General features: G+C 38.9%; 8 protein-coding genes across 12 annotated transcripts in view; 3 read left to right on the top strand and 5 right to left on the bottom strand.

The window, feature by feature from the left end:
- Positions 1–499: 499 nt before the first annotated feature.
- LOC115672307 (organelle RRM domain-containing protein 2, mitochondrial) lies at positions 500–3,239 on the top strand. Of its 2 annotated transcripts, none has more exons than XM_056316493.1 (3): positions 500–686; positions 2,660–2,728; positions 2,847–3,239. In XM_056316493.1, the coding sequence occupies exons 1-3, from the start codon at positions 560–562 to the stop codon at positions 3,065–3,067; spliced, it is 417 nt and encodes a 138-aa protein (XP_056172468.1). In that variant the 5' UTR covers positions 500–559; the 3' UTR covers positions 3,068–3,239. The 2 variants fall into 2 exon arrangements, with proteins under 2 accessions (XP_056172468.1, XP_030449950.1); XM_030594090.2 differs by having other exon boundaries at positions 501–686; positions 2,832–3,239.
- An 818-nt stretch (positions 3,240–4,057) lies between these two features.
- Positions 4,058–7,053, bottom strand: LOC115672306 (uncharacterized). Of its 4 annotated transcripts, none has more exons than XM_030594087.2 (3): positions 6,992–7,053; positions 5,368–5,731; positions 4,058–4,750 (listed from the first exon to the last, which is right to left on the bottom strand). In XM_030594087.2, exons 2-3 carry the CDS (start codon positions 5,719–5,721, stop codon positions 4,397–4,399), a joined length of 708 nt encoding a protein of 235 aa, XP_030449947.1. In that variant the 5' UTR covers positions 5,722–5,731; positions 6,992–7,053; the 3' UTR covers positions 4,058–4,396. The 4 variants fall into 4 exon arrangements, with proteins under 4 accessions (XP_030449947.1, XP_056172467.1, XP_056172466.1 ...); XM_056316492.1 differs by having other exon boundaries at positions 6,871–7,005; XM_056316491.1 differs by lacking the exon at positions 6,992–7,053 and adding an exon at positions 6,433–6,859.
- A 13,498-nt stretch (positions 7,054–20,551) lies between these two features.
- LOC115672296 (histone H2A) lies at positions 20,552–22,270 on the top strand. The gene is made up of 2 exons (XM_030594071.2): positions 20,552–20,840; positions 21,797–22,270. Exons 1-2 carry the CDS (start codon positions 20,631–20,633, stop codon positions 22,034–22,036), a joined length of 450 nt encoding a protein of 149 aa, XP_030449931.1. The 5' UTR covers positions 20,552–20,630; the 3' UTR covers positions 22,037–22,270.
- A 3,673-nt stretch (positions 22,271–25,943) lies between these two features.
- Positions 25,944–29,489, bottom strand: LOC115672233 (probable LRR receptor-like serine/threonine-protein kinase At3g47570). The gene is made up of 2 exons (XM_056316677.1): positions 26,782–29,489; positions 25,944–26,522 (listed from the first exon to the last, which is right to left on the bottom strand). The coding sequence occupies exons 1-2, from the start codon at positions 29,438–29,440 to the stop codon at positions 26,101–26,103; spliced, it is 3,081 nt and encodes a 1,026-aa protein (XP_056172652.1). The 5' UTR covers positions 29,441–29,489; the 3' UTR covers positions 25,944–26,100.
- Positions 29,490–33,786: 4,297 nt separating this feature from the next.
- LOC130139427 (histone H2A-like) lies at positions 33,787–35,253 on the top strand. The gene is made up of 2 exons (XM_056316379.1): positions 33,787–33,876; positions 34,921–35,253. Exons 1-2 carry the CDS (start codon positions 33,787–33,789, stop codon positions 35,158–35,160), a joined length of 330 nt encoding a protein of 109 aa, XP_056172354.1. The 3' UTR covers positions 35,161–35,253.
- Positions 35,254–52,041: 16,788 nt separating this feature from the next.
- Positions 52,042–53,181, bottom strand: LOC115672234 (probable LRR receptor-like serine/threonine-protein kinase At3g47570). Its single transcript, XM_030594008.1, has 2 exons — positions 52,680–53,181; positions 52,042–52,421 (listed from the first exon to the last, which is right to left on the bottom strand). The coding sequence occupies exons 1-2, from the start codon at positions 53,164–53,166 to the stop codon at positions 52,042–52,044; spliced, it is 867 nt and encodes a 288-aa protein (XP_030449868.1). The 5' UTR covers positions 53,167–53,181.
- A 92-nt stretch (positions 53,182–53,273) lies between these two features.
- Positions 53,274–55,326, bottom strand: LOC115672235 (LRR receptor-like serine/threonine-protein kinase EFR). The gene is made up of 2 exons (XM_030594009.1): positions 53,424–55,326; positions 53,274–53,311 (listed from the first exon to the last, which is right to left on the bottom strand). Exons 1-2 carry the CDS (start codon positions 55,324–55,326, stop codon positions 53,274–53,276), a joined length of 1,941 nt encoding a protein of 646 aa, XP_030449869.1.
- A 6,250-nt stretch (positions 55,327–61,576) lies between these two features.
- LOC115672305 (soluble inorganic pyrophosphatase 4) overlaps positions 61,577–65,837 on the bottom strand; it is a 4,379-nt gene continuing 118 nt past the window's right edge. Inside the window, exons 1-9 of the mRNA XM_030594084.2 lie at positions 65,809–65,837; positions 64,420–64,557; positions 64,290–64,318; positions 63,590–63,655; positions 63,405–63,512; positions 62,665–62,730; positions 62,467–62,587; positions 62,261–62,342; positions 61,577–61,795 (exon numbers count right to left, since the gene is read on the bottom strand). The exon at positions 65,809–65,837 is cut by the window's right edge and continues 118 nt beyond it. Coding sequence (XP_030449944.1) covers positions 61,753–61,795; positions 62,261–62,342; positions 62,467–62,587; positions 62,665–62,730; positions 63,405–63,512; positions 63,590–63,655; positions 64,290–64,318; positions 64,420–64,557; positions 65,809–65,827 — 672 coding nt within the window. The 5' untranslated portion in view covers positions 65,828–65,837 and the 3' untranslated portion in view covers positions 61,577–61,752. The remainder of the gene's footprint in view (positions 61,796–62,260; positions 62,343–62,466; positions 62,588–62,664; positions 62,731–63,404; positions 63,513–63,589; positions 63,656–64,289; positions 64,319–64,419; positions 64,558–65,808) is intronic.

Below are 65,837 nucleotides of genomic sequence, written 5' to 3' on the forward strand. Positions count from 1 at the left end.
ATTATAAAAATTGACACAAAGTGTCGTAATCTATTCACATTACAATTAAATTATGGTGTTTAGAATGATAATTTTCTCTTCGTTCAAAGAAGTGCTTGCCAGTCGGACCAGTGTCGTTCTGCATCCAAATCTTTGAGCTCGCTACAATCTACGATCCAATCGGGGATTATAGATGGGCAACTCACGATGCATCTTCTTTGGACGTCCATATGCTTTGTTCAATCTAAGAAACAATGCTCGTTGCCACATATTAGATAGACAATTTCCGATCAAGTATCTTCTAAAAATTGAATTCGCGGAATTGGATGAGTCAGGCATTTTCATTTTCATCCCCAGTCAAAATAGGCATCGCCGGAATCTCACAAGAACCAGGGTTTACGTGCCAATTTGGAATTTACTAGAAGACTCCGAGGAGTCAATCTGAAAAGTTAGAAACCATAAGGGACTAAAAACTAAATTCAAAAAATCTCTTTCCAACGCTTATATACCGCTATTCCTTCCCTAAACCCTAATTAAGCCCTCTTTCCAAATTCTCTCCAGCTTCTTCCAACCCCGTTCAATGGCGTTCTTCTCGAGCATTCGCAACGCGCTCGCGAGGTCCGCCGTGTCTCCATCAGCCCTCCAAGCTCAGCCCTCTTTGAGCAGCTTCTATTCAACGCTCACGGCGCCCAAATTATTCGTCAGCGGTGCGCGTTTCATCCCTTCTGCGTGATTCTTGCGTTTCGTGCTTCCCTCCCGTTTTCATCTGATTTCCTTTCGCCCGAGTTTGTCTGGAAGCTAAGATCAGAGTCTTTTTTAGTGCTGATTTTCTTTCGTGTTATGTTTTCATGGGCGGGATTTTTGTCGGACGAGTTGGTTCTGCCTCATGTCGGTTTGATGGCGTGGGAGTACGTCTAAGGCTCTAAAGCTTTATACGTCTTGGAATTGGCTAGAAGGCTGTGATATTGAAGATCTAAAGCTCTGTTAACTTAGCTGAATTGAAGTTTTAATGAGAGGTGCGGTCGATGTGTAGGTTCATGGTTAGAGTGCCAGGAAATGGAGGGTAGGTAGGGGAGAACTTTTAATTGCCTTGTAGGTTCTTTTACGTGGGTTCTTGGAAATCTTGGAAAAGGGATAACATGGCAATGGGATGTGCACTCTTATCGTTTTGGTTGAATGGCCAGTTCAATTTTTGCTTGCCGTCGAGATGATGCAAGTGGTTGGTTGCGGGCATTTTCGCCGTGTAATTTTCTGTGGTGGAATTCTTATTGATTAGGTATCATAGCTTTTTTTTTTTTTTTTGGGTTTCGTAGGAGGATGGTTGGTGTTGTCGGGATCCCCTTAGTACCAAGACTTCCACAACGGTGACAATGTCACTAGCTTAACTGAACTGCAATAAAAACAATGTGCTTATATGTTACTTAGAATTGGATCTACATTTCATCAGAGATGAGTGTTTATACCTTTGCGATACTCCAAAATCTTAAGGCTGCCTGGTTTTTGATTGTTTTCTCTGGATGGTATTCCTCTATTCTATTGTTATTATTTCGTTCTTTTTTTCTCCTATCCATGAATAGCTCTTGAGTTAGAGCTTTTGTTGTGTCATTTACCTGATCCTACTCTTTCCCTGGAGAAAAGGGCAAATATTAGAGAATGAGAGTCAGTACTTGACATCTAGGACTCTAGGAAAGGATTCAAGACAAGCGGGAGTGGCATGTCTGACTTTTATGATATTACCCCACAATGTGGACTGTGGAGCCTTGTGCACTGGAATGCCCTTATTGTATGAGCCTGAGCACCTGCTTTTTTAGTTCTGTGGCGTTGGTTAATCGACATGATTGACCTGTTTGAGCACTGTCATGATGTAAATCTATTGACAAGTATGGCCATGTTGAACTATTTACTATATCGGAATCTGTTAATTAGAGATGCTTTGGTTCATGGATGTAAGTATGAGAAAGGACAATGACATTACTCCTAGAAGAGGAGAAGGTGGTGGTTGGACTTTGGCCCAAATTTGAGAAAATATGGGAGTAACTTGGCCACTTTAGCATTTGATGTTGACAAGTTTTTTCATAGAGAAATGGCAGAGAAGTTATAGAGCTTTTTTAGTTCGGTTTTCCTGAGCATAGGAGAGGAAAGCAGCTATGTATCGGTTGGAGACAAGGTTAAAGTTGTTTCCTTCTGTTTTATGTGCTTGTCCTGCTGCTTCCTATTCTTGTTGCTGGGTGCTTCAACTCTAATAGTCTTGTAATTAGGGCCTGCTACAGTAAATTTAGATATGTGTTCTTTTCGAACATCACCCTTGTTTATCCAAAGAAAAGTTATTTAATAAGGACTACATCTTCCAAACATGGAAGGGGAAGAGTCAGCTGCCCGACCTTAGTCTGTCTACTATGTTATTTTGCTGTACTCATGTATGCACAAACAATGGTAACCAATCAGATGAACATCATTTGGGAGGGTGGCTGGTAGAATCTTTTCCGTTGTATATATCCATGATTTAATCTTGAAAGGTGGTCTAACTTTGGCCTTTTCATCAAAGTTATTTAAAATCATACAGTTTCATTCTTCTGCCTTTAACTTTCCCTTGTTTTATTTGTAAGAGCAGTAATGAGATTTGCTTATAGAAGTCGTACTGTATGGTTGAGTTGATGCCCTTTTGTGGTGTGCTTGACAGGCCTTTCTAGATTAACGTCAGATGATAAGCTTCAGGAGGCATTTGCACCTTTTGGAAATCTTGTTGAAGGTACGCCCTTGATTAATTGATATTTTGTTCTTTTGGGGCATCTATCTGATAAGATTGGATCGTAAATTTACTTGTTCTGGTATGTCATCTCGTGATCTTGCAGCAAAGGTTATTACAGATAGGATGTCTGGCAGATCGAAGGGGTTTGGCTTTGTCACATATGAAACAATCGAAGAAGCAGAGAAAGCCAGAGAAGGAATGAATGCTAAATTCCTAGACGGATGGGTTATTTTTGTTGACCCTGCGAAACCAAGGGAGCCGAGGCCTCCACCTCAACAGGAGCCGCAATTTTCGGAAACTGGTTTCAGGACCAATAAGACTGTTGGATGGTGTGGTTGATGCTTGTTGTGTCCATTGTTCCCATCCTTGATTGTGGTTCGACTCTCTAAAATTATTTGGCGCCTGATACTCTTGGATTAATTGAAAACTGGATCAAACCACTGGTTGGGATCAGTATTGTTAACTCTTCGTGTATTACCTTAATATATATAAATCATCTGCTTCTAATGTTCCTCTTTGCTTTGGTTGCCTTGTCTGAATTCCAGCTCCTCTCCTTGTATTCTCTCTCTACCTAGCCATCCACGCATTTGGATGCTTGTGTACTTGCCCATTTAGGAAAAGGTACATATTTGATCCTGCCCTCTTCTTTTCACTATGATTTCCGAATTCATGATTTGTTCCAAACACTTGAGCTTACGGAATTTTTTAATGTAGATCCCGTGTTCTTTGATTCTGACTTGAAATTGATATGAACCATGGGTGCCAACCAAAATAATGGGGAAAAATCGATGTCACCGTTGAAACTCAATTTCAACCAACCAGATCAATTAGCATACTTAACGACAGTGAATTAGCATCAATCGGTGCAGAGTTTCAATTAATTGGAATTTGTAACTTGATTGAAAATAAATTACACAAGTTAACGTAAATAACAAGTTCGGAGACCATATTGAAAGAAAAAACCGTGCAACTTTAGGTACCATACTTGTACCTTTTTGTTTCCAGGGCTATTGAAGCATCGTTGAATGAGAGTACAATGCATAGGCAGTTCCTCTCGATGTCAATCCAGAATGCTTGCCGCAATCCAGAACGCTGAATCTTTATATAGATTCAACTCAACGATAAAAGTTCACGTACAAACTTTATGACAAAACATTTTCGAAATTCGATACAAGAGTACGAGGGAAATGAAAGTGCCAAAAGCTCCCCTAAAGTTGTAGCTCATCCAAAGGGCATGACATAACATAATGACAACGTTTTTCACACTAGAACAAGATGCAATATCAACTCGAATTGCATGCTACTTATAATAGACTTGAGAACTGCAGCAACACCAAGAAGATCTTTCCTTCCTATTTTCATTAGCCGGCACCAAGAAAGCGCAGAGATGCAAAAATATGTACAAGGGCAGCTCCCCAGGACAGGAGGGGCTCCGCTAAATTTTGAAGAACTATAATATTTACTCAACTAGAGCCCGTCCAGTCAGGAAAATGTTTCCCAGCATATCAAACTAAAAGTTTATAAAATTATGCCCCAAAAAATTTAACCCTGCGATATATTTTCCTGTTCCTCAGCCTCCTAACTAACTGAAAAGATGGAGAAGAGTAACTAATTTTTCCTCCCTAGACAACCATACTCATCTCAGCTTTCAAGTAAATTTTGCCACCATCAGTAGGAATAGTTATCTGATCCATTGTCATCCACAAAACTATACGACCTACCAGATTTCCCGGTTCTATGATTCTGCTTCTTTCTCTTGTCCTTGCTGCTGCTGCCCCCTCGTAAAGAGTCTCTACCTCCACCAGCACCTCGTGTGGTTTCTTTGCCCCTCTGGCCTTCCTTTACGCCTACTTTCTCTTTCTTGGGAACCTTTTTCTGCTTTGTCCCTCGGGTAACTATATCTAATAGTTGTGTTGGACGTGGATCATAAACATCAGGAGCCCACGTAACTGTGAGCTTCCCCGGAGCTCCCCCTTGTTTCTCGCGACTACCTTTAAAGGCAGATACCAGCTCTAGAGGAGCCTGAGAGAAGTGATACACAGGGATAAAGATGAGAAACATCTGAGCACAGAAAATTAATGGTTTGTTGGTCATATCAGAGAAGATATAGGGGGGACCGGATGAATGTCTAGCTGTAATTTTATATATCCAACCCACTATAAGATTTACCCACTTACTGGTATAAAGCTTATTTAATTTTTCTGTTGTAGTATCCCTCTAAAAGATTGACATTGTACTGGAAAGGATTGACAAAAAGTGACACAATCTCATCATAATAAATACCAGGTGAAAGCAACAGTCATATGCCCATGTATTGCAGACAGCCAAGCATGTGCATCAAATGACATACTAAAAGAAGAACCAAATTCTAATATGCTGGCTGCAACAGTTTAGTTAAGGAACTAATTTTTTTGGCTCCAATCCATCTATTACGAATCATCCAAGTGGATCACAAACTGGTCTACAGAGTCGAAGCCAGGAGATTATCAGTCAGACAGACAGAAAAAGCACAAACCCAGAAGTCCAAGAAATACCTGCACAAGTTCCTATACACAAGCATCTTTTAATACGTTTTACAGCTAATGTGTACCCAACAAGAAAACAGAAAGCTCGAAGTAAACACAAACAGCGCCACTTACAGGCGAGGACACTGAGCATCCAACGGCATTATCCACAACTTCTTCAGAACAGAGTTCTTGCAATTCTAAGTTTGGTCGCTCTTCCTCATCCTCTTCATCAGAAGATATACGTGGAGACATAAGCTTGCTTGGAGAAGGCCGGATTACATTGTCCAAATTTTTTTGATCTGATCGTCTATACTCCTCGAGCTCATCAGCATCCTCATCATCACTCAGATCAACCCCATTGGAAGAGCTTTCACATTCATGAGCATTTTGAATGCGTAGGCAACCGTCAAAAGCAGTTCCCAGTTCATTCACCAAATTCTCACTAGTAACTGACTCTGAATCAACAGACAGACGCTGTGCCTCCATAGGCAGAGATCTGTTAGGCACAAGAACACACATCAGATGAACTCAATCATACAGCATGTAACTTAGAAATGCAGGCACAGGAAATTGAATCCTCGATTATGCCAAGAAATTGATCAAAGCATGTCTGACATGAAAAGCAAAGGCAGATTACAGACTTACAGGAAAGTTAACCAGAGAGGCAATAAATTAATGCATGGATCTAGTGAAGAGCAGTAAGGGTATTATTTTATTCTTTTTTGCACTCGACCGTGTCCATGCATTTAAACTACATCATCAGCACTCACGCATCATCTCATCGCTATTGAATTGGCAACTTGGCAACAATATCAGAAGAAAAAAGTGCCCTAATTCCTCTAAACAGCACGACGTACTGCCAGCTTCTTGAAAGCCCTAAGTCTGACAAGAGAACCCGAGCTGGCAGGGCAGACACTGGACTTCCCTAATGATTAGCATTGATGATTCATGTAAAACGAACATTTTAGCACCACCAATTCCCAAAATAGATTCCTAGAGCTCGCCAAATAGCTCAATCGCCCCACTGACATGAAAAAGCGTCAATAGCTATGTAGCTCAATCGTCCCTTTGACATAAAACAAGCTCAAGCTTGAGGTGGAGCGTCAGAATACAGTCCAATCCTCAACGTGTTTTGAGCCCAACATTGAACCTTTACTTTTGGAGTTAAATTCATGTTGGATTCAAGCGGCGAATCACGTCACTCCGGACTCTAATTTAGCTCTCACAGTGCCTCCACTTAAAAGATGTCCGAGATGGACTGCACAGTCCATTCAAGCCAGCACCAAACAGCAGGACAGATACAATATGTGAAATTTCTCCTACACAGCACAAACTCCTACCTCCGAAAGGCGGGATACATAAAGCAAGAACAACTTCATCCCCAATATGCGAACCCATTCAACGAAACCAAAGCCGAAGGAAAACCCGCAACTTTAAACAGCGCACACACGATCAAATTCCAGATACCCAGAATAACAAACCTCAACAGAGAACCAAATACCCAACAAAAAAAAAGTTGCCGAGGCCCAGAACCGACCAAGCACGTAACTCAGCAGATGCGATCACGCCCTTCCCGCCTCACGCAGCCAAACTACAACGTCGATAGAAATTCAATAAAAAAAAGAGAACACCCACGTTCCAAAATCCCGTAGGAAAAACCTCCAAGAGCTTCAGGGCCTGGAAACGTGAGCGAGAAAGAGAAGGAAGTGTGTAATTTTCCTTGACATGGAAGATCAAAGGGAGATACATTATATACACATCTGTATCTACAGAGCACGAGTGGGACCGGGCGTTGCTTGGGGGAGGAGGTAGGACTAGGATTTCAAGGGAGAGAAGAAAGGCTAGGGTTTTTGCTGATTCCCACGGAGTGTGAATCTGCGGAATGGGTCGATCATGCCTTCTTTTCTCCCTCCCTCCAGGTGCTGCGTGATGAGCAAGTTACGGGGGGGAAAGTGGGCTTTTTGGACATTTTATACCTTGGCCGAAAAAACCCGGCTTTAGGTTGATTGGATAAGGTTTTGTATTTTACTTTTTTGGGACTTTTTTTTTCTAACAATGAGGTATTTTCTATTCGCGACACATCACGTCACTCACACCATCTTCGCATGCCAAGTCATCACACGATGCATTGAAATATGAGAAAATATTAGGTGCATTTCACACACCACGTAGGATTTACAATAAATCATACACTAATCGACACGTGTCCATATCGGGCCCACCCGTCAGAAAATTGTCTCCCCCTCCCCTCTCTCTCACGCGCTCTGCTCTCCATCTCTGCAACCCCAAGCCCTCTGCAACCCCACGCCCAACCCCCTCTCTCTAAAACCTTCGCTCATGCCTGACTCTCTCTCTCTCTAAAACCTTCGCTCATGCCCGATTCACGATTAGCTCTGCTCTCTAGTCCAACGAACCACGCCACCGCCTCCGCCTCCGCCTCCGATCCATCTCCGGCGACAACTTTCGAGGTATTAAACCTTCGGGGACTCCGGAATCATGGAACTTGTCGTACACGACATAAAACCCGTCGTCCTCGCTGACGTCACGAGAGTACCAATCGTCGACGCCGAAAGCCGGGGTCGAGCTCGTCTTCGGCTTGAAGACCAACTGCAGCAGCTTCTGGACCGACCGTGAGATTTGGGAGTGATTCTTCGCCGTCTTTGAGGTCACCAGTTGTGGCTGCGGTTGCAGAGGAGAAGGGGGAAGGCGCGGCGGTCAGGGTGGTGAGCATGGATACGGTGCAGGCGGAGATGGCGGAGTCGAGCTTGAAGGACTTGAGCTTGAAGAAGTGTTGAGCGAAGGTTAGAGTGGGGGGTTGGGCGTGGGGTTGCAGAGATGGAGAGCAGAGCGCGTGAGAGAGAGGGGAGGGGGAGACAATTTTCTGACGGGTGGGCCCAATATGAACACGTGTCGATCAGTGTATGGTTTATTGTAAATCCTACATGGTGTGTGAAATGCACGTAATATTTTCTCATTGAAATATGAGTCATTGCGTACGATAATTCATCACATGACATGTAGTCACTTGATACATAAACAACACGTCATCTAGCATATATGCTAGGGATGGTCAATTTCAGGGTGGGTAGATTCCAAACTTGAAACTTGGAATAGACCATATTATAACTGGTTATCAGTTTTTGAAACCTTAAACCTAACTTGTTTGTCCTGGAACCTGTTTTGGAACCTATCATGTTTTTTCGGTCTAGTTTAAGGGTCTACCTGAAAACTTGCTTTCTTTTGTTCCTTTTTTTGGTTTCATTTTTTCCAACAAAATAATATGAGTAGCAATGGAACAATTCAAAATAAAATATGAATAATAAAAATCACTATCTGCCAAAAGTAACAATCCTTACGATGAGCAATAAAATTACTATCTACCAAAAACAACAATCCAAAATATAGGGGAAAAGTGCCAAAAAAGTCCTAAACCTTTTGCATGAGTGCCAATTTAGTCATAAACCTTTTTTTGGTGCCAATTCAGTCCTAAACCTTTTGCATTGGTGCCAATTTAGTCCTAAACCTTTTTTTGGTGCCAATTCAGTCCTAAACCTTTTAAATTGGTGCCAATTCAGTCCTAAACCTTTTGTTTTTGTGCCAATTTAGTCATTCCGGCCAATTTTGACCTGAATTTGCTGACGTGGACGCCTGCCGGCCGGTCACCGGCGCTGACGTGGCGCCGATGTGGACAACTTTAATATTATTTTGAATTTTTATTTTTTTTCCACCTTTTTTTTTGGTCTCTCCCTCCTCCTTCTGGCCGGCCACTGGCGAGGGCGGCCTTGCCCGGCGACCTCGCAAAATCCGGCGAGGTCGGGCCTCGCCGCGGCCTTCGGCGAGGGCTCGAGCCTCGCCATGGTCGGGCGAGGCCTGACCTCGCCGGATCTGGGGAGGTCGAGCCTCGCCCGACCAAGGCGAGGCTCACCCTCGCCGGGCGAGGCCGCCCTCGCCAGTGGCCGGCGAGCTCTGGCCTCTGGCCGATCGCCGGATCGGCGACCGGCCAGAGGGAGGAGGGGGAGATAAAAAAAAAAAGTGGAAAAAAAAAGAAAAAAAGAAAAATTCAAAAAAATATTAAAAAAATATTAAAGTTGTCCACGTCGGCGCCACGTCAGCACCGGTGACCGGCCGCCGGCCGGCAGGAGTCCACGTCGGCAAAATCAGGTTAAAATTGACCGGAAGGACTAAATTGGCACAAAAACAAAAGGTTTAGGACTGAATTGGCACCAATTTAAAAGGTTTAAGACTGAATTGGCACCAAAAAAAGGTTTAGGACTAAATTGGCACCAATGCAAAAGGTTTAGGACTGAATTGGCACCAAAAAAAGGTTTATGACTAAATTGGCACTAATGCAAAAGGTTTAGGACTTTTTTGGCACTTTTCCCCAAAATATAGTAATAGTATGATCTACGATTTTTTTTTTTAACACAATCTAAAAACGAGTTCCAAAACCGGTATGGGTGGGTCTTTACTTGGAATCGAGAACCAGACTAGCTCCAACCGGTTCCCAAAAAATGGAACCTATTCCCGGACCAGTTCAAACAAGAACCGGTTCCCGGACCTGTTTTTCGAGTGATCCGGTCTTATTTCTGGGTAAACCCAATTCGGTTGCACATCCTTAATACTTGCATTCATGGCATAGAGAGTCATTGCCGGGGCATAATAAACAAGCACAGGCACAGCGTCATGGCTGTGGCACGATATCATGCAAATCTTTCACCTGATTACGTCTCTAGAGTTTTAGGAAATCAAGTGATAAAAGAACCTATAGGACCTAATCGAAAATGTGGTTCTTAAATCATGTTGCGGCGTTTCTAACCCTTCTACACACGTAACTCAACTCTCGTCCCACTAATCTTTGATTTTGCAATAAACTTTTCACCTTCACACGCGCATCTTCATGAATACTCAAATTCTCTTCGTGTTACATTTACCCAAAATGAATTTTCATATCATAACAAGCTCAAAATTAGTAAAAGCATGCAACATTCACCCTCAAACTAATTTCGTATCTCAAAAAAGCCCAAACCGATATACTCATGTCACGTTTACCAAAATCTTAGCATAAAATTGGGGTAAATGTGGCATGTGTGTACCAATTTGGAGTTCTTTGTGATATTAAATTTAGTTTGGGGTGAATGTGGCATGGGTGTACTGGATTGATATTTTTGTCTCACGAAAATTAATTTGTATAAATGTGGTATGAAAGTACCAAATTGATATTTTTGGCAATATTAACCCTTTATTTAAAGGGTTAATACCACGAAAAACCCTAAACTGGTACACTTGTGACAGATTTACCCCAAACTATTTTTTTTACCATAAAAAATCCCAAACTGGTACATCTGTGACAATTTTACCCCGAACTATTTTTTTGACCACCAAAAACCCCAAACTGGTACACATGTGACAATTTTACCCCGAACTATTTTTTTGACCACCAAAAACCCCAAACTGGTACACCTATGACAATTTTACCCCGAACTAATTTTTTAATATTATTTTTTTTATTTTTCGAATTTTTTTAGTTTTTCTTTTCTTTTCTTTTTCCTTTCCTTTTCTCTTTTTTTTCCTTCATCTTCATTGGACCAACAATGGATTGTTATATTGTAATTGATACCACAATAACATGACACGTAACATAAATGCTACATTTTGACCCAAAAAAAAAACATAAACGCTAAATGAAAGACTTTCTTTTATATGCATGAATTTTCATGACAACCACTTTTTTCTACATTTAAATGTCTCACGTTTTATTTATTATATATTTCAAGTGATCATATTGATTTATGAATCGCCATGCACATATAATATCTCTCATCTTATATATAAAATATACTAATTTTGTAAATTAATCTGTTAAATTAAATTGGCAAGCAAGACGTATAGAAATTGTTGATTAGCTGTACTCCAAGCTTAGGTAACAAGCCTACGTTGGACCCCATCAGTTTGCCTATCCACTTGCACCCAAAAATAAGAAAGACACGACAACAATATAATGCCTTTTTCGCGAGACATTTAAATGTAGAAAAAAGTGGTTGGCATGAAAATTCATGCATATAAAAGAAAGTCTTTCATTTAGCGTTTATGTTTTTTTTTTGGGTCAAAATGTAGCATTTATGTTACGTGTCACGTTATTGTGGTATCAATTGCAATATAACAATCCATTGTTGGTCCAATGAAGATGAAGGAAAGAAAAAAAGAAAAGGAAAGGAAAAAGAAAAGAAAAACTAAAAAAATTCGAAAAATAAAAAAAATAATATTAAAAAATTAGTTCGGGGTAAAATTGTCACAGGTGTACCAGTTTGGGATTTTTGGTGGTCAAAAAAATAGTTCGGAGTAAAATTGTCACAGGTGTACCAGTTTGGGGCTTTTAGTGGTCAAAAAAATAGTTCGGGGTAAAATTGTCACATATGTACCAGTTTGGGGTTTTTTATGGTCAAAAAAATAGTTTGGGATAAATCTGTCACAAGTGTACTAGTTCAGGGTTTTTCGTGATATTAACCCTTATTTAAATTCTTCAAAACAAATCTGTGGCAACCTACGATCACGGAGCCAAAAATCTCAATGCCCGCAATGACTAGACTTTCATTATCGGTAACACCCACATAAATCAATTTAAATTTAAAAAAAAACGTAGAATTTCTAAAATATAGATGAGCATGTGGAAACTAATTCAATACTTTTGATAGGGGAAATTGTCCAAAACATCCTAAATCTATTGCACTTTTTTAATTGTGTCAATTTTTTTTGGTCGAAATAATTGTGTCAATTGAGTCTTAAACATTTTCATGTTTTACCAAATTAGTCCATCCAATCAATTTTGAATGGAAATCTCTAACATAGACACTAGCCGCTCTACGTGGCACGGCTGGCGTTGACATGGATAATTTTTAATAGCATTTTAATATTTTTTCGAATTTTTTTTATTAATTTTTAATTTTTCCTTTTTAATTTTTTTTAGTTTCTTCTCTTCTCCTTCTTTAATTTTTTTGCTTTCTTTCTTTTCCTTTTCTCTTATTTTATTTTTCCCCTTTTACCTTTGTCGGCCATCGTTGGGCCTCGTTCGCTGGACCTTGTTGATCCGCCGGCCTCAGGCGAGGGCTGCCCTCGCCCTCGTCTAGGCGACCCTCGCTAAGGGCTGGTAAGGACAACTCTCACCTAAGGCCAGCAACCTCTACCGACCATCGACGAGGCTCGGCGGAGGGAAAAAGAAAAAAAAGAAAAAAAAAAGAAAAGGAAAAAAGAAAAAAGTAAAGATGGAAAAGAGAATAAAAGAAACAAAGGAAAAATAAAGATATTAATAAAATTTTTGAAAAAAATATTAAAATATTATTAAAAATTGTTCACGTCAACACCGGCTATGTCACGTAGGATAATTGGCATTCATATCAGTGATTTTTTCAGCCAAAATTGAGGACTCAATTGGCAAAACGTGTAAAAATTAATGACTCAATTGATACAATTAAAATGTTTATGACTGAATTAACAAAAGTACAATAGGTTTAGGACTTTTTGGACAAATTTTTCCTTTTAAGATGTCAGGTTGATAATATCAAATCTCTCAAGAAAACATGGAGGCCAAAAATTCAAAAGGACAAACAAGAATTACTTATAGTCTCAAAATAATTAGCATCCTAATTGGAATACAAAATAAATACTAGCAAGAATGCACACTTGTGCAATAAATTGACATTTATATTATTCTTCAAAATCACCTGTTGCAAAATACTTGAATTATTCATTAATAGAGACAAAGATAACTAAACATAGTAAAAGTCGAAATTGATAAAATGCTCGCTACGTGGCACTTAACTTTGCTTATATGATTGCTACGGTGCAAGCCACATACATGGCTAATATTTGACCAGTTAGCATTGGTTTAGTGATTTGTCGTCCTCAAACTTCTATTACTTATCAAACTTAAATTTAAAAATGGATGAAAGAAAGTATCTTCAAATATATTCTTAAATGTATTTGACCAATAAAATTGATTTTATTAACAGCTGAATACATGAATTTTCAGCACTTATTATCGAAGTTATCAAATATGTCGATTCCCTCCAAATTTTCCTTCCGTCCCACATCCAAACATAGCATTAATGGTGTGGCGCTTAAGACAAGAACCAAGGGGCCGGGCTTCCGCTTATCCCTTTGAATTCAGGTAGAATTGATGGCCTAGCCTCCATGATGTAAATCTTCTCCAACATAGGACTTAAAGTAAATAGTTAGATGGAATAATAAAATAGATGGTTAATACCGTCAAAAATCCCAAACTGGTATACTTGTGATAAATTTATTTCAAACTAATTTTTTTATCACAAAAAACCTTAAATTGATATACATGCGACAAATTTACCCTATAATAGTTTTCATTAAATTTTACTATCAAATTGCTTTATTCGATGACACGTGGCAGTTGATGGATGTACAAGTTTTGGGTTTTAAACTCCGTTTGTCACAGGTACACCAATTTGTGATTTTTTGTGATATTAATTTAATTTAACGAAAACTAACGGAGGGTAAATTTGTCACAAATGTACAAGTTTGGAGTTTTTGGTGGTCAAAAAATTAGTTTTGGGTAAATTTATCACAGGTGTACCAGCTTGGAGTTTTTTATGGACAAAAAATTAGTTTTGGGTAAATTTGTCACATGTGAACCAATTTAGGGTATTTCGTGATATTAATCCTAATATAAATGGTCCCCGAACTTTGACTTAATGTGTAATATGGCCTCTAAACTTTAAATTTGTTGACTATGATCCCTGAACTTTAGCTCAAAATGTAATTTCGTCTATGAACTTTTATTTGTTCAGTGTGGTCCCTTGACTTTTGGTAGGTATTAAATTTAGTCCATGATTTGTATGAAACTGTTCAATGTCATCATTCCAATAATTCAAGTTCACGGGTAACATTGAAAATTTTCAAACTGTCCATGGACTAATTGAACAAGTACCAAAAGTCTAGAGATCACATTGAACAAATTAAAAGTTCAGGAATGACATTACACATTAGATCAAAGTTCAGAGACTTTTTGTGTCATTTACCGTACTTTGAATTGTTAAAGACACGACATAATGGTCACCGATTAGTTGTATTAATTATTTAGTGTTCCTTTTCTGTTCATGTATTATTAATGAACAGTTCTCTTAGTGTATTATTTATATCTTCAAGAACACACATTTTTGGGAAACATACCAAAAACGCACTCATATTTCATTGGGGTGATCGATTCTCGGTCCAGTCCAATGGAACCGGTCGCTTTTTTGTTTTTTTCTCACCACCACGAGAAAGAGTGACAAATCTCAAAATATTGACGGAAGCAATGATGAGTGAAGAGTCATTGTGGTGTGACGATAAGGGAAAAGTATTGTACGCGAATTTAGTTCACATTTTACTTTTTTTTGAAGAAATAAAAAAAAAATTTATGTAGTCAGTCCGGTCCGGTCTGGTTCCTCCTTGGAACTGAGAACTGGAACACCCAGACACCAGTTCCACTTTTAGGAATCGGGAACCGGACTAACACTGCCGGAAATTAGACCCAACCGGCCAGCTCGGTCCGTTTGGGTGGTTCCTGGTTCGGACAATTCGTTTTGCACACTCCTAATGTTTTAAACCATTACCGCTTTCATACCTTTACTTCAGAAAACAAAAACAACTTTATATATTGAGGTTCTGGCTCTACAGACTGCAAAAAGGAGTTACCACGGTCCATCTATTTACCAAATTGTTATTTTCGTTTCCAAAATACCCACGTCCAACTCTCAAATTGCCCACTTACTCACAACCCCTACTCATTCGAAACTTACTAAGACAACCTATTGTGCGGCGACCTCTGCCTAACTCATTGTCTGTCATTGACGACCTCAGTGGAGCTCATGCCAGGCGGCACGACCTCAATAGAGTTCACCGATGTCCTTGAGGCCACGGCAAAGGCATGGACGAGATCTATCTTTGGAGCTCAAATTGAGGTTATGAGCCGAGACAAAGCCATGGACAACCTTGATTGAGGTTGTTTATGGTGGCCTAAGACCTCAAGTCGAGGTCATAAGCCACGGCCCAAGTCACAAACGAGCTCAATCGAGGTCATTCATGGTGGCTTCCGACCGAGGCCGTGGACGACTTTGACTACGTCCTTATGGGACCATGGTGTCATCAACAGAGAGCAATCGACAGCAGCGGGGTGACGATCGGAGGTGGGTGGGGGTGGTGGATGAGGGTCTGTCGATGACATGGAGGTTAGGGTCCGAGAGTTTTTGGGTTGGAGATTTATAAAGGAGCAATTTGATGTTTTTAATGTGAAAACTTTTTTAGAATAATGAAAGTGTTATTTTGCAAAAAATAGAGATACGCAAGTAATATCTAGGTCTAATATTTTAAAGTTTGTTTCATATTTTTTATCTCACCTACTAATACAAAATCTCTACTGTATGGAAACAAAATACAAAAGAGAATTTCAACTCACATTTTTGTCGCATGAAATGCCATCAAAGCCCGTGCAAGTTATTAAAACTAATATTTTTGGTTCATCCGTAAATTATGGATAAAATTATACCTATAAAGTTAAAGGGTAAAATCAATAAAAAAAACCATAAACTATGCCCACTGTGGCATATCTATCATAAAATTTTCTTTTGTGACACAAAAAATCTCAAGCTTGTACTTCCGTCAGAATTCTGTTAATGAGAACCGTTAAAAGTTTGCCTATATGGACGATAAAAAGCAAAAAATGTTGACATGGCGATCGCGTAGCTTAAGTAAAATAGAAACGACATTGTTTTGGCTGAAAAGTCATTTTACAGAACCATAATAAAGGGTAAATGGATCACATAAGTATAAGTTTATGATTTTTATGTCACAAGAAAATGTTTAGGATAAATGTGTCACAGTGGCATAATTTGAGATTTTTGATGTCACCAAAAAAGTTTAGGGTATATATGTCATAATGGACATAGTTTGGGGAATTTTTTGTGGCTTTTTCCCTAAATTTAATTAGACAATAAAAGTGATTCCTCATATCTCTCACATTTGATTCCGAAGTAATCTTTCCACCTTCACAAAATCTAAATTCATATGGGTTAACCATAAAAAATGCTAAGTTGGTACATCCGTGCCATATTTTCTCATAAATTAACTTTTGTGTTACAAAAAATCTCGAACTAGTATGTCCGTGTGACAATAACCACAAACTAATGTTTGTATAACAAAAATTTTAAAATTGATACGCCCGTGACAAATCTATTAAAACCTTAGGACAAATTAGGGAAACTTTAGGGATTTTAGCAATTTTTTGAAACAAGCTCTTGTAGAAAAATTAACGAATTTTCTAATCTCAGCTCATTTTCTTTGGATCCGACTTCCACAAAAAGACATCTTTTAAGAGACTCATTCATGTGAAATTTCTGCATCAAATCCACGGATAAATTCCCAAAAAAAAACATAAATCTATTGCATTTGTGCCAATTTGGTCATAAACCTTTCAATTTAACCAATTTAGTCCTAAACCTTTTGATGATTTTTTAATTTAGTCTTTTCGGTCAATTCTGACCGGATATCGCTGATGAGGATAATTTTTAAAATTTTAATTTTTTTTAAAGTTTTCCGAATTTTTTTAAATTTTCTTTCTTTCTTTTCCTTTTTTTTTCTATTAAGTCCGGGGTGACTAGGGGAGGGCCACGACCGGCAAGGGTTGGCTGGCGACCCTCACCGAGCTTAGAGGAAAAAAAGGAAAAGAAAGAAAGAAAAAGAAAAAAGAGCAGAATTTTTTTTTAAAATTTTAAAATTTTTTTAAAAAATTATATAAATTATCCATGTCAACGCCGCCTGGCGCCACGTCTGCGATTCCTGTCAAAATTGGCCTAAAGGATGAAATTGATAAATCGTTAAAAGGTTTATCACTAAATTGACTAAATTGAAAAGTTAAGGATTGAATTGGCATAATTGCAACATGTATAAAATTTTTTTGGTAATTTTCCCTCAAATCCACGTCACACAGCGATCATTTGAGTTGTTTGCTCCCACGTTGGCAATTTAATGAGAATATTGGACGGAAGCTAATGCATGGTAGATTAGTCACAATTGGTACTAGTTTGAGATATTTTTTTTTTGTGATGCAAAAATTATTTTAAAGTGAATGGGGTATGGGCGTACCATTTTGGGATTTTGGGTGGCATTAACTGAATTCACATTCTAAATAGATCATATTTTCAAATCTCATCTCCTTTACTTATTAGAATTCTTTTCGCATTTTTTTGGTCACACACAAGGTCGGTGCTTTCTTTTAGTTAATATAAATCTTTCACATAAATGTGTGAATAACATATATTACTTGTGTAAGTTTTCTGCTTTTAGTAAATAAAAAAAAATTGCAAAACCTCTCAGACAAGCTAACTAAATCTACATAAGGACTCGAACATTGTAACCAAATGTCAAATTTCCTCAAAGATCATTTTGTCTGACTTTTACTCTTTTCAAAACTACCCCTACATTACGTAACAAGAAAAAGTCAACAAATAAGTTAGAGATCTCAACGGGTTTGCGCTGTAATTTTCATCCACTACCCACTTCGGGCGCGCATGAAATCATTTCTATTTCTCTATTTTTCTTTTTTTCTAGGGAAAATTCCAATTAAAGACCCCAAATAGGGTCTTTTTCTCCAAAAAGGACTCCAAGTGGACATAGTGTCAAATAAAGGCATGAAGTGCCCAATTAGTCTCAAATAGGGGTTCGAAGTGCCCAATTAGTCTCAAATAAGGACCTGGGTTCGTCGGCCGGTCAAATACTCACCGGCCGACGAGCACGGTTACTGTTCCAGCGACCGGAAAATGGCAGTTTCGTCTTTTTCTTTTTGTTTTTCCTTTTCTGTTTTTTTTTCTCTTCCCTCCGCCGACCGAAGCCGGGGCCAGCGGAGGTTACCCTTGCCGGCGTCGGGCGAGGGTAGCCCTTGCCTGGGCTGGGCAAGCGAGGGTCGCCCTCGCCCGACGCCGATGAGGATCGCCCTCGCCTGGGTTGGGCGGGCCAGGATCGCCCTCGCTTGGGCTGGGCAAGCGAGGGCGAGGGCGCTGGCAAGGGCGACCCTCGCCGGCGTCCGGCCAGGCCGACCCTCGCCCGCCCAGCCCAGGCGAGGGCAGCCCTCGTCCGACGCCTGCGAGGGCAGCCTCCGTTTGAGGCCAGCAACCTCCGCCGGCCTCGGCTATGGCCGGCGGAGGGAAGAGAAGAAAAAAAAAAGAAAAAGGAAAAAAGAAAAAAAAAGACGAAATTGCCCTTTTCCGGTCGTCGGAACAGTAACCATGCTCACCGGTCGGTGAGCATTTGACCAGCCGGCAAACTTAGGCCCTTACTTGAGACTAATTGGGCACTTTGGCCCGTATTTGAGATTGATTGGGCACTTCAGGCCCTTATTTGATACTATGTCCACTTGGGGTCCTTTTTTGAGACCACACTTGGGGTCCTTAATTGGAATTTTCCCATTTTTCTATTTTCAGGAATAAGTTTGGAACAGAAATCTGTTTGGTAACACAATTTCATTTTTCTATTTCTGGAACAAATTTCCATTCTAGAAATAGGTTTGAAACATAAATCAGAAATAAAAAAAATCTACTCTTCTATTTCTAAAACAGAAATGAGAAACAAAAACTTTTCTTATCGGTCGTTCTTGCTACTAGCCGGCCACCCCCTTGCCGCTAGCTACCTCCCGCCGCTAGCCGCCTCCCGCCGGCGTCCTTCGCCGACCGCCTCCTCCCACTGCCATCCTCCGCCGTTCGCCGCCGCCCATCGCCGGTCGCAACTCGTCCACCGCCCGCCGGTCGCCTCTCGCCTGTCGACAGTTGTCCACCGCCCGGCGGCCGCCTCCCGCCTGCCAACAGCCATCCACCGCCCGCTGCCTCTTGCCGCCGCCCGACGCCAGCCGCCACCTGCCACTGGCCACCATCCTCCACCGCCGGCCGCCGTGCTCCACCACCCGATGCCGGTCGCCACCCGGCGCCGGCCGCCCTCTATCAGCGGCCATCCACCATCGATCGCTGTCCTCCACCGCCGATCACGGTACTCTTCCGCCGGCCGCCTCACCCCGCCGTGCGCTGCCTCCTGCCGCCGCTTGACACCGGCCGCCTATCGCCACCGACCGCCGTCCTCCACTGCGGCCGGTTGGCCGCATCCCACCATCGGCCACCATCCTCCGTCACCCGTCGTCCTCTGCTGGCCACTCGGAAGGAAGAAATTTTGTGTCGTTATCAAATGAATTTTTATTTTGGAAATAGAAATTTTGTGTAGGTATCAAACACGCATTTTTGCTCAGAAACTCATCCGATAAACAGAAATAGAAAAATCTATTTCTGGCTAGAAATTAATTTCTGGAACAGAAATGTTACCATACGTGCCCTTTCTCCACTCATGAAACAACTTTCAATTTCCTTATTCTTTTTGAGTGATTCTTAATAATCTTATTTATTTTTTCACATATTTATTCAATTTTGCAGACGCGCCTAATTGAAACATGCTTAGCACTAGTGCTTGAATAGACTGAAAACAAGTTAACTTATGAATTAATACCACGAAAAACCCCAAATTGGTACACTCGTGACAAACTTATCAAAAACTAATTTTTTTATCACAAAAAATCCCAAACCGGTACACTTGTGATAATTTTACCCTCTACTAGGTTTCATTAAATTTTACGGTCAAATTTCTGAGTTGAATGACACATGACAGTTGACCGGTGTACCGGTTTATGGATTTTCGTAGTATTAATCCAATTTAATGGATGATAAATTTGTTATAAATGTACTGATTTGAGATTTTTTGTGATCAAAAAATTAATTTAATATACCAATTTAGAGTTTTTCGTGGTATTAATTTTAATTTATTTAATTTAAGCGCTTATAAATGAGAATAGATATTAATAAATTAAAATATTACCATACTTTCTCGCATTTTTAATTCTGGCAACGTGCAATTTACGGATCAAGATTCCTGACTCGGATTTCGTCACCAACGATAGATCATGTGGAACCAACGTAACTTCTCTCCTATAAGTAGACCGGCATTCATTGTACTTTCCCTCGATGCATTTCTCTCTCCCCACGCTATTGGTCCGCTTCAAAGCACACGGATCGCCCACCTCATCACCCCGTATCCGTCGATAGGCTCCCCAAATCCAACGGCCGATGCCCCCCTTCAATTCCAACCCATCCCCGAGGCCATTTTTCCTCGGCCCGCCCCCCATAAAAACCTCGCCATTTCATCGCCTCGATCGATCGATCGATCGCCTCCCGAGAAAACAAACGAGGAAATTTTCCCGTCCGATTTTTCCCGAGAAAGAGAAGCTCCGGAGATTTTCCTCTTCGCCTTCGCCCTTTCTCCTCCTCCCTGCTGCGAGAGATTCGGGCGAGAAGAGAATGGAGGCCGGAGGGAAGCTGAAGAAGGGCGCCGGCGGGAGGAAGGGCGGCGGCCCGAAGAAGAAGCCGGTCTCCCGGTCGGTCAAGGCCGGCCTGCAGTTCCCGGTCGGTCGGATCGGTCGGTACTTGAAGAAGGGCCGTTACTCCCAGCGCGTCGGCACCGGAGCTCCGGTCTACCTCGCCGCCGTCCTCGAGTACCTCGCTGCTGAGGTATTCTCCCCCATCTCTCTCTAGTTCTGTCTGAATGTTCGGTGGCGACATTGTCGAGTTAGGGTTTTGGTTCTGGCCGTTTGATTGGCCCGAGCTCGATTGAGATTTCTCCTCCCATTCGTGATGGTAGCAGCTGGGGGCTTTTCCCCCTGCGCAGTTTAGATGCTGATTTTCTCGGGGGTAACGATGGTTGTCTTGTTCAAATGCTTGCGAATGGAAGCTCGTGGAAATGTCATTGCATTGGTTCGCCATTCCTGTGCCTGTAGGTGCTGGTGGTCGAATGGTGATTTAGTTTTCTTGGATCTCAATGTGCTCTGTTTCTCTGTGAAGGGGTGTGAACTGATATTCTGGTGGGTGGGTTGTGAAATGGGTCGTGCTCTAATTGTCTATATGGGCTGTACTGTTATATTTGGAGACATCCAAGTTTGGAAGGAGCATAATGAATGTCGAGAATTCATTTATGGAAAATGTTTGAGCGAAGGACAGTGGAGCCCTCCCTTGAGGGTTTCAGCCTGGGTTGCTTTTGCTCTTAGGTTTTTTCAATTAGACTTTGGGGCTGGCTTTTCACTCTGAAGAGCCTATGGAAAATAAAATCTCATTTGCTGAAGCAAAAAATTGTTTTTTTTTTTCCTTAAATAAAACATTTGATTTGCTTTGACCCCGATGTGCAACTTATGGGCTTCTTGTGTGTTTGTTTCGTTGAAAACTTTACGACGGAGAGAAATATTTTCCGTGAAGATTTTCAAAGAAAATGGCTGATTTTTAGTTGTTGGGTGGTGTACTTGAAAGGAAATTTTTTTTCTTATATTTTTTGTTTTGACTGTAAATTTTTTTCTGTTAATTATTCACTTTCTGCGAATCAAACACATGAAAGTTTGAAAGTTCATTTTTTTCTATAAAAACAAACACCCCTGGATTGTGTTCTTATCATGCATGGGAATGTTAAAATGTTGTAGGTTCTGGAGTTGGCTGGTAATGCTGCAAGAGACAACAAGAAGAACAGGATCATCCCGAGACATGTTCTCTTAGCTGTGAGGAATGACGAGGAGCTTGGGAAATTGCTTGCTGGAGTGACCATTGCCCATGGAGGGGTGCTTCCCAACATCAACCCGGTCCTCCTGCCGAAGAAGACCGAGAAGGCGGCCAAGGAGCCAAAGTCTACTTCCAAGGCCACCAAGTCACCCAAGAAGGCTTAAGGGATTAGTCTTGTTTTGATTTGGTCTTGTGCCAAAGGTGACTTGTTTGTATTGCCCTCTTTTCGTGCCTCCGCCTCCTTCTGTATGTAATTTTAGCTTGATGTACTTAAAAGCCCCTTTTAGGTGATGTTGATGGTGTTAGGATTTTCAGGCCATTGTGCTATTTGGTTTTATGTTTCGGTAGAACATCTTTTGTTTCTCTGAATTGAATGACATCCTGAAAGCTTTTAGGAAGTTCATGATTTGCGCTCGGTTGAGAGCTTGGGATAATTTGTTATTACTAGAGCGGTCTCTGTTTTCAGTGAGCGTCTTTTTTTGCTTTGCAAACATGAACAAGTTGCTCGGGAATCAACCTGTAAAGTAAGCACTAATTTAGTTGGTCTAGTGGTGGATGAGTCACTTATTTTTACGAGATTACGAGTTTGATTTACATCGCAAGTGAATTTCTAAATTGTTCATGTGGCTTCGCCCTGCGACAAGCTGAATTTGATAATGTTGACATATACTGATTAGGACGATAGAGAGGAGTTGTGGGTGTGAACGCCGGAAGCTAGTCTCCCGAAGATGCTTCTTTGGACGATAAACCTCTACAGTCGAAGAAAATCCACAAGCATTTGCGGCGTTGGCTTTGATAAGTGGTAGCGAATTAATAGGCGAATCGTCAAGTGGGATGAACTACTTGAGATGGCACCAGTGTCGATATGAGGAAGAGGTGATTAGGGTTGGAAAGAGCTCTTCAAGTATAATGCTACATATCGAAAGCCTATTCAAGCCAACGAGCTGGGCAATTGGTGGGAGTTTGCATAATATTGTCTTGACGTCGAAAAAATCCTTTGGTTTTGCCGAAGATCCCCGCTTCGTTCACTATGTACAGACAGTTTTGCAATCTCAGTTCAAGCCCGTTCGGCAATCAACAAACACCAGCAACTGCAAGTTGCAGTTCAAAGAGAGAAGGGCAGCATTGATGCATATGCTGTCGACGGATAACTTCTGAGTCTCTTTAACTTATGAGGTATAGATTAACACTATGAATTACGTGCATTGTGTTGTCATTGGTTATTGGGTCAATGAAGAATGAGAATTATGTCACTAAGCTCTTGTGTATAAGAAGTTAATATTTTGGCACGATTCTCGAAACGTGGCTGTCGAATTAACGAGAGATGTCAATGAGTTTTGACAATTTCGATAAATTCTCGTCACCACCTGAACACCTCCCTTCATTGGATTGTGATCCCAAAGCTAAATCCATTTGCAACGGCATTTTCTTTGTGTTACTAAAAATGTCAAATTATGTCTATTGCGATACAAATACCTTAAACTTTTATTTGTATCACTAAGAACCTTAAACTTGCACATTGTGACGCAAATACCCCAAACTTATATCAGTGTGACAAATATACCCCGGATGAAACTATAATAGAGGGTATATATGTTACACATGTATACGTTTGGGTTTTTTCACGGCACAAAAAAAAGTTGTAGGTATTTGTGTCGCAATAGGCAAGTTTAGGGTTTTTGGCAACACAAAAAAAGGGGGAAAGTGCGAAAAAAGTCATAAACCTTTTGTATTGGTGTCAATTTAGTCTTAAATCTTTTTTTGGTGCCAATTTAGTCCTAAACCTTTTTATGATGGCAATTCAGTCCTAGACCTTTTGCATTGGTGTCAATTCAGTCCTAAACCTTTTGTTTTTGTGCCAATTCAGTCCTTCCGACCAATTTTCACCGGATTTTGTTGACGTGGACGCCGATCGACTAGCGGCCGGTCACCGGTGCTGACGTGGACAACTTTAATAATATTTTAATATTTTTTTGAATATTTATTTATTATTTATTTTTTTTCCCCCTCCCCTCCCTCCTTCCTCCAGCCAGTCACCGGACCGGCGACCGGCCAGAGGCTAGAGGCCGGTGTCGGTGACTGGCCAGAGGCCGACGCCGGTGAGGTTGGGTCTCGCCGGATCTGGCAAGGTCGAGCCTCGCCGGCGGCTGGCACGACCTCACTAGATCTGGCGAGGTCTGGCCTCGCCCAGCCATGGTGAGGCTCGCCTTCGCCGTTGCTGGCGAGGGCGAGCCTCGCCTAGCGCGAGGCCGCCCTCGCCAGTGGCGGGCGAGGTTGACCTTGCCGGCGCCGGCCTTTGGCCTTTGGCCGGTCGCCGGTCCGGCAACCGGCTGGAGGAAGGAGGGAGGGGAGGGGAAAAAGAAAGAAAAAAAGAAAAAAATAAATAAAAATTCAAAAAAATATTATTAAAGTTGTTCACGTCAGTGCTGGTGACCGGCCATCGGCCGACCGGCGTCTACGTCAATAAAATTTTGCCAAAATTGATCAGAAGAACTGAATTGGCACAAAGACAAAAAGGTTTAGAACTGAATTGGCACCAATGCAAAAGATTTAGGACTGAATTGGCACAAAAAAAAAGCTTAGGACTAAATTAGCACAAATGCAAAAGGTTTAGGATTGAATTGACACAAAAAAAAGGTTTATGAGTAAATTGGCACCAATGTAAAAGGTTTAGGACTTTTTTGGCACTTTTCCACAAAAAAAAGTTTGGGGTGTTAGTGTCACAGTGGACATAATTTGGAGTTTTTTTTATGGAATTTGTTCTAAAATTTATTCAAACAAGCATGTGTATGCAATGCCAAGAGTTTTGCTAATTTTCCTTCCCTGTGCCCGGTCCCCACGTTATTACTTGGAGAAAACCTTACACAATATCTGCCAAGTAGGAAAGAAAATGATCCACTTCCTGTTGCCGAGTAATGCAAGAACACTTTGATGGTCTTGATCTACTCTCCTCAGCAAACCATCCCTACCTCTTACTGTAACTCTCATTCCCATTTCTGAAATTAAGACAGTAACACTTTCATGAATTATCAAGTAAATACCTGAAGTTACATTAAGGATTAGTTTACGTTTTTCACTTTTTGTGACTTTCTCACGCATACGCACGATTTCTTTTTCAATCTTATAGAGTACCCATATTATGTACGTGCTCAGATTGCTGTCTATGGGATGAGAATTGACATAATAGCAAAATGGGCACGCGGTAGTCTAGTGTTAATATTGAAAATTGCCATTGAGATGGATGACAAAAACTCGTGCAAATATGGTTTTTGGAAAAGTTGACTTCATAAAGATCATGTGAACTATCCATGAATATGTGGGGAACAAATAGTTTAACCACGGGCCATGGCAAATGCCGTTGGCCGAATGACAGAAAAAATTGTCATTTCTTATAGCTCCTTAACGAGGTTAAGTTTTATGAAAAGCAAATGTTGCTGCATTAGCTGTGAAGCTGACCAGGTAAACAAAGTCATTCGGTAGCATTGTGCTACTTGTGATTCCGAAAGCTTGAAGTCATCGTACCACGGCAACACTATGCACACTGGAGTCGTGATAGCCATTGGGGTGTCATTTTCGCAGTCAGGACTTTTATATGACTGAGTGCAAGGAGACAACAGGAGTGAAAGAATCCATATCTTCTAGGACTTTTGTATGGGCCGGTGCAAATTATGGTAAAACTAAGAATGTTATAAGATAATGGGGGAATAATGACCAAAATCAGAAGACCAATCGGTTCTTAGAAGAATCCTGGGCCACGGCAACTGCTCCTTAAATTAGGTTAAGTTCTAAGAAAAGAAAAATTGCTGCATTAGCTATGAAGCTAACAACGTAAACAAAGTCGTTCGGTGGCATTGTGCTACATGCGATCCCAAAATCTTGAAGTCATCACCTATCATTCCACTTACCATTTGCAGCTCAATTCCTGGTCTAAAAGTTAAAAGATTGTACGTATGCAATGAGACAGTTACTGAATTTAGTTCAGTCTTTCTCTTTCTCTTTTTATTCTTTTATTTATTTTGGGGGTTAAATGTCTTTGATTGTATCCAGTTACCTGAACCGTGATCGACATCCTGACCACTGAAAACATCCTAATGTTTTGCAGTTCATTGATATCATTCCAAATTGACACACAAGCCTGTGAAACATTTTACAGCAATCCCTCTATAATCACATCTATCCACATCTGTTCTCTCAGCCTCCAGATATGTTGAAACAAAGAATGGATCTCCTAGACTACAATGCTTTCTCTGTTTCTCACTTTGTTACTAGGCACGACCTCCCGTCCAAGGAGGAAAGTTTTGGCCTTATGCAGTTCAGTGACAACGTCTCCGATGTCCATCCGTTCACCTGGTGATGCAGCTGAACAGATGACCCCAATCCGAAGGATTGTAGCCAAGCACGTGCTTATGTTGTTTATTTTGTCTGTTTGTTGCCCATTGTCATTCAACTCCCTCTCTTCTTCCAAATTTAGCGAGGGATCTATGACCTGCATGAACCTATCTGGAAGAGCCATTTTGACGAACTCATGGAGGTTAAAGTTGTCCACAAACATGCTCTCTGTGGGTCTCTTTCCTGTGAACAATTCAAGCAAGAGAATCCCATAGCTATAGACATCGCCTTGGGTTGATACGGCTTCCGATAGACCATATTCTGCAATATGCACGAGTCCGGAAACTAGTCAATTCCTTTTCCGTAAAATAGATATTCCTTTATTCTTTTTCCCCAGATCTATTGAGCAAACCAACTTTTCTTTCTTATTTTTTCTCCTTTTCTTGGGTACATTTTCCATCTTAGACAGTACAGGCATTATATGACTCGGAAGCAATCTGTATTGTACTGAAATACTGGAATAGGAGGGTAATGATGTTCATATTTGGACAATAAGAGCATAGGAAGTTGTTTAGATTACCTGGAGCAACATAACCAACTGTGCCTCTTATGCCAATCGAGCTGGTCTGCATTTGAGAGGCTCTTGACAGGAGAAATTTTGCCAGGCCGAAATCACTCACATGCGCGCGCAAGTCATCATCTAGAAGGACATTGCTTGGCTTCAAGTCACAGTGTGCTATTGGTGCATGGCACTGGTGGTGGAGATAGTCCAATCCTGCGGCCACATCGATTGCAATATCTAGCCGTTGGACCATATTCAGCTTGATCCAATCTCCAGTAGGATGTAGCCATTTATCCAGGCTCCCGTTCGGCATGAACTCGAACACTAATGCTTCAAAATCATTCCCTTGGAAATCTGTGCTTGAGCAAGAGGTGATGATCTTGACGAGATTTCGATGCCGAACACTCCTTGATGCTTCATATTCGGCTAAGAGGCTCTTTTGAGCTATGCGTTCCTGAAGTTTAATCACTTTCACAGCAACAGTCTGGTTATTGGTGAGCTTCCCTTTAAAGACGGTGCCAAAGCTTCCTTGGCCTATTAAGTTTGCCAAGGAAAATCCATCTGTTGCTCTAAAGAGTTCCGAGTAAGACAGTTTCACGTACTGATTTTTCAAATTGGCGGATGAAGTTGTCTCTTTTCGGGACTTTTGCACCCAAAGGAGAACTATGGAAGTACATGCCAAGCCTATGAAAATTGAGAGGGTTATGCTGATAGCCAACACTTTCTTAAGATTTGAATATTTCCGTAGGTTCTTTTGGTTTTCAATATCACAAGGTGGCAACTGCAGCTCTTGAATTCCCCCACAGAGCTTGTTATTTCCCTCAACTGATATTGCACTAAGATTTCTGAAGATTCCTCCTTTTGGCACTTCACCAGCAAGCATATTGAAGGAAAGGTTGAGATTCCGAATGAGACGGAGCTCTGCGAAGAACTCAGGAATCGGACCAGATAAATTGTTCCCAGAAAGGTCGACAACTTGTATGCCTTTCAAATTTTTGAAAGACGAAGGAATAGCTCCACTAAATTGGTTACCTTTCAATATGAGAAATTCCAACACCAGACAGTTGCCCAAAGTGATTGGAATTGCTCCAGACATACTATTCTCGGAGACATCGAGTGCCATGAGATTGACCATCTCACCCACCTGCAATGGCATTGGACCTGTCAATGCATTACCTGCCAGGGATAGTCCTATTGAGAGAGAAGGGAGGCCAAATACTTGACCAGGCACTGAACCAGTGAGGTTATTCCGGGACAAATCTAGCTCATTCAGATGATTGCAGTTTCCTATTGAAGCCGGTATGCTTCCCTCAAGCATATTATCACGCAAGATGAGACGATTTAGTGAACTTGCATTGCCAATCATGAAGGGAATTATCCCAGAGATATTATTATCGGAAAGCAAGAGCACTCGCAGATTGTAGAGCGCTCCAATGGACAGGGGAATATTCCCGGTAAGCTCGTTTTCAAACAACGAAAGAAGTCCCAAATTCACAAGGTTTCCTACCCCGAAAGGGATGGATCCGTGCACTAAGTTTTGATCAAGGCGTAGGCTTGTGAACGTGGTGGAGAAGTTTGCTAGAGAATCTGGTAACATGCCTTGGAGATGATTAAGAGGCAACCAGACAAACATTAAATTGGTGCAGTTGCTCAAGGAACCAAGAAATCTCAGATCATCGCCTTTTTCAGTTCCTAGAAAGTTTCCACCGAAACTTAGAACCTGCAAGTTCTGTAGACCTCCCAATTTTGGTGGTATTGACCCAGAAAAAGAATTTAGGTTACCGTTTATTTGCACAAGTTCGGTAGCATTTGTTATGGAGTTGGGGATCGGCCCGGAAAACTGATTACCACCAACATAAAAGCCTTGTAGTTTTGGGAGAGTGAGAAATAAATCTGAAGGAAGAACCCCGCTTAGATTGTTGGAAACCATCGAGAATAAAACCATTGATGAAATATTATACAGAGAAGTGGGAATTGGGCCCGAGAGTTTATTGAGTGAAAGCTGAAGGGATGTCAAGATGGAGAGCTGGCCGAGTTCTTGGGGAATGCTTCCTTCTAAAAGATTGCCCGCAACAAAAAAGCGATAAAGGGACGAGAGATTGCCGAGAGAAGGTGGGATTTTCCCTGTAAGTCGATTTGTTGATAGGCCTATGCTGTTTAGCTTCGGAAGATGACTCAGTGTATCAGGAATAGTTCCGCTAAAGTTATTGCCCCATAGATTTATGGCTGAAAGATCTACACAGCGAGAGAGATTTTTCGGCAGTTCTCCTTCGAAAGAATTGTTCACCAGGCTAAGAGTCTGAAGTCTAAACAAGCGGCCAATATCCTCGGCAAGCGTCCCGTGGAAGCCGTTGCCATCTAGTCGAAGCGTTTGCAGGAAAGAAAGGTTTCCAACTTGAGAAGACAGCGAACCTTTCAACTGAAGGGATGAAAGGTTAAGGGCAATCACTCTCTCACGTTTTTGGCTACACGTAACACCTGGCCAGTCGCAGAAGGGGATGGAGTTGTTCCACGAGGTTAACGCATGGAGAGGATCGTCCGTAATCTGATCCTTCATTGCTAGTAATGCATGGTAATCTGTCTCATTTGTGAAGCCATATGTGGGTTTGGCTGGAGCTAAGGAGAAGAAGATGAAGATCAAGAGAAAAGGGAAATTTAGCTTCATAGCCATCTCCATTCACTAACTATGAAGTTCAAAGAACAGGAGTAGGGTTGCTGTTAGTTGGGGCACTTACCTGGTCATATATTAGAGGTGTGCAAAGAAACCGGAACCGTCCGGACCGGTAATATATATTTTAATTTTTTATTTTTTTAAAAAATAAAAATTCTAAATCCCAAATTTGGCCGGCGCCCCTCCTTGGTGGAGAGTCCTCGCCTGGAAATTCTGCATAGTTGACTGAATCAAGAGTGTTTGTTGCCGTGAGAGTTGCAAATGGCAAAGAAGTCAGCCAAAAAAACTGGACTATTGCAGGAGCTACACAAACAGGGAAATGGACTGGGATTGGCAACAATCTTGAGCCAAAAATGTGACGGACATTGCAGCTGGTATTTTGACCATTTGAGAGGTCATTTGAGGTGACAAAACAAGGGTCAAAACCTTGCTGCATTTGCTGGAAATGCAGAGGGAAGATAACTGCTGCAAGGAGGGGAAACAAACTTTAAATCTTGAATTGCAAGGGAAGATAGAGGAACATAACGCTGGGAAAGGGACTGGTGATACGGTTCCCGGGTGGATCTATGGAACCAACGGGCGGTTCCTGATTCCAATATTTCAGAACTGATCCTTAATGGGCGGTTTCCAGTTTCGGAGTGAGAACCGCCCACCCGAATTATGCTCACCCCTATTGTGTATATATATAGAGAGAGAAGCAGCTTGAAAATTTCGACCAAACAATGAGTGCTTGCCGAGTTGGTTCAAACAACTATGATGATTCGGATTTAGGTCCTACCAAAAATATTTCTTTACTGCACATTGCTTTCATGCATTTCGCAGTTAATAGTATATAAAGCTCATTTCTTTTTTATTTGTCATTCTCAGTTTCAAGGTTGTTTTGGTCACTTTAAGAAAATTGCGGGCCCTTTCTTTTACTCTTATCCCTTGATTTGGATATTATATTAATATTCGGAGAAAATAACACCATAAATGTTACAACTTTTATACGAAGTTTACTTTAGTGTCGTAACTTTTAAGTCAATTACTTGAATGCCATAGATTTAAAAAAAAAAATTTCACTTGAACAACATTGCGGATTTCCGTAGTTGGAAAATTCGACTTGACATTAATTTAATATAAATTTTTCGACATGACTTGCCAGAAAATGGAGTTAGCAAAAAAGCATGCAGAGATGAATTGGGCCTAAATTAGCTCTAATTGAAGCCCTAACCCCATTTCATCTTCAAATCATGCAAGTAAAAAATTTCCGTAAAATCTCTCGGACATCATCGATTCCCATTTCTCTCTCTTTTCTTTCCTGCCAAATTGACCATATGAGAATCCCACAACCATTATCGGCCAATACCTATCTCTTCCTCTTTGCATCGCGCCCTGACAGTAGATTGGAGGTCGTCGACCTCAAACTGTTCGACATCTCTTCTTTGCATGAGAGGTTTGTGTATGTCAAAAATGAGAGAAGATTGAAGTTGTGAAATTATAATAGTTGAATCTCATACCAGGAAAAGATTATAATTAAAGAATTATGTGTAATGTCTTTGACAGTGACAAGACGATTTTTGAATATTTCCAATAACATATGCATATAATTTAAAATTCATAGTTGAACAGGCTTTTCTCGAAAATTTGTGGGAAAGTTTGAGGCTGAAGGGATGGAGAGGGTTTGCTTGATTAACAGCAAATATGTCTGTTTGAATAATTAAAAGGGATTATTTCTTTTCCCCTGTCTTTGGTCTTCCGCTGTATAACCCCAGCTAAACTTGTATTTTAGCTACACAAATGAGACAGATCAAGGATGGGATAACTGAAGATCTTCAACGTGTTTTGAACTCCTGGAACAATTCCATTCCCTTCTTGCGTGACCTTGACTTGGACTTTGCCTGAGTAGATGATGAAAGAGGTGGATATTGCTGGTCTCCCAAGGGAATTGCTTGGACTTTGGAAGGCCTTGCAAGATCTATACATTCATTGATTACAGAGGGAAGTCTTCCTTCGTGTCGATCACGGAGACATGAGAACGATCTAACAAAGACTGCACAATAGAAGAAGACACCGAGATAATACCGGCGAATGCGAAGCTCAACGGGTCAATTGGAGAAAGCGCAGTCTGGTTCATTCGATCTTTGAAGTTGGTTTTGTTTGTTTTCACTACGTGATTCAACAATCTTTAGAGGACTTTGCAGAGTGGGTGTCCTTTAAGCAGGAGATAGCGTCTATGCAACGTATATACAATGTGACATGTTGTCGATCCGTCTCTTTGTATGTGTCTGTCAAACTTTATTGCGACATTAAAACATACAAAAGGATTACATTTGATTGGATAAATTGTTGACATCGGCTTAGCAGGTCAAGTACTACGAACATTATCAGACATGGTTTCTATTTAGGTAGAGCAGATCGATAGGTTATTTAGGACCCGTTGGCAAGTGACGTGGAACAATTCCTCAATACAAAAAAATCATGAGTCTCAACATAAAAAAAAATATTTATAATTAAATTAATATAATTGAAAGGTTTAAAATTAAACTGGCATAAATATAGTAGATTTGTGATTTTTTTTTGACACTTTTCCCATCATTCAAGAAAGTTGGCCGCAATCAACGTTTCCCGATAAATCCCGTATTCTGCTCCGTGTTATAAATTCCTGAAACTTGACGTAACTTTTTTCCAAGTCCTCCGAATCTTTTAAAGCCTTCGTGAAAGACCACTACTATTCAGTCTCTTGTCTTTTTCCTTCCCGCATTTAAAGGGATTTGGACAAGCGTGGGGAACACGATGAATGCTTGAAAATGTCAAGAATAATATGTGAGAAGAAGAAATAAAGAAGAGGGCCCAAGGCTGAAATTCAATTGGATCAAGATGCCAGCTTACCTTCTCTACTTGTGATCCATCATTCATTTCTCGACCTTTACAAAGTTTGGACAACGACTTCCATTTCATTGACAAAAAAGCCCGTCTTAAGATAAGACACGAGTTCAATCCCGATTAAGTGATCGATTGAGCTTGGTTTTACCGGGGAAAATCGTGACTATTCTTCTCGTGGTGTCATGATGAAGAGCTTGATTTTTCTTATTTTCTCTTGCCGTGGAGTATTGAAACTCATTAAAAGACTAATCCATTTGTAGAAATTTTCGGCCACGGGAACATTGGAAAGATCCAAAGACAGACAATGTGACTAAGCCAGAATTTCGTTGACATGGTCCGGCGGCTAGGAAATTTTTGATTCCCCCAAAATAGATTTTTTTTTTTTAATTTTCCTATTTTCTTCTTCTTCAGTGCTTATCCCACCATGATTTCCGGAGTTGAGAAAAATAAAATTACATGGCATTCCGGACAGCCCCTATATCACGGCCATACTTATGGGAACGCACGCATTCTTAATCAAACGTTTGATGTTTTTGATAACTCAAATTGGAGATTATCTGATCTTTTTGCCTAATATCAGGCTTGGACATATTTAATTGGGGAGACAAATGTGGCCTGAAAAAATTTGAAGTCAAGATCTTATGCTATGATATTATATGAGATTTTGTAGGACTATTACCAACTGTTCTAAAAACTTAAGCTTTTAGATTAAGGCGTAATTTAATATATAATTATTCTAACAGTCTCCAATTGATGTAGCTATTTCTTTTCTATGGAAACACGGTCAAGCACTGCAATCCTCGTCATGGGGCTCATCTATATACAAGGACTTGTGAGCCTGTATGGGTACAAACAGCCTTGCACCACATGCTCACAGCCTTCGCCTGAGTTGACAAATGTTACGGAGATAGCGAAACTCTACTTCTTGAATAATGTTCGCGTCATTACGGACCAAAAAAAAAAAAGAATAATGTTTGCGCCATTGATCATGATGGCAAAGAATGATGATGTTTATGTATGCCCTACCTCATTCGAGATATGTAAAACAGCGATTTTCTGTATAATTTTCTTTTTTAATTATGCCTTGCAAATACGGAAAAACAAACTGTATTTATAGACTTAATAGTTGTGCCCGAGAAGTGCTTTCAGGAATGTTCGGTTGACCAGATCACTAATAATAACCTGATCAACATAGGAATCTTCTCTTGTATATCTACTGCGATTAACATGAAATAAAAACTGGATCGATGAGAGTGAACCCTTGTCGATTGTCCATGGTGGTTGCCATCGAGAGATCTCGATGGTTTTAAGCTAGGATATGATAATGTGCTTGGTGGGACAAAGTGAAACTCTCTACAAGTGAGGACCTCTTTGGTCAACTGCTTCTCCGTGAGTTCCACGGGTTAGACAGGGGATACTCACTAGGGAATGAAATGGCATAAGACGCAGCGACTGTATAGACTCGCTATTGAAGCTGGCACCTCCAGATGGTCAGAGAGCTCCAGGAATATAATCAAGTAACATTGCTGCAAAATGGGCATGTGAAGGGTACTCGTGAGTCTAGACCTATTAAACGGGTGGGTCGGGTCGGGTTATAAATGGTTCGACCCAATTTGACCCATTTATCGCAAGGCAAAAATCTTGACCTATACCCGACCCATTTAACTAAATCTAGGAAAGCTTATTTCTGATAATTATTTTAAATGATTGTATTGCTAAAACATCTTCATGCAATACAAATCTTTTAAAAAAAATTGATGCTCTATCTGTTTCGCAGAAAATATAACATTTCTGCAAAATATTTCAGGAAAATGACAACATTTTCCGATATTTGGCTAAAACCTGAAAATGAACTAGAAAATATTTTCCGCCATTCGATATGAAAAATCATATTTTCCTCTGTGCACACATTTTAATATTTTAATATTTTTATTTTTTTAAAAATTATATTTTAATTATTTTAATTTTCTTTTTTTCTTTTCCTTTTTCCTTTTCTTTTTTCTTCTTCCCTCGTTGGTGGCCGGTGAAGCTCGAGCTCGCCCTAGGCCGGTGAGATCGACGAGGCTCACCAGAGGGTGGCGAGGCCTCGGCCTCGCCCCGATCGGTGAGCTCGAGCTTTGCCGACCTTCGGCAAGTTCGTCCCTCGCTTGTCGTCGGCTGCCCTACCTTGAGGGTTTCAGCCTAGGTTGCTTTTGCTCTTAGGTTTTTTCAATTAGACTTTGGGGCTGGCTTTTCATTCTGAAGAGCCTATGGAAAATCAAATCTCATTAGCTGAAGCAAAAAAGGTTTTTTTTTTCCTTAAATAAAACATTTAATTTTCTTTGACTCCGATGTGCAACTTATGGGCTTCTTGTGCGTTTGTTTAATTGAAAACTTTACCATGGAGAGAAATGTTTTCCGTGAAGATTTTCAAAGAAAATGGCTGATTTTTAGTTGTTTGGTGGTGTTCTTGAAAGGAAATTTTTTTCTTATTTTTTTCGTTTTGACTGTAAAATTTTTTCTGTTGATTATTCACTTTCTGCGAACCACATGAAAGTTTGGAAAATTATTATTTTTTTCAATGAAAACAAACACCCCTGGATTGTGTTCTAATCATACATGGGAATGTTAAAATGTTGTAGGTTCTGGAGTTGGCTGGTAATGCTGCAAGAGACAACAAGAAGAACAGGATCATCCCGAGACATGTTCTCTTAGCTGTGAGGAATGACGAGGAGCTTGGGAAATTGCTCGCTGGAGTGACCATCGCCCATGGAGGGGTGCTTCCCAACATCAACCCGGTCCTCCTGCCGAAGAAGACCGAGAAAGCGGCCAAGGAGCCGAAGTCTCCTTCCAAGGCCACCAAGTCACCCAAGAAGGCTTAACGGATTAGTCTTGTTTTGATTTGGTCTTGTGCCAAAGGTGACTGTTTGTATTGCCCTCTTTTCATGCCTCCGCCTCCTTCTGTATGTAATTTTAGCTTGATGTGATGTAGCTAGCAAGGATCACCTAGAGGGGGGTGAATAGGTGATCTAAATAAATTCTTTACCAATTTAAAGCGGAAGTAAAAGATCAAGAACAAAGTCTGAACAACAAGCAGATTCTGATCAAACTTTGTGACAAATGTTCTTGTGAGCAGTATAAACAATATAATAAGAGATTAGAGATGGAGAAAACTGCACACAAACAATTATAGTGGTTCGGCTTAGATCAAGCCTACGTCCACTCTCCCACGCTGACAGCCTACTGGCTGGATTCCACTAATCAAATCAATGAGAAGTTACGGCAAGTTGTGCCGCTTAAACCCAAGCACTTCTCCCTGAAGTTGGTGCTGCTTATACCAAGCCGATAGATCACACTATCTCACACCTATGCACACACTTATAACACTGTATACACCTCTCAAATGATTACACGTTTAAGCTCACGAAAAACAAGAGATTGAATCGGAGTATGCTCAGACTTTGGACTTGTTGATTCTTGATTTCGTTCTCTCCCTTCTGCTCCTCGTTGATCTTCTTTTATACTCCTCAACTTCCAAACTAGCCGTTAGACAGTCTTCAGAGGATCATCTTCCAATCTTCACCTTGGACAGATTTGTATAAAATGGATTGAGTAGCCGTTGGTTAACAAAATCTGAATCCCGCTGATTCTGTTCATCCATACAATTAGAATCTTGGTTTCTATAAGTAGAGCTTTATCCGTTGTAATGCATACTTGTCATAATGTTTGATTGTCAATCAATTATAGCCTTAGATTGAGACAATCAAAACTTTCCTTCTGTGAAATCTATGCCAGATCACTAGCTGTTATGTTTCGTTCTGAATGAATCCCGCGTCTGAATATATTCTGCGTCTGCTTCTACGTTTGTGTCTCTTTCAGAACTTAGATTAGTGTGGGTCTTCGGTAAAGTCTGAACTTTTTCGTTCTGAGTATGAACTTCTTGTTCTGAGTCTGAACTTTCTTTTGCTTGAAGTTCTTTCACAATCTGAACACAAACTAGATCAAGATTGCCATATGCTTTTCTTCCAAAAATAACTTCCTGAATCAAAATACTTCAAAGCATTTATCATACTTACAAAACACTCATGGACAGTTTTGTCAACTTCAAAATCTATTAGGAATTTTCTTAACAATCTCCTCCTTTTTGATGGTGACAAAACTTCCATGCAGTTATATAGATTTTGAGATAATTTTGAAAAATATGATCAAGCATATAATGTAGCAGATATTCAAGATATCATATATGATCAGAGTAATTTGATATGGGATTTTTTATACTCAGTTTTTGAATAAGACAAGGAGTATGACAAAATTTGAACCGTAAAAGAAATGAATCATAGTCTGTCTCCTTTTATTTGTATCCAATAATCTGCATATCAAACCAAATCATATCTGCGTATTTGAGCATATCAAAGCATATCATATCTGCATATTTCTCCCCCTTTTTGTCAGCATCACAAAAAGATATATGCATAAAATTCCTTAATGATCATGACAATATATGGAAGTATAATCAAAACTCAATATTATGCATCAATTAAGTAGAATTAACCACTAAGTACATATGCATATTTACATTCTCTCCCCCTTTTTGTCATAATCAAGAAGCGATAATAATGAAAAGGGTATCACGTAGAGAATATAAACTGAACTCATCTTCACATACAATCTTCAAAATATATTTGGCATGAAACACAATCTCCAAAAACATCAATGAACAATATATATATTCAATATAACTCATGTTCAAATATCATATATATATATATCAATGAACACGCATGCACATAATAAATTTCACAATCTTGTTGTCATAATAAACGATTATATAAATAAGAGATTTGTTAATGACAAAAAGTAAGGGAAATATAAGAAATACTAACCCGGATTGTATAGAACTTAGCAAGTTCTAACATACATTACCTTTTCTTTCATAGTAATCAAGAGTGGGCAGAAATTAAATTGACTTTCATACTTGATTTACACTCCCCCTCAATTTGATACCATTTTGAGATGACTCTTCCCCTTTCTTTTGCATTTTTCACTTTTTGCTTTTTGCCTTTTTGTTTTTCTCCCCCTGTCATCAAGACAGCTTTTGCGAATAGCTTTCATTGCTGCTTGTGCACGTTGAACATATTGTTGTTCCTCTATTTTCTTTGTAACAGCAACATCCGTCACATTTGTTTGCATTTTGAAATTCGAGAAAGAAATTTGTTTTCTTCCATCAAGCTCGTCTCGGATTCAAACTGCATAAACTCAACAAACTTTTTGCACAAATTTGTAGTTAAAGATATAATATCTCACATAATATGTAATGCCTTTTCTTTAGCAATTAAAATAATATCAAATATTTAAACCCGAAGCAACTTATCCTTTCGTACGACGCATTAAGCGTTTGCTCATCGTGTTTTGACATGTCTCCAATAATTTGTCAGAATATTGCACAAAGTGGAATTTTCTTTATCCTTCGAAAATATTGCAAAATCTCCACGATTTTGGGATCAAGCTTTCCAAACTTCACAAGGAAAGATTCCTTTACAACCTGCAAATACTTGTAAGAGAAATAATAATCTTTGCAAAATATAGAGAATGTCACATACATACCTTCCTCCGATTTGCAGATCAAACATGCCAATTATAATAGTACTTCCAAGAATATAGCAAGTGTATCCAAAATATGCAATAATATCTTTCAAGATTGTAGGAATTTTCCTTAAGCATGCATCTCAGATGCATAAAGATAATATGACAATAACGAATTTCACAAAAGGAATGTAGATATTTCAAGCATTAAATTTATGCAATATCTTACACACATGGCAATAGAAATTACTGATTCATATCCCAATATGCATGTGCTGAATATACCTTTCCTTTTTAGAAAAGAATTCCTCACTTAAGATCCTTCTTTGATTGCATCAAGATCTGCGTAGGTTTACAATTACGATTCCTTTGTAAACTTGCCTGCACTTTACATACCCATTTTTCTTTCTCTTTTTCTTATTCCCCGCAAAAAGAGCAATCTCATCTATTCTTTGGTACCCAAATCTGCTTGGGTCCTTTTTGGTTAGAAGAAGCATCAAATCTCCAATTGATTGTCTTGGATTTCTTCCAATCAGTTGGACATTGTTGCTTATAATGATTAGGATCACTCAAGTTCGAGTAATTATAATATTGAAATCCAATAGGCTTGACAAATTGCTTACCAAAATGATTTCTATAATGCTGGATTGAAGGTCTGCGCTTTAATCTCTCCTTAACCTTTGGAAAGTCATTTTCGATCTCATTTTCATTTTCGAAACCGAGGCCGGATTTGTTGTAATAGGGGACTTGAATGGATAGAACATGCTCCAATGTCTTTGAGCCAAGAGCAAATTTTTTGCAAATCTTCGAAATTTCTTCCTTATAGGAATCAACTTCTTTTTGCAAATTATCCTTCTCTTCCTTGACAGAGGAATTCTCCTTTTCAAGCTCAATGATCCTTTTCTCATTCGTAATATTTTGTTGCTTCAATTTAGAGACTTCCTTTTTTGACTCGGAGATCTTCTTCAACGCATTCTCATGTTCCACGCATAACTCTTCAAAAAGATCATCATCATCGAGAATAGGATCTGAACAAATCACCTCATCTTCTTCGAATTCAATGTCCGCCATTAAGCATAGATTTCCTTGCTCATAGATTTCATCATCGCTGGATTCAGACTCTGTGTCGTTCCATGTTTCTGCCTTCAGAGCTTTCTTCTTCTTTTCGAATGTCCCTTTCCTTTTCTTGAATAAAGGACAATTGGGTTTTATGTGACCCATTTTCCTGCACTCAAAACATATTATATCCTTACCTTCATTGTCGTCTCTGTTTTTAAAATATTTTCTTTCTCCGGATTTCTTTGTTGGCTTCTTCTCTTTGGGGTTTCTTCTCTTTCTCACAAGGTGTTGAAATCTTTTGATCAGCAACTTCATCTCCTCATCGTCGTCTTCTTCATCTCCTTCAAAATCTGTTTCATCAGAATCAATGTTAGATTTTAAGGCAATTAACTTCTTACCTCTGGATTCATTCTTCTCATTCAGTTGCTCAGTCTCATATGATTGAAGAGATCCAATTAACTCATTCACTGATAGAGGCATGATCCATTGTGTCTCTCGAAGAGATGTTTTGATATTATTCCACTGCTTTGACAGTCGTCTCAGTAGTTTGTTGACTTTCATCGCATCTGAGACTGGTTGTCCTTGGTATGCAAGACCGTTTACTATGTCAGTAAATCTGTCATACATATCAGCAATTGATTCTCCAGACTTCATTTTGACGGATTCATATTGACCAAGCAATAGATTGATTTGAGTTTCCTTGGCACGATCTGTTCCTTCATAAGTATTGTAGAGAGTATCCCAGATATCCTTAGCTGATTCACAAGAAGCAATTTTTTTTATATTCAATAGGTGCTAATGCACAATAGAAAGAATAAATTGCTTTAGAATCTAAGGCTTCTCTTTTTGATAGCTCAGTTTGAGATAATGGAGGATATGCTGGTATGCTTCCTTATGTCTTTTCTTTTGAATCAGAAGATTTCGACTTGACTCCTCTGATGATGACATCCTATTGCATGTGATCAATTGACTTTATGAATGCCTTCATCTTATTCTTCCAGACACTATATTCCTTGCCATAGAAATATGGTGGTCTGTTGTTGCTTTGTCCTTCAATGAGACTCGGAGCACTCAAGCTAGCCATATAGATCGTTAGCTCAGAAGTAAAACACTTCAATAAACGAGCAACCTGCTCTGATACCAATTGATGTAGCTAGCAAGGATCACCTAGAGGGGGGTGAATAGATGATCTAAATAAATTCTTTACCAATTTAAAGGAGAAGTAAAAGATCAAGAACACAGTTTGAACAACAAGCAGATTCTGATCAGACTTTGTGACAAATGTTCTTGTGAGCAGTATAAACAATATAATAAGAGATTAGAGATGGAGAAAATTGCACACAAACAATTATAGTGGTTCGGCTTAGATCAAGCCTACGTCCACTCTCCCACGTTAACAGCCTACTGGCTGGATTCCACTAATCAAATCAATGAGAAGTTACGGCAAGTTGTGCCGCTTAAACCCAAGCACTTCTCCCTGAAGTTGGTGCTGCTTATACCAAGCCGATAGATCACACTATCTCACACCTATGCACACACTTATAACACTGTCTACACCTCTCAAATGATTACACGTTTAAGCTCACGAAAGACAAGAGATTGAATCGGAGTATGCTCAGACTTTGGACTTGTTGATTCTTGATTTCGTTCTCTCCCTTCTGCTCCTCGTTGATCTCCTTTTATACTCCTCAACTTCTAAACTAGCCGTTGGACAGTCTTCAGAGCATCATCTTCCAATCTTCACCTTGGACAGATTTGTATAAAATGGATTGAGTAGCCGTTGGTTAACAAAATCTGAATCCCGCTGATTCTGGTCACCCATACAATTAGAATCTTGGTTTCCATAAGTAGAGCTTTATCCGTTGTAATGCATACTTGTCATAATGTTTGATTGTCAATCAATTATAGCCTTAGATTGAGACAATCAAAACTTTCCTTCTGTGAAATCCATGCTAGATCACTAGCTGTTATGTTTCGTTCTGAATGAATCCTACGTCTGAATATATTCTGCGTCTGCATCTGCGTCTGCTTCTACGTTTGCGTCTCTTTCAGAACTTAGATTAGTGTGGGTCTTCGGTAAAGTCTGAATTTTTTCGTTCTGAGTCTGAACTTTCTTTTGCTTGAAGTTCTTTCACAATCTGAACACGAACTAGATCAAGATTGCCATATGCTTTTCTTCCAAAAATAACTTCCTGAATCAAAATACTTCAAAGCATTTATCATACTTACAAAACACTCATGGACAGTTTTGTCAACTTCAAAATCTATTAGGAATTTTCCTTAACATGATGTACTTAAAAGCCCCTTTTAGGTGATGTTGATGGTGTTAGGATTTTCAGGCCATTGTGCTATTTGGTTTTATGTTTCCGTAGAACATCTTTTGTTTCTCTGAATTGAATGACATCCTGAAAGATTTTAGGAAGTTCACGATTTGCTCTCGGTTGAGAGCTTGGGATAATTTGTTATTACTATAGCGGTCTCTCTTTTCAGTAAGTGTCTTTTTTTGCTTTGCAAACATGAACAAGTTGCTCGGGAATCAACCTGTAAAGTAGGCACAAATGTAGTTAGTCTAGTGGTGGATGAGTCACTTATTTTTATGAGATTACGACTTTGATTTACGTCGCAAATGAATTTCTAATAGTTCATGTGGCTTCGGCCCGCAACAAGCTGAATTCGATAATGTTATGAGGAAGAGGTGTTCGGGGTTGGAAAGAGCTCTTCAAGTTTAATGCTACATATCGAAAGCCTGTTCAAGGACGAAGAGCTGAGAAATTAGTGGGAGTTTGAATATTATTGTCATGTCGTCGAACAGATCCTTTGGTTTTACCGAAGATCCCTGCTTCGTTTACTATGTGCAGATAGTTTTGCAATCTCAGTTCAAGCACGTTTGTCAAAATCAACAAACATCAGCAACTGCAAGTTGCAGTTCAAAGAGAAAAGGGCGGCATTGATGCATGTGCCGTCGACGGATAACTTTGAAGTCTCTTTAACTTATGATGTTTGGACTAACACCAAGAATTAAGTGTATCGTGTTGTTATTAGTTATTGAGGACGTGAATAATAACCATTCTGTTTTTTTTTTGTTTTTCTATCTTTTTGTTTCTGGAAACAAGTTTGGAATAAAAATCCATTTAGTAAATAATTTTATTTTTCTATTTCCAAGATAAATTTTAGCATAGAAATAGGCTTGAAATAGAAATGAGAAGTTAAAATTTTTTATTTTTTTATTTTTGGAAAAAAAACAGAAATAACAATTCTCTTTTATTGCTCGCCCGTTGCCGCTCGTTGGGAACAAAAATTTAAGAATAAACTTTCAAACGGATTTCTATTGCTGGAACAAAAATTTTGTGTCGTTAGAAAACGCTACTTTTTGCTTAGAAACTCATATGGGGAATAGAAATAGATTATAGTCAGAAATAGGGTTAGGGAATGAGAAATTTTATCATTTGCGCCTTGAGTCGATGAGGAGTGAGAATTATGTAATTGAGTTCTTATGTATAAGAAGTTAATAATTTTGGACAATTTTCGAAATGTGGCTGTCGAAATAATGAGAGCTGTCATTGAGTTTGACATTTTCGATAAAATCTTCGGCATCACTTGAACACCTCCTTTCACTGGAGTGTGGTCCCATAGCTAAACCCATTTGCAATGGCATTTTCTTCAATGTGTGGTGCGTGTGCCACTGCATTAACTTGTCCGTTAAGACGCTCTTTGCCAATTTTCGATTTTGTGGCCAATGTACATAGGTGAGTTCATTACATTAGATCCAGCCCACTGACTCATCAAGAGTTGGAGGTTTTATACTTGATATATGAAAATCAAGCTGAAAAATTTCCCTATGGATGTAAGGAAGTGGAATTCAAACGTACAAGATGTTGAAGAAGGCATGTGAGGAGATAAATGTTGACGCTATACTCCATTACTCATAGCAGATGTGTATCCATCTCCCGCAATTGGCACAACAAGATTGGAGGGTTGCTGAAGTCTTTAGGGACTTCTTGCATTTTTCGGCTATGAGACAAATGCTTTGAGCATTGGCATTAACCATCAGGCAACAGAGTTGTTCCGTTTTATATATAACATCGGTTGAATTGACTAATGAGGACAGTGAGCCATACTTCAATGCAGCAGTATTGGACACGAAGGTGAAATTCCTCAAACATTATGAGGACACTTCGCTTGTTTTTTTGGTATCTGTTGTCTTGGGTCTGAGGCTCAAGGTGGAGAGGCTCTCCTTGTTCCATATTACAAAAATTAGGGATCAATGAGGAGGTCCCAGTGGAGTAAGATACTAGTGATGGTAATGAATTGTTTCCGAAATATGTATGCTGCATATGCCAATTGGTTCAATAAGACAAGCTTCACCTCACGGACGGAGATGGGCCCTCATCGAGCAATGTCCATAAATCTCTATGGTATATGCTTCGTAAGAAAACTGCACATCCTTGTGCTAGGTCTTCGTTTTCATTTATCAACGAGTTGGAGATGTACTTTGGAACGGATTATGCCAAATATATCGATAAAGTCAGTGAATACAAGTCGACGTTATGAAATAGTGCGAGAGGAGAGCCATCAGTTTTCTGATTCTTTTCACCATGGCTCATGATTTACTGAGATCCCATGGCCCTCTGAGGTATCACCGAGGTCCACGTTTAGTACTATTTAATTAATCGCATAGTATTTTATTTTGTGAAAAACAAACTATTATAAAGTACATGAGACAATGCTAGATTGCCCAAATATAGCTAAGTGATCTATTTATATTGCGCTTAAACACGTCCCCGTATTGGTAATAAAATATGGTTGGACGGTCAATGTAGGTTAGTATTTCAACAATAACTTGTGATAGATGCGTTTTAGCGAAAAACACTCGTGATAGAGGCGCTTGTTAGAATGCACACTGTAAATAGATTATGCTCCCCTCTCTCATCATCAATAAAAACACTAATGATGTATCCACTAAGGCTGTCTAAGGGAGGAGAAGGAGAGGAAGACCAAGTCTCCGTTTCATACGGTTTTATCTGTATCGATCGATTCAAAGACGGTAACTTACTAAAGCAGGTATGTGATTTCAATTCTAACCTAGGTATTCTAAATTCTATATACGGGTTCTAAATCGTTGAATTTCAAATTCCTTAAGGTTAATACCACAAAAAACCCCAAATTATGTTTATTGTGACACAAATGCCTTAAACTTTTTTTTGTATTACTAAAAACCCTAAACTTGCACATTGTAACACAAATACCCCAAACTTTTTTTTGTTATAAAAAACCTCGAACTTATATCAGTGTAACAAATATACCTTGAATGGAACTGTAATAGAGGGTACATATGTCACGCGTGTATAAGTTTGAGTTTTTTTGTGGCACAAAAAAAAGTTGGAGGTATTCGTGTCACAATAGGCAAGTTTAGGGTTTTTAGTGACAAAAAAAGGTTCGGGGTGTTTGTGTCACAGTGGGCATAATTTGGAGTTTTTTGTGATGTTTGTCCTAAAATTTAATCACACAAGCATGTGTATGCAATGCCAAGAGTTTTGCTTATCTTCCATCCCTGTGCCCCACGTTATTACTCGGAGAAAACCTAACCCAATCTCTGCCATGTAGGAAAGAAAATGACCCACTTCCTTTTGCCGAGTGATGCAAGAACAATTTGAGGGTCTTGATCTACTCTCCTCAGCAAACCATCCATCCCTACCTCTTATTGTAACTGTCATTACCATTTCTGAAATTGAGACAGTAACACTTTCATGGATTGGCAAGTAAATACCTGAAGTTACATTAAGGATTAGTTTACGTTTTTCACTTTTTTTGTGACTTTTTCTCACGCATACGCACAATTACTTTTACAATCTTATAGAGTACCCAAATTGATATACGTGCACAGATTGCTGCTGTGGGATAAGAATTGACATAATAGTATAATGGGCATGCGCTTACCGAGTGCATGAAGTCTAGTGTTAGTATATTGAAAATTGCCATTAAGATGCATGAAAAAAACTCGTGCAAATATGGTTTTGGAAAAGTTGACATCATAAAGATCATGTAAACTATCCATGAATAGTATGATCTCATAATAAGAAAAACCAATTTAAGCTATATTTGTGGGGAACAAATAGTTTAACCACGGGCCATGGCAAATGCTGTTGGCTGAATGACAGAAAAATCTTGTCTAAAATTGTCATCTTTATAGCTCCTTATGATGTTTAGTTTTATGAAGAGCGGATGTTGCTGCATTAGCTATGAAGCTGACCAGGTAAACAAAGTCATTCGGTAGCATTGTGCTACTTGTGATTCCAGAAGCTTGAAGTCATTGCACCACGGTAACACTTTGCACACTGGAGTAACGACAGCCATTGGGGTGTCATTTCGCAGTCACACTGGGGACTTTTATATGACTGAGTGCACAGAGACAACAGTCAAGGAATGAAAAAATCCGTATCTTCTAGGACTTTTAAATGGGCCAGTGCAAATTATGGTAAAACTGAGAATGTTATAACCAAAGTCAGAAGACCAATCGGTCCTCAGGAGAATCCTAGGCCATGGCAAATGCTGTTGACTCAATGACAGGAAAATCTTATCTAAATTTTTCTTCTTTATAGCTCCTTAAATGAGGTTAAGTTCAAAGAAAAGCAAAATTGCTGCATTAGCTATGAAGCTAACAAGGTAAACAAAGTCATTCGGTAGCATTGTGCTGTCTGCGATCCCGAAATCTTGAAGTTATCACCTATCATACCCCTTATATTTGCACCTCAATTTCTGGTCTGAAAGTTAAACGATTGTACATATGCAACGAGACAGTTCCTGAATTTAGTTCAGTCTTTCTCTTTCTCTTTTTATTCTTATATTTATTTTGGGGGTTAAATGTCTTTGATTGTATCCAGTTACCTGAACCGTGATTGATATCCTGACCACTGAAAACATCCTAATGTTTTGCAGTCCAGTGATATCATTCCGAATTGACGCACGAGCCTGTGAAACATTTTACCCCAATCCCTCTATAATCACATCTATACAAATTTGTTCTCTCAGCCTCTAGATATGTTGAAAGAAAGAATGGATCTCCTAGACTACAATGCTTTCTCTGTTGCTCATTCTGTTACTAGGTACGACCTCCTGTCCGACGAGGAAAGTTTTGGACTTATGCAGTTCAGTGACAATGTCTCTGATGTCCATCCGTTCACCTGGTGATGCAGCTGAACAGCTGACCCAAACCGAAGGATTGTAGCCAAGCATGTGCCTATGTTATTTCTGTTTGTGTGTCCCCCATTGTCATTCAACTCCCTCTCTTCTTCCAAATTTAGCAAGGGATCTATGACCTGCATGAATCTATCTGGAAGAGCCATTTTGACGAACTCATGGAGGTTAAAGTTGTCCATAAACATGCTCTCTGTGAGTCTCTTTCCTGTGAACAATTCAAGCAAGAGAATCCCATAGCTATAGACATCGCCTTGGGTTGATACGTCTTCAGAGAGACCATATTCTTCAATATTCATGAGTCTCGAAACTAGTCAATTCCTTTTCCGTAAAATAGAGATTTCCTTTTGTTCTTTTTCCCCAGATCTATTGAGCAAACCAACTTTTCTTTCTTATTTTTTCTCCTTTTCTTGGGTATTTTTTCCATCTAAGACAATACAGGCATTAAAGCAATCTGTATCATACTGGAATACTGGAATAGGAGGATGATGACGTCCATATTTGGACTATAAGAGCATAGACAGTTGTTTAGATTACCTGGAGCAACATAACCAACTGTGCCTCTTATGCCGATCGAGCTGGTCTGCATTTGAGAGGCTCTTGACGGGAGAAATTTTGCCAGGCCGAAATCACTCACATGCGTGCGCAAGTCATCATCTAGAAGGACATTGCTTGGCTTCAAGTCACAGTGTGCTATTGGTGCATGGCACTGGTGGTGGACATAGTCCAACGCTGTGGCCACATCGATTGCGATATCTAGCCGTTGGACCATGTTCAGCTTGATCCAATCTCCAGTAGGATGTAGCCATTTATCCAGGTTCCGGTTTGACTTGAACTCGAACACTAATGCTTCAAAATCTTTCCCTTGAAAATCTATGTTTGAGCAAGAGGTGATAATCTTGACGAGATTTTGATGCCGAACACTCCTCAATGCTTCATATTCGGCTACAAGGCTCCTTTTAGCTCTGCGTTCCCGAAGTTTAATGCTTCTTGCTTCGCCAATGGAGGTAACTAGAATCGGTCATGGTGGTTGGTGATGTTCATGGTGATGTTTGGTGGTAAGATGTCGAGTTTGGTGGTGGCAATGGTGTACAATTTCAGCGCCACAAAAATTAGGAATCTCTTTGTCATTGTATTAAAACTCTTATCGAGCATTATCACAAAGAAGAGCAGTTATAGACACCAAATCTTTTACCAAGGATTTGATCAAAGTTGATCGAAAATATTATTTCATTAAAAGTTCAATCGAAGGGTACAATTAGATCGTGCTCATCAAGAACTTTCTAATGATACCCTCTTCGTCAAAATTAAACAATCGGATCCTCAAATATCGTATCTTTTAATTATGGTCATCCTTTAACCAAAAAATAAAATAAAATTACGGTTGTTTGATCATGAAGTATTGGGAATTCTAAGATTTGACATAATCAATTCATTTCACCTTATAAATCAAGTTATAAGCTTTCCGAAGTCATAAGAATCACGGTGATCAGATTGGCAACGAATAGAATATTATAACTTTTCACCTTGGCCGTTCAGTCGACCCAATTCTCAAAATTAGTGATTCCGACACTTTCCTAAAAATCAAACCATACATTTGGAAAACTCAACTTGTGGGCTTTTTATGTGCACAAAAATCAGGTCAATCATATGTTGGACGGAAAAATTATGTGTGAACAAAGTTTGGTCAAATTTAAATAAAAGAAATACACAAATAAAATCTTTCAAAAATTTTTAAAAAAATAATTGATTGATTGCCACTAATTGGCACCTGCCAACCTGTGTGGCAATCTTAGGGGTGGCCTGGCGCTGTGCTAACTAGGCTTTGCACAAGTCCCTGCTGGGCTTACGAAAGGTCATTTGAGCCCTTTGCAAGGTAGTATTAACCTTGCATTAGGTTTCCCTTGATCCCAAAAATTTTCCTAAGAATAGAAGTTTCATTTGCTCATTTTTCTTTAAATAAATTATTCTCGAGCTCTCTGTTTCAATTACATTCTCTCAAATTCTTGGTTCTAAGCATTATGATCTTATTGTGTGGGGAAATTTCAATGTCGGTCAAGCTTGAACAATTTGGTGATCCCGAGCAGGTATGGATTGGAGCAAATTGGCATGACACCAGGTACGGACTCTAAACCCCGAAAATAAAATTGATAGTCATAATGCTATACTAATGTAGTCATTACTCTGTTGGCTTCAAAATTAGGCTTTTATTGAATAATAGGCCATCGTCATGCAAAAGTTAACCTTTGAAAAATGATAAAATATGTTTTTTATGGTTGTTACAAAAATAAACCTAGGAAATTGCATATTTTTCAAATGCTCGTTAATCCGCATGCCATGATATTCCCAAATAATTAAAAAAACTATAACTAATTTCCCTAAAAGTGATACGGGAGCATCATAACTTAAATCTTCCAAGAGTACATTGCTATTCTAACTCAAGCTTCATCAACTAATCAAGCCAATTTGTCAATAATAGAAGCAATAGCAAATTTGTCCTCAACATGGTCCAATGGGTCCAGGGCACTCAAGATAGCATTTGCTGATGATTAGGGTGCGAATGGTAACCATTCTGCTCCAGAAATCAAATTCTTGCCAGAAATTGATTTCTGGAATTCTTGCCAGAAATTGATTTCTGGAGAAGAAATCTGTTTGGTAAACCATGACTAATTCTGCTCCAGAAATCAATTTCTGGAACAGAAATCTGTTTTGATTTGTTAATTTTTTTTGTACCTAAAAAAATTTAAATTTTACTCAAAGTGGGTGGCCACATGTATTATAAGCCATTCTGTAAAGTTTTGAAATTTTTGATTTTTTTTTAATTTTTTTTGGCACCTAAAAAAATTTAAATTTCACTCAAAGTGGGTGGCCACAGGTATTCTAAGTCATTTTGTGAAGTTTTGAATTTTTTTTTTATTTTTTTGGACACCTCAAAAAATTTAAATTTTACTCAAAGTGGGTGGCTACAGATATTCTAAGCCATTCTGTGAAGTTTTGAAATTATTTATTTATTTTTATTTTTTTGGGCACCTCAAAAAATTTAAATTTCACTCAAAGTGGGTGGCCACAAGTATTTTAAGCCATTTTGTAAAGTTTTGAATTTTTTTTTTCTTTTTTTTTTGGCACCTCAAAAAATTTAAATTTCACTCAAAGTAGGTGGCCACATGTATTTTAAGCCATTTTGTGAAGTTTTGAAATTTTTGATTTTTTTTGGGTACCTCAAAAAATTTAAATTTCACTCAAAGTGGGTGGCCACATGTGTTTTAAGCTATTCTGTGAAGTTTTGAAATTTTTGATTTTTTTTTATTTTTTTAAAAAAAATTCACCAAATTTCATATTTTCCCGAAATCTGACTTTTTTTTTATTTTCTGGAAATTTTTATGAATTTTTCTAGAATTTTTCAATTTTTATGCATTTTCTGAAAAAAAAAATTATGAGAAAATAGGGAGAATGCATTCCGGAATCAAGAAGCTACAAAAAGTAGCTTCTCTTTTTCTTGCCAAAAACTCATTCTGGAATCAAGAATGCATTCTGGAATCAAATATTTTTAACAAACGCATTTTTATTCCAGAATGCAAAAATCGCTCCAGAATGCATTCCGGAAATTTTTTAACAAACGCCATTCTGTTCCTGAATACATTCCGGAACAGAATTTTTATTCCGGAATGTATTCCATGCGCACCCTTAGTGGCTCAAATGCAAGGTTGAAGAGGCAATTAATATGTTCCCCTTATTTAGTGTGCTCAATTTGTCTTCGTGTGTCTTTAATGCTTTAATGTGCTCAATTTGTCTTCTTACATGAAAGAGTCTTTATTGCAAGTTTGGAAGGCTTGAAAGACTAGGAGCTAGCCTTCGTTACTAAGCTGAAGTGTAAAAAGATAGAGTACTTAGTTTGTCTTCTTGTGTCTGTAATGCTTTAGTATGTTAAGTTGTCTTCTTACATTAAAGAGTCTTTATTGCAAGAATATCAGCTAGTCTTCATTACTAGGCTGAAATGTTAGAATGTAGAGTGTGATGATATTTATTATCAACGTCTTAGTACAATGTCTTAGTTTAGTTATAAATAGAGATGTAATTTCGTATGGAAGGCAAAGCTAATTTGCAATACATGAAATTTCCTCTTGAAGCGAGCAATTTCTGGTTCTATCCATTTGTATGGTGGTGAGTATAATTCTTTATCCTTGACTAGTGGATTGTTCCTTTAGGCCTTGGTAGTGAGCTTCATCTATCCCAACTTCAATTTCATTCATAATACACCTCCATTTAGCCTTAATTCAACAATTCCATCAAGTTCCCATTTTAATAGAAAGCAACAACACATTCCTTCATATACATCCTAGCAAACACTTATCCATACACTCTATCCTTTAGACACTAGTCTAGAAAACGAATTTCTTATTCCTTCATTCCCATCACGCATCAAACGTATTTTCAGCTTTCAAAACCAGTATTATATATGGTCAAAAGGACAAGAATACCCTTGTTTGAAATGCTAAGTAATAACATGGCTCTTGTGAGCTTCCAAATTAAGCATGCATCATTAATTAATATGTCATTTAGTTAATTGCATAGGCATACACATCCCAAATTAGGGCTTGTGCATATTTTTGCAAGTCATGACAAAGGAATTTCTGATTATGTCTCCTGAAAAATAAAAAAGCGCATATATATTTTAGGAAATTATTTGATAATTGCATTCAGACGACCTAATTGAAAAATATGGTACCCAAAGGATATTGTTGGGATGCTAACCCTTCCCCACGCATAACCAAATCCCCAAACCCCAAGTTCTCTGGTTGTCACAAATGACCTATGCTTCACACATCCACCTAAATGTCCGATCAATCTAGCTTTCTCTTAAAACTCATTGGTAACGACTTCATTTCTTATTTTCTTAAATCTAGAGCTTTTTCAATAAAAAATATTTTAAAAGCCTTTTCCAGCTACAGTCCTGCATCTTAAGCCCCCCGATCCTCGGGGAGAGAGCTGCCATGTCCAACTCTTGAACCCGTCCATGAATACTAATTCAAATACTGAAGTCTACCCACAATAAAAAATGTCAAACTCCCCACAGTAGGTCTCTAAAATGTCCGACTCTTGAATCTGACCAAAATCTCACTTAAGGTACAAAGGTGAAGGTGTTAAAAACTTCGAGGCTCACATTAGATAATCGATGAGGGATTTAACTATTTAATATTAATTATAATTAGGCGATATTCACCATACAAATGCATTTCGTCAAAGATTAGGCACAAGGAGAAGGAGAGACATTCATCATGATCCTACTTTAAAATGAAAAGATGAGTGGTTTTAACTTTCTTGCTAAGAATAATGAAGATGGCTTTCTGGTGGAGAGAGTATTTTATGTAATGGAATGATAATAATGACAGTCTAGCCAAACAATCACCTTTACTTAGGTGCTACAAGTCTGGTCCCATTTAACTTCTATATCCTGGGGAATGGTACAACAACTAAAGTAACAATGTAGCTTCCAGAATTTGAAGTTCACGTCGGAAGTGTGTGGTTGCTCTTACTGAAAGAAGTTGCAGTTGCGGTTGCCGTTCTTCATTTATTTATTTATTTTGTTCTTTTGGCTTAGTGGAAATTTCAAGTGAAATTGCGAACGTTACAGTGAAGAAAGATTATTACATCTCAAAGTAAGGATCAGATACAAGAAAAAACAGAAGAGCTTTAAGTCACCACCTTATGCATTTCACCGAGGTAAATAAAATGTTCCGGAGCAACCTTAGTCTGCAATCTAAAAAGCTTAAAGTAATTATTTTACAGCATTTAGTCGAAGCATCCCAATTTCTGAACGAAAAACGAAGACAAGCCGTACGCAAATACAGTTAAGACATATTTTATCTCAGTTTGCAATCAACCAAATCGAACCATGCTGTATCATTTGACTCTTATCTTGTCTGTCACTAGCTCAACCTTGTCTCCAAGAGGATACTCTTTGCCTTATACAGTTCGGTGATAACGTCACCAATGTCCATTCTTTCACGTGGTGATGCGGCAGAACAGACGACCCCAACTTGAAGGATCATTGCCAAGCACGTTCTAATGTTGCCTGTGTTTACACATTGCCCATTGTTGTCCGAGTTGCCCTCTTCCTCCAGATTGAGTGAGGGATCTATTACTTTCATGGGCCTATCCGGAAGGGCCATTTCAACAAAATCATGGAGTTTAAAGTTGCTTGCAAACATGCTCTCTGTGGGTCTTTTTCCAGTGAACAATTCGAGTAAGAGAATTCCATAGCTGTAGACATCACCTTGAGTCGATACTTCTCTAGTAAGACCGTACTCTGCAACGTACACAAAAGTCCCATCCCAAAACTAGTCAGCTCTTAAATCATATACACGAGGAGTTTGCCTGAAAACGCGTATATTCGATGAGAGAAAATACCCTAATTATGAGGAAAAGAAAGATTAAAAATGCAATGTGCGACCTTTTGGAAACGAAGGAATCGGTGGAGAATATTCACCTTTATCCAACAGAAAAGTTTATTCAATATTCATAGACATTGCAGAGGAAATTAGAGAATAGATATAAGTCGTGTTACCTGGAGCAACATAACCAATGGTGCCTCTCAAGCCAATCGAGCTGCTTTCTGCTTGAGAGGCTCTTGCCATGAGAAACTTTGCCAGGCCAAAATCACTTACAAGTGCATGCATGTCATCATCGAGAAGGACATTGCTTGGCTTCAAGTCACAATGTACAATCTGTACATGGCACTGGTGGTGAAGATAATCCAGTGCCACTGCCACATCAATCGCGATGTGCAAGCGTTGGACTATATTCAGCATCACGCATTCCCCTGTTGGGTGTAACCATTTATCCAGGCTCCCATTTGGCATGAACTCGAACACTAAAGCTCCAAAATCGTTCCCTCTAAAGTCTATGCTCGAGCATGAAGTGATGATCTTGGCAAGATTTCGATGCCTGATGTGTCTCAATGCTTCACATTCGGCCATGAAGCTCTTCCTGGCTCCATGTTCACGGAGTTTGACAACTTTTATGGCTACAACTTTGTTGTTTCTTGAGAGCATCCCTTTAAAGACGGCACCAAAGCTTCCTTCACCAATTAAGTTTACTGAGGAAAATCCATTTGTTGCTTTATGGAGTTCGTGGTAAGAAAGTTTCGGATGCTGATGTTCTAAGGTGGACGATGGAGCTTTTTCCTCTCGTGACTTCCTTACCCACAAGAGAATGACGGAAACAGATGCAAATGCCAAGGCTAAGAGGGGTATACTAATTGTTAGTATTGTCTTCAGAGGTGGAAACCCTCGTTGATTCTTTGTATTACGACATGGTGGCAAGTGCAGCTCCAGAAATCCTCCACAAAGTTTGTTGTTTCCCTCAACCGAAATTGCACTGAGGTTACCGGAAGTTCCTCTTGGTACTTCACCATCAAACATATTGAAGGAAAGATTTAGATTCTGAATAAAAGGGAGCTCTAAGAAGAACTCGGGAATTTGACCCGAGAGATTGTTCCTGGAAAGGTCGAGAACTTCGATTCCTTTCAAGTTTTTCAGTGACAAAGGAATGACCCCATTGAAGTGGTTACCTTCCAGTCTGAGAAATTGCAACACTAGACAGTTGCCCAAAGTGGTCGGAATTTCTCCGGACAAACTATTATCGGAGACATCGAGTTCTGCAAGATTCACAATCTCACCCACCTGTGATGGTATTGATCCAGTCAATGCATTACCTGCTAGGAATAGTCCTATGGAGAGGGAAGTGAGACCCCAAACTTGATCAGGCACTGCACCAGCGAGGTTATTCCGGGACAAGTCAAGCTCCTTCAAACTCGTGAAGTTGCCTGTTGAATCCGGTATGCTCCCCTCTAGCATATTATCTGATAACAAGAGGATGTTGAGTGATGTCGCGTTGCCAATTGTTGATGGAATTATACCAGAGAGGATATTATGATAAAGCCGAAGCACTTGCAGTTTGGAGAGCTCTCCAATGGAGCGGGGAATACTCCCTGAAAGCTTATTCTCAAACAACGAAAGAATCTCCAAATTCACTAGGTTTACTATGTTTGAAGGAATGGATCCATGTAGCAAATTTCTGTCGAGCCAGAGGGTCGTGAGCGTGGTGGAGAAGTTCCCTAATGAAGCTGGTATAACACCTTTCAGGAGATTTAGAGGCACAAAGACTTCTCTTAAATTGGTGCAGTTGCTCAAGGAATCAAGAAAAGTAAGATCGTTGCCTTCTTCTGTTCCTAGAACATTTCCACCAAAGTTTAGAAGCTCCAAGTTATGTAGGCCTCCCAATTTTTTCGGTATTGACCCGGAAAGGAAATTTAGGCAAAAGTCTACTCGCACCAGTGCGGAAGCATTTGTTATCGTTTCGGGAATCAGCCCAACAAATTGATTACCTCCAAGATACAGTTTCTCAAGTTTGGGCAGAGTGAGAAATAAACTAGAAGGAAGAAACCCGGTTAGATTATTCCCTGCCACAGCCAAGACTTTGATGGATGATATATTATACAGGGAAGCAGGAATTGCACCGGAAAGATTATTTTGTGAAAGATGGAGGAATTGCAAGTTGGAGAGGCGGGCAAGTTCTTGGGGTATGCTTCCTTCTATTTGATTATTGGCTATATAAAGGTGAGAAAGTGAGAGATTCCCAAGTGAAGGTGGAATTTTCCCTGTAAGTCGATTTGCAGATAGGCTTATTATAGTTAGCTTTGGAAGATAACCAAGTGCATCGGGGATTGATCCTGTAAAGTTGTTCCCTTCTAGATTAAGAGTCAAAAGACGTGCACTATTAGTGAGATTTGTGGGCAGTTGTCCTTGAAAGGAATTGTTTGCTAGTGTAAGAGTCTCAAGTCTAAATAAGAGGCTGATCTCTTCAGGTAGTCTCCCATAAAAGTGGTTGCAGTCAAGGTCAAGGGTTCGGAGAAAAGAGAGATTTCCTACCTGAGAAGACAGTGAGCCTGCCAGTTGAAGTGACGAGAGATTGAGTGAGACGACTCTCTGATGCCGATTGCTACACGTAACACCGCGCCAGTCACAAAAGGGGATGGAATTGTTCCATGAGCTTGTTACATGGTGGGGATCCTCCTTTATCCCGTGTTTGAATGCTAGCAATGCACGGTGATCTGTCTCATTTGACAAGGCAAGTACAAGTTTAGCTGGACATATGGAAAAGAAGTAGAAGAAAGTCAAGAGGAAAGGCAAATTCCTTTGTTTCGCAGTCATATTCGCTGTACTGTGTTTGAAGTACTTCCGAGTAGGAGGCCAAATTTATACACACTTGTGTTCATGCTTGGTCTAAAACTCGAGTCCAAGTCAAACACCTAAACTTGATTTTTTTCACAAGGCAAAATTATGTCTAATCAGACTAAATGTTTTCCACTACCGACGTGTTTGGTTGGATGAATTCACCGTCTCAATTTAGTTTTGAGGGAGCACCAAAATCTTTAGCTTTTGATTTAATTTCCTCAGTCTTAAGGAAATACCAAAAAGAAATTGCACCAGTGAAGGAATACCATCGTTGTCTTAGGAGAATACCATTGTGGACGTTGTTCATTCACTGACCAAGATTGGGGGGTGATTGCATGACCACGGCAGCAACCATCTCACATTACCCAAGCGGCTACCTCGCAATGGTCGGATTGTTTGATTGATTGAGAGAGCGATAGTGCAGGTCTGGTCGCCTTTCTCATGCAAGCAAATTGCATCGAGCATTACTCTCAGACGATGACCCTCCGATGACCGCTGCTCTGAAGTGTGTTAGTCCATGGTTGGGTAAGGTTGACAAGATTGATAAGATTGATAAGTTTGAAAAATAGATCAAACAAATTGACTGACATAATCATTGTCCCGCTCATTAAGCATTCTGCTGTCCAATTCACCGTTCCGATCTTTCACTTCAACAAAATCGACTTAGGAGTAAATCATAGAAGGAGTGTACATCGAGCAAAAGCTCAGGAACTACAAATGTCGTTATCCCTTTTATTCAATGATAATAAACGCACAATAACGGTGTCCGACAACTACTTTGAATATTTAGTAGGTATAATACTTTGTGATCTGTGTTGGACTCGTCGTTCGGAAAAATTTTGTGATCTTTTTCTCTTTACTGTATGGCTGCATCCAAGCAATAAACTGATAAATACTCTGACCTGGTGTCGTGAGAGTAAACATGCTTGTGAATTCTAAGTCTAAGAAAAAGAAAGATCAATATAATCCTTTTTTCCTCAAGGGTCAATTGCAATGTGTTGATGGACATTACTACAATTTGTAGAAGTTGGCTAATTTTTTAAATGTTATTTAGAAACTAATGAAGAACATAATAGGAAAAAGTTTCCTAGAAAAGTCGGGCAGTATGATAAGCAGACAAATGATTCCCGGAAAGAAACAAAAGAGATTTCTTCCTGCAGGAGTAGTTATGAAGAAGAAGCTAAGCATCTTGCTGTGATTACCGATTCCACGATCTCAAAATATTTGGTTTTGTCACTTTAGTTCCTACGGTTGTCGAAACAGACCCCTCGGGATCCCACGAACTAGCCTTCTCTTAGGGTTTTCAAGAAGTTACATGAATAATTCCTTTCGGTTCTAGGGTTACGTTTAAGCAAAAGAAGAGAAATGCGAGTTATCTCGCTACTCTCTCTGTAATGTACATTAGCTAAGAGCCAAAAAGGTTAAAAACTATAAAGACTATGTGCCGCCAGCGTAGGCTTAAGGATCAACCATCAGAAATCAGAATTACTCTCTCAAATCTAGAGTAGAGGAAGCCTCGGACTCGATAAGAGATGAAGCACTTGAGTAGTCTTTGCGAAGATAAACCTTTTATTCAAATTCTGAACAAAAACATATGGATTATGATCGATCCTTGTTTCTCGATAATTGTTGTAAAAAAAAAAAAAACAGATTTTGACTTAACACGGCAACTGTTGTCGTGGGTTTTCATTCTAAATTAAAGATCTAATTATGAAAAATGAGTTTTCGCTTCCGCTGCAACAACGATCGACGAACCATACCAGGAGTAAGATTAAACATGTAAATGATCAGAAGTGCATGCATGACACGGGCTCATTGTTAGAGGAAATCGGCTCTGTTATTTAGTACTCTTAAAGATACACGCGGTGAGCGCAAAAAGTAGAAAATACATGAATAAAAATGAGAGAGTATGATTAAGTTATATATCTGACAAAAGGATTTAACAAGGTAGATAGACGGGAAGATCAATTCTAATTTGGAATCTAAGAAAGGCATATAGGATAATCAATAATTTTGATTGACCCTTTTAAATTATCATCATATCTAGTTTTGTGGAATGAATGATTACTAATTATCCTACTTTCATGAAGCCCATCCATTTAAAAGTTGAAAGTTATCTTTAAACTTGCTTAATAAGTTCCTTTGCACGCACTATGTGGGTGCCCATTGGGTCGCACTGCTACACCACAACACCTACTGCCCGAAAATTACGTTGGTCGTTAGATTGCTTTCTTGAGATATTCACCAAACACCGAAACAGATTGGGAGTGGGCTATCAATCAACCATCAGCACTAATATCATTTATTGGGAGAGCGCAACAAAAACCCGACACCTTCACCCGGGTAGATTGCCACGAGGGAACCCAAGTCTGAGCTTGTTAATATATCCAGTTGAATCCACCTTCACTCAAAAGCTTAAGCCAATGAGCTATTGACCGATTATGATAATATTATTTCCTCCACTCCACACCAATTATCCGATGTGAACTTCTCTAAGACAACTCATATGTACATCTTAACAGATATGTATTCCATAAAAATATGAGATTCATTATATAACTGCTCGTAGACACTGAATTATAGTTATTTATTATATATAATGTTCTCTTTACTTTTTTTTTTTAATTGAAACGAGTTGAGATAATGATGATTCAGTCATGGGAAAACGACATAATTGGTCCATGAACTTTGACAAAATGTGCAATATGGTCCCTGAACTTTTAATTTGTTCAATGTGGCCTTTGAATTTTTGGTATTTGTTCAAACTAGTCCCTAAACTATATGAAAATGTTCAATGTGATCCCCGAACTTTTAATTCGTTCAATACGGTCCTTGAACTTTTGATACATGTTCAAACTAGTCCTTAGACTATATGAAAATGTTCAATGTTTTAATTCCATAAATTTAAGTTTAGGGACAATATTGAATATTTTCATATAGTCTAGAGACTAGTTTGAACATATATTAAAAGTTCAATGACCACATTAAACAAATTAAAAGTTTATAAACTACATTGCACATTGGGCTAAAGTTTAAGGGCTATTTGTGTCATTATCCCTTTAGTCATCTAAAAAGTGGAGACCAAATTTAAAAATTGACTCTATGAATATTATTATATCAAATAAGAGGACTTCCAATTTTTAAGAGTTCACCATCCTTTTTCCCCGAAAAAATCCTCATTAGTTATTCTATAAGTGTATTATCTACGGACAAATAGGTAATTAATAATTCTATTTTATCACTTACATATTTCAACTTTAAAACTTGAATCTTTCTGTTTATGAAAAATCTTGCAAATGCAAAATAGTTCAACTCTTGAATCTAAACCATATGCACGGATTGCAATCAAATTCTAAACCTTTAAATTTGTTCAATCAAATCTTAAACCTTTATTAAAAGTGCAATTGAGTTCTAAATCTTTCAATTGGTTCAATTAAGTCCTCAACTTTTATCGAAAATGCAATTAAGTCCAAAAATTATGTTGAAAAGTGAAATTTAAGGATGTCAAGTGACACATAGGCAATCTTAAAAACTATTCATCTAAAGGACTTGATTACACATTTTGAAGAAGGTTTATGATTTAATTAAGTCAATTGAATGGTTAAGGAATTGATTACATTCAAATTTTCCTTGTTCATTGTATATGTGCACAATTTCTTTATATTGTGTCAATGATTTTTTTGTTTAGTTAACAATTATATATTTCGTACTAAGAATATTACATAAATGTTTTTCCCAAAATATCCTTGATTAGTTATTTTATAAATATTTTATCCTTGGACAGATACATAATTAACTGTTCTATTTTATCGTTCCCATATTACAACTTTCAAATTTAAATCTTTTCCATCTATAGACAATCTTACAAATGTAAAATAGTTCGACTCTTGAAATATTTCTCTCTTTCTATTTATATATGAACAATTTCTTCATATTGTGCCAATAATTTCTTTTCATTAATTGAAAATTAAAATATTTCGTTATAAGAAGATTTTGTAATTTTTTATGTCATTTTTTTACACACGCAACACATGCACACTTTTGCTAGTATATAGTATAGATAGAGATATTACTAGGCGTTCCTGTGTGGTAAAATATTGTCGTACCAGTGTCGCACCTCATGAAGAATAAATAAGGAAAACAATATTGATGTTTAAATTGAAAAAATTACCTAGAAAGTCATAAATTTTATTGCACGGTTGCCATTTCAGACATAAACTTTCCAACGTAGATCGGATGGACTACATTGAAAAATCATGAAAAGATTTAGGACTTTGAAAAGTTTATGACTAAATTGGCAGTCGTGCAATAGACTTGTGATCTATTGAACGGTTGCTTTTTGGAAAGTGGCCTGCAAACTCCACTGATAAAAGTTATTTTGCAGTTATAATAATCGGATTTGTGGAAGATTTCTTTTTGGGCTAAAAGTTTTCCACTACTGTGGCGTGTTTTGGTTTGGATGGATTCACGATTAGACTATCCAGTGACAGGCGGATGATAGGCGGTGACCGTCCAAGGAAATACATGTTGTGCCTATCTCAATCCATTCTCTACGTAATTTGACCATTGTAAAGTTCGGTATCAGCAATCACGATCGTGTTATGTGGCACGACCAGTATGCCTGTAAATCACGATATGACAACACCTACCAATAATATCACGCCATTCGTATTGTTGCCTGCCGACCACATTTGAAACCCAATGACTATGTCATTTGTTTTGATGCTCTAAAATACCTATTTACCACAGCACATAAGAATATGCCATCTATGTTGGTGCTTTGATAAGTCATTGCTTATTATGATTGCTTTACAATACCTACATATAACACGTTTTTTATGCCCATAAGTTTTTTCAGTCCATTGCTGAAGTTTGTGTCTCACGTTCTATATTCAATTCATTATCTACCTTAAATAGTGCTCATACTAATTTGTAGGATTTAGTTACCTTTGGAGTTATGAATGGTTATTACCCCTTTCCAATGACGATGAATATGGACGTTTGAATACGAGTTATTTCGACCAAAAAAAAACCAATAAAGAATACGAGTTATTGATCTTAGCTACTCAATTGGTCAATTAAACGATCCGATAGCCTTGACTCACATAAAATTATTAAAATATTATTATTAAAAATTATCTACATTAGCGCCACGTAGGCCGGTCGGCGTCCACGTCAGTAATTTCCGGCCAAAATTAGCCGAATGAACTCAATTAGCAAGAAGTGAAAAAATTTAGGACTCAATTGGCAAAATTGAAAGGTTTAGGACTGAATTGACAAAATTATAATAAGTTTAGGACTTTTTGAACAAATTTTCCCATTTTAAAATGGGTTAATACCAAAAAAAAACTTTAAACTAAAACACATGTCATAAATTTACTCTTCGTTAGAGTCCGTTAAATTTCATCATTAAATTGCCGAGTTGAATGACACGTGACAGTTGACGGGTGTAGAATTTGGGATTTTAACATCTGTTTATCATAGATTTACCAATTTGTAATTTTTCGTGGTATTAATCCAATTTAATGGAGGGTAAATTTGCCCCAAGTGTACCGATTTGAGGGTTTTGGTGGTTAATTTAGGGTAAATTTGTCACAGGTACATCGGTTTGAAATTTTTGGTAGTCAAAAACTTAGTCCGTGATAAATTTATCACAGATGTACCAATTCATGATTTTTTATAATATTAACCCTTTTAACATTGACAACATATTGATAAAAGTTGAAGTACACTTCCATACCGAAATGAAAAGACTTATTCTTTAATCAGATTTCAAAATAAAAAAATAAAGAGAAAAATGGAATAGCTAAACGATCATTTTTGAGAAAAAACGACAAACGGAAAAAAGACAAAAAAATAAAAAGAGAGGAAAGAAACCATTTTAGGGGTGCCAGAGTTGGGACTCAAACCATCTATCCGGCACCTAAACAGTTCATACGAGTACCACTATGCTGCTCGTGCCTCATCAGTTTGTAAAAGCAGCTAATCAACAATTGACTCTCGACATTCTATGGGGGCGGTCACGAGTTTCTCTCTTTGATATCATGCAGTAGAGTACTAGAGGAAGGCCAGTATCCAACATATGTTCATCATGGAATTGCTTATTTTCTAAGTCCATTGCATCAACCAAAACATCAAGAGGACTAGGCTGAGATACTAGTTCCATTAAAAAAAAAAGAATACAGAAGCCAAGCCGTTTGCTTTTTCCTTTTAAGAAGGAAAAGCATATGAAAGCCAATCCACCATCATAATATAAACAGAACCATGAAAACAATGCTCGTACATACAGCAAAATACCCAGTTTCCTATAGTAAAATATAGATACTGTATACTACTATCATCATTATCTGTGTATTCGGGTCACTTCGGGAGATCAGCATCACCAATGCTGGAATGGGCTATCTATCTCCTCAAGCTCTCCACAATGTAGTCTGCATACAGGTTCCTTCAAGGTAGAATCAGAGATAAAGGAATAAGATTTTGGGGTGGATATGCATTAGAGGTTGCATAAAATACATCGTAAGAAGCATTAGCATACACGATTTACACAATGTGTTATGCGCAACAACCTACAAAACTTGGAAAAGCAACCCCTCCAGATTAAGCTTTTGTACATTGTAGAATTTCCACACAACTATACACATATATCATCAACATCTTAACATGGATACTACTTCATGTAATCTAACTCAAAAGATCATACTAGATTCTGTAAATGAATCTACTTTTAGTCATTGACTCCAAAAGAAGACATACTCATCGCTTTCTTTTTCAATTCAATTTTGTTGACCTCATACGCCCCTTTCAAAAGGGGGAAGAGAGAGAGAGAGAGAGAGAGCGAGACCACGATACACTTTGCACGTGGCAGGTGACTCCTTTAAAATATGTCTGAGAAAGAAGATTTACTTACATGGAGTGCTGAATTGCATCAAAGGCAGCAGAGGCAGGCAGGAAATCATTAACTGCAACTTCCTTGTTCTCATTTTTCTTGTCTAACTAGTGTTAAGGAATGACTACACAACAAATAAGAAAGGACTTCTGACACCAAAGACCTAAAATACTGTCTTGAAATTGCTAAGTGCATCGTAAACTGGTTAAGAAGTTGCAAAAGGATACAATCTTCAAAGAAACGACGAATTTCAGCCAATCGATGGGGTGGGAGCTCCTTAATATCATTGTAATGACGGTATTCAGGATCATCAGCGCAAACAGCAATTATCTTATCATCTTTCTCGCCCTGCATTCCAAGAATTGTCAGGTTATGACCGTATTGCTGGATCAGAGACAAAAACACCCCAGCCTCAAGATATTTACCTGATCAATCATAGGCATGAGCCCAATAGCTTTAGCCCTAAGAAAGCATCCAGGAAGAACAGGTTCCTGTAGGATAAAGCCATGCCATATCAGTACAAATACATATCCTTGTACAAGATAGTCCAAGATGCTTCTATCAAAGTTTAGGGCAAGACACAGTTCAAAAGTGCCGAAGAATTAAAATCAAGCCAAGTAAATCAACAGAGTTACTTTTTAAATTTGACTCGATCATAAAGGATCAACTGTTGACTTGAACTCAACCAAACTTGGTTTGTAGAGTTAAAACTTGTCTCATTTAAGTACTCTATACAACAAAAAGTGCTGAATATGCTCGAACAAACCTCAACCTGAAATTCAAGAACTAAAAAATGATGAAACCTCACTTTGGGCTCAAACTGGACTCGAACTTATGTCCTAAATACATAAAAATTAAGGCACAAACACATTTACATGTACATGATATAGATATATGCAAATATGAAAAATTTACAACTCAGGTTTGAAAACACTTTGAGTCAAGTATTACAGTCAATATTAGGGTAAATTCAGCTACTTTACTTACAAGCTCTCGTAGTCTAATTTATATACCAAACATATACGGATGAACTCTCCATTTCCTATCTGTATTTAAGATTATTAAATGCTATAGATAACATCAATTGTATTCCAATCATTCATGGCATTTGACTCAAAATCCTAAGATGATGCACTTTGTGGTTAACTCTGCATCAAAATTTTACCTGCATGATGATCAAGACATCCAAAGGGTCATTATCCTCGCAGAGAGTTCGAGGGATGAAACCATAGTTGTGGGGATACACAACTGAAGAATACAGCACACGGTCGACCTGCATGATTTACACCAATAAGCAACTATCATGAATTCTAGGCTTAGCTAAAAGTTTCACTTGCCATGATCAATTACCTTGATCAGTCCAGTTTTCTTGTCAAGTTCATACTTGACCTTGCTCCCTTTACTAATTTCAATCACCTGTACAAGTCATTTTCCAGTATGAAGCATGGTGAAACGAAAAACATGAAATATATTTACGTCTGTCTACAATCTTGTTCATAATAAAAAGGTACTCAAAGAATATCAATAGAAAGTAGCTTGCACTCCATGCTATTCTAGAAGTAAACAAGCTTGTAAGTTCAAGGACATGACCGCGGCCGCTGTGATAAAATGTACCGGCCAAAGGTGCAACGAAACAAGTAGCAAGTGGAAACAGGGTATCGAGAAAGCAGAGTGCTCAAAGCTCATTTGCATTTGCAAAGTATAGTCTGCAATGTCATACCTTTTTTCCCCGGAATGCATATACCTCAACTAGAAACTTTTTTCAGTGACTGCATTTTTCATTGCTTTCGTCAGTCCAAAAACAAAAATTGGAAAATGATCCTAAGTTAACCGTCAAAACAAATAAAAGATCTTGAAAGAGCACATCTGGAAATAAAAAGACGGGAAAAAGGGGAAATAGTCAAAGAACATATTTGAACGGTCAACTCAGCTAATGCAAATTCCAACAGTGCTATCATTTTAATGTCTAAACTATGCAACCATCGTACGCCTACACCGACAAATTCAATCACTGCTTAGGGCATCAGGCAAAGCAATATCATGTACTTACACAGTTGAAGACCGTAGGAGCTCCAGGTCCTATAATGAAACGAAATCACATTTCAAAGAGTGACATTGTAAATGAGAGGCAAAACACCTGACCAATTTAACATTTGAAGAAGATTAGTGATATAGCATACCTATCTCAAGGTCATGCCAAGGGTGCGCAGCAACAGACCTCCTAGTCATTGATGAGAGAATCCTTTCATTAAGAGGTGGATGGGACGGATGATCGTTTTCATAAACTTTCTGTGGTGTCTCAATAGGAGGAGCCATTTCTGCAACATTTGGTAAAAAAAAAGTACATCAATGGCTTTTTGAATGGAACTTGGTTGCAAATGGGAGAAAAAGACAATGAGCACATGAACACAGTTTAGCGCCATATTCAAGGTCATTCGATCTACAGATATAACATACAGGTTTCTCAGAACATTCATTTAGCCATAATGTCACCAACAAATTAACATGCAGGATAGCAGTTAACACACTTGCACACGAGAAAAAGAAAGCATATTCACTTAAAAGGTGAATTTTGAAGTTGTTTAACAGATCAAAGTAATTTTCAGTTCCGAGAGAAAAAAGTGCTAAGTCAATTACCAACATAGGATATGTCGCATTGCGGCAGTGCCGTTAACATCAACTAAGTATCTATGCAAGTACAGAAGGGAGCACGTAACAGAGAACAAGAAATCCCCATCCGACAAAGAAGGCCGCAGAAATGACCAGTCCCTCGATCAACCAAATTCTTGATTTGCATATATTTCAGTGATAGCAATCATCACCTCACAAATTTTGGAAAGGGCATGATGCTAGAGGACCAATCTAAACTAACGCGAGATACCCATCCAGTTCTCCAAGGAGAAACATATGCCAGTATCCACAAACATCAAAAAGTGGAGGGACAAGGAACCCTCCCAGGCATAAGAGCGAAACGAAGGCTAATCACTAATTCAAAAATAGCTCATTCGAAGCACATCAGCCTCATCGTGTTTCAAGCTGGTTTTCGTAGTTTGCACTCGCCTCCGAAGGAAACAGACGGGCAAGAAATTCTATCGAAAAATCTCAAATGCATACACACATACTAATGACCGTCGCCTTCCCCATATTTTAAAAAGCCTGTGCGTCCATCAGCCAAAGCTTGAGGTCAAGCAAACATAGATCTACCAATTTTGCTCATGCAAAGGAGACGGCACAAGCAAGTTCCTGCAACCAGAATCCTTCGGAGCCGACTACCCACTGGCATAAGAAAGCAGAGAAAGCAAATCGCATCGAAAGCTCGACGACCCAGATCTCCAACACAAACGCCGCAAAATCAGCACGGACCCAACACTAAACAAAACCGACACCACTCAACCGCAACCGCCCGTACTACGAGCTTCCCACGACCCACCACCAGCAGATACTTCTAGACATCGAGCAACTTCAGCGAGACCCCAACAGCTAGAAGCAGGCAAGCCATACCCAAAAAAGAAATGCCAAGGAAGACCGTATGGCGATCTGAAACCGACGAAAGCGAAGCCGAGACGCACCTGTATCAGTCAAACTCATCGAGCAGAAC

The sequence above is a fragment of the Syzygium oleosum genome, unplaced genomic scaffold, assembly GCF_021117445.2.
Source record: "Syzygium oleosum isolate NSW1041296 unplaced genomic scaffold, Sole_v2.1 Sole_v2.12, whole genome shotgun sequence".
NCBI lineage: Eukaryota > Viridiplantae > Streptophyta > Magnoliopsida > Myrtales > Myrtaceae > Syzygium > Syzygium oleosum.

What these genes read in the sequence shown, in the direction of transcription:
- LOC115672306 (XM_056316491.1), bottom strand. Translation starts at nt 6,506, where the DNA reads ATGGACTGTGCAGTCCATCTCGGACATCTTTTAAGTGGAGGCACTGTG. An exon ending in AAATTAGAGTCCGGAGTGAC is followed by an intron (nt 5,732 to 6,432) that starts GTGATTCGCCGC and finishes TGTGCCTAACAG; the next exon opens with ATCTCTGCCTATGGAGGCAC. An exon ending in GATGCTCAGTGTCCTCGCCT is followed by an intron (nt 4,751 to 5,367) that starts GTAAGTGGCGCT and finishes CACTTCTCTCAG; the next exon opens with GCTCCTCTAGAGCTGGTATC.
- LOC115672233 (XM_056316677.1), bottom strand. Translation starts at nt 29,440, where the DNA reads ATGGAGATGGCTATGAAGCTAAATTTCCCTTTTCTCTTGATCTTCATC. An exon ending in AGTTGGTTATGTTGCTCCAG is followed by an intron (nt 26,523 to 26,781) that starts GTAATCTAAACA and finishes TGCATATTGCAG; the next exon opens with AATATGGTCTATCGGAAGCC.
- LOC115672234 (XM_030594008.1), bottom strand. Translation starts at nt 53,166, where the DNA reads ATGCTCTCAAGAAACAACAAAGTTGTAGCCATAAAAGTTGTCAAACTC. An exon ending in CATTGGTTATGTTGCTCCAG is followed by an intron (nt 52,422 to 52,679) that starts GTAACACGACTT and finishes TGTACGTTGCAG; the next exon opens with AGTACGGTCTTACTAGAGAA.
- LOC130139427 (XM_056316379.1), top strand. Translation starts at nt 33,787, where the DNA reads ATGGTCAGAGAGCTCCAGGAATATAATCAAGTAACATTGCTGCAAAAT. An exon ending in AGTCTAGACCTATTAAACGG is followed by an intron (nt 33,877 to 34,920) that starts GTGGGTCGGGTC and finishes AAAATGTTGTAG; the next exon opens with GTTCTGGAGTTGGCTGGTAA.
- LOC115672296 (XM_030594071.2), top strand. Translation starts at nt 20,631, where the DNA reads ATGGAGGCCGGAGGGAAGCTGAAGAAGGGCGCCGGCGGGAGGAAGGGC. An exon ending in TCGAGTACCTCGCTGCTGAG is followed by an intron (nt 20,841 to 21,796) that starts GTATTCTCCCCC and finishes AAAATGTTGTAG; the next exon opens with GTTCTGGAGTTGGCTGGTAA.
- LOC115672235 (XM_030594009.1), bottom strand. Translation starts at nt 55,326, where the DNA reads ATGACTGCGAAACAAAGGAATTTGCCTTTCCTCTTGACTTTCTTCTAC. An exon ending in GCTGCACTTGCCACCATGTC is followed by an intron (nt 53,312 to 53,423) that starts GTAATACAAAGA and finishes CTTGTGGGTAAG; the next exon opens with GAAGTCACGAGAGGAAAAAG.
- LOC115672307 (XM_030594090.2), top strand. Translation starts at nt 560, where the DNA reads ATGGCGTTCTTCTCGAGCATTCGCAACGCGCTCGCGAGGTCCGCCGTG. An exon ending in GCCCAAATTATTCGTCAGCG is followed by an intron (nt 687 to 2,659) that starts GTGCGCGTTTCA and finishes TGTGCTTGACAG; the next exon opens with GCCTTTCTAGATTAACGTCA. An exon ending in TTTTGGAAATCTTGTTGAAG is followed by an intron (nt 2,729 to 2,831) that starts GTACGCCCTTGA and finishes GTGATCTTGCAG; the next exon opens with CAAAGGTTATTACAGATAGG.